Source organism: Mytilus edulis, chromosome 6, assembly GCF_963676685.1.
Source record: "Mytilus edulis chromosome 6, xbMytEdul2.2, whole genome shotgun sequence".
NCBI classification, from domain to species: domain Eukaryota; kingdom Metazoa; phylum Mollusca; class Bivalvia; order Mytilida; family Mytilidae; genus Mytilus; species Mytilus edulis.
Genome location: NC_092349.1, coordinates 20,634,902 through 20,706,990, shown reverse-complemented (window position 1 = coordinate 20,706,990; position 72,089 = coordinate 20,634,902). Strand labels below are relative to the sequence as shown.

Here is a 72,089-nt window from a genome sequence, read left to right as displayed (position 1 = left end):
ATAATGAGATTTATGTCAAAGGATTCATATCAATTGAAGCAAAACCAAAAGATTAATATCAATAGAAGCAAAACCAAAAGACTGTGTTCGAATGACAATACATTTTTTGTTCAATGACGTTAATAATGATATTCATGTACATAATTCAGGATGTGTTTACTTTCAATGAGGATATTTCAATTATTGTAGAATAATTTGCTTTAATGAAATAATGTTAATTTAAATAATGTGTGTTACCATGTAGTATATATATTATGCACATGTATGAAAAGATTTTTTTTTTATTGTTATTTCTTCTTTCTATAAGAAAAAAAAAAATCTTTTGTGGAAGAAGGGAGAGTATATCACCAAGGAAAAATGAGGTATTTTTCCTTAGCAATATTTTTGAATAGTTTTGTATTGTAATAGAAAAATGTAGTTTATTTTATTTCATATGGTTTATTAGTTAATGTATGCGGGTTCTACTTTGTAAACTATTTTACATAAAATTATTGTTTAAATGTTCTATACATTTCAAGCGTAGGATACTTCAACCAATGTCAAATAAGCACTTTTATAAACTATTGATCTTGTCTGGACAATGAGACTGCAGCAGTTACCAAATTATATATATGTCTAGTAAAGTTATAAAGAGCATCTTAAAAGTTCGGACAACGGTCAAGCGACATCTGCAACTTTATTTGTGTATTATACATTTTGTCGATAACTCATAAATCATACATTCTTTTGTTTGTTACTTGCTAGGACATTCAGAACTTAGTATTTAAACTTATTAAGCCGCTATGAAATACATAGCGAGTTTCTTGATATTCTAGGTGTCAGTCGATCCCGGCCTGCCTCTCTATCGGCAGCAATGTTGCATATTCTTATACATGTATTTCTTGTGTTGTAAAATAAGAATGCTTTATCTATACGAGAATAATTAATATACCATCATTGAACTTAGTGTTTTATTGACTTCTTGTGCGTTATATGAAGAAAACCAGACAATGCGATACCTATGCTCTACCATCACTATACAGAGTTAGTTCCCTACAAAATAAATGATAGGAACTGGGTCGCAGAATGTCAGCTAGTTCCCCCACTTATTGACATGCGATCCGGTCCGGTCATACATGTAACACTACATATACATGTAACACTACATATACATGTAACACTCAGAAACGTGTCCTTCCCCCAAAACGTGTCCGATACTCCCAAATGTGTCCACATCGACGTCACTGAACTGCAAAACATGTCTAGTTGTAAAAAGGGCATCAAAAGCGTGTCATTTGTATTATTTAAACTCCTAAAAGTGTCAATTTTTAATAAACACCAAAACGTGCCCAATCCGTCAAACATGCCCAATCCCCCAAACTTGTCCTATGATATAAAGGGAACTAAAAGATTGTTACATTGATATTCTGTAAAAATAAAGCTGTCCTTTTCCCCTCCAAAAAATATAATTTAATTCCGAGTTACAAGTTACGATTAGTGTAGATTCCTAAAATCCGTAAAGTGTAAATTCCTAATAACTGTTCACCATTCATTTAGGCCTAACGACAAATTCCCTGAATAATTAAGGTACAATCCAAGAGTTCCGGCAAATTTTTTTCCGCATCTCATTATATAACTTATCCAAAGTATGTTGCCGTCCTGTCCATGCATGAAATATTTGCCACTGGACGTAATGTCTCCAGTTTGCGTGTATTTAAGTGATGTCCGAAACTAAAAGTTCATAATATAAAACCTTACTACCAGTGTTTATAATTTTTAGAGCTTTTTTTCCATTTTTTGAGAGAATCAAATAGTTTCTTAGTGAAGTTATAAAAAAAAATCGGTCTTTTAATACTGGCTCTTTAGATTTTTAATAGATATAGGAAGATGTGGTGTGAGTGCCAATGAGACAACTCTCCATACAAATAACAATTTAAAAAGTAAACCATTATAGGTTAAAGTACGGCCTTCAACACGGAGCCTTGGCTCACACCGAACAACAAGCTATAAAGGACCCCAAAATTACTAGTGTAAAACCATTCAAACGGGAAAACTAACGGTCTTATCTATATAAACAAAACGAGAAACGAGAAACACGTATATATTGCATAAACAAACGACAACTACTGTACATCAGATTCCTGACTTAGGACAGGTGCAAACATTTGCAGCGGGATTAAACGTTTTAATGGATCCAAACCTCCTCCCTTTTTCTGAAACAATAGCATAACATCACAACAAAGAAAAACATACGATAAAATATCAATTGGCAGACTTAACTCAATCAAAAAACGTATGATTAAACAATGAACGAATAAATTTGATCTGCGATATCTGAATACAAATGCACAGTTAATTAAATATTAGAGACAAACATTCATGACCAAAAAGCTAACAAACAAATTCAAACACAGGACATGACTGAGAAATATTTAACCAATCAATGTTAACTTTAGAAAAAAACCGTTTTTTTTATAATCTTGAAGTTTATACAAATGTTGTAAGAATAAGTGAAAAATTGAAGATATTACAAATAATCAAAGCTGGTGTACATACAAGATCCATATAAATAAAAAATAACAAAAAAGCATTATAAACAGTATCAACAGGTCGAATTAACAAGAAAATACGATTTGAGAGTACTCGCAGTTACTGACAGCTAGTTAAAAGCCAAAACCAATTAATAATAAAAAATCATGCATCAGAGACTAAAATCGACTAAAACACATCACAGGGATTTAGTATTTTAACGTCATTAATAGTCAAAGAAGACATGACTTGTGCAATGCCAAAAATAAATGTATCGACAGGTAGTAGTATAGTGAAGAGCGACTTCTATAGAAATAAAAGTTAACGTGTCTGTGTCTCTATACATCTCGCCTCAAAAGATAATGAAATTCAGTTATGTTTTAATTTGCTAATGACAATATCAATATTAGTGCCAATGTGAACTATATTCAGAGATCTTATTACAATATTGGTACGATAACCCTTACTTATAAGTTTGTTTAAAGGTTCGATGAGTTTACAAGGATCACATAGTGATTTCCTCGCTTTAAGTACAATATTACCATAAAATTTAGGATGTGAAATACCATTTTTAATAAGCTTTCTACAGGTATAGCCAAATTTACTAATCAAATCTTTGTATCTATGAAAGAATTTAGTAAAAGTTTTAAGTAATTTATGGTATCGAAATCCCTGACACAACAATTTACCAGTGATGCATTGATTACGTTCGTTAAAATCTATGACATCAGAACACACACGGGCAAACTGAACGAGTTGCGATATGTAAACACTGTATGATGGAGCCAAAGGCACATCGCCTTCTAAAAAAGGAAAATTAACAATAGGAAATGAAAAATCGTCTCTTTTGTCGTAAATTTTAGTGTGAAGTTTCCCGTTTGAAATTGAAATGTCTAAATCTAGAAAAGGACAACTGCTACTGTTTATGTTAGATTTAGTTAAAGTAAGTTCGTTTGGGTAAATTTCTGAAGTATATTTAGAGAACTCTGGATTATTCAACGAAAAAATATCATCATGATCATCCAGATAACGGTAGGTATTTTTGAATGTATCAACCAAATGTAACAATGATGGGTCTTTACTGAGTTTGGTCATAAACTGAGATTCATAGCAATATAGAAATAAATCTGCTATTAAAGGGGCACAGTTGGTGCCCATAGGAATACCTACTACCTGACGATACACTTTATCGCCGAAATGTACATAAATGTTATCAAGCAGAAAGTTTAAAGCTTCAATCATATCCTCACATTTCCAGTAACACACTAAGTGTATCTAGCATACTTTCCTTTTTCGTTACAGAAAAAGGCCTTAAACGAGTTACAGCAAATAAAATTACAATGAGATTTTTCGAAAGACCATTTTATCAAATACAAAAACTTTTTCTTTATAAGATTGTGTGGAAGTGTAGTGTACAGAGTAGAAAAATCTTAACTAATGTTTATCCCGAATAATTGTAAACAAATTTAGGCCCAATCCTTAATCACCTGTATGATAATAAAACTTATGTAAAGTATTTATTGTTAATATGATATCGTTCAAATAATGCATGAAATATTTGGCACTGGACTTCTGACTCTTGTTTGTATGTCTTCACTTTAGTAGTGATGCTGGAAATCTAAAATTTATTAAAATACCTGATAACCAGTTTATGATTGAATATCTTATCAGAACTGTTGAAAAAAGGAATTCAATTCTTTTAAAATCCTACCGTGCAGTATTCTCAGATTACAGCTGATTTCCTAATGCTTGCGAAGTAAAACTTTGTTTGGCTTGCTTGCTTTGTTTGTGTAATTGTTAATACAAGCTTTGTAAATAAGTTTGACATCTTTAAACAATATATATAGGCATAGTTTAACCTGAATATATTATATTTGAATTTAATTGGGTGTTACATTGTATCTTATGGTAAACGCTTAATGCAACTGAACTAGAATTGTTTGTACATGTTTGTGCGCTCTAAACATCATAATACTTGCAAGTGGACTATAATCAATTTTAGTCAAAAGTCGATTTATATGTTACAGATTAAATTTGCAATAACAACCGGCATTGGACCAACTAATACTAATAAATTACCACTTCATCAACTGTGTCCCCATAATAGAATTGCTGTAAACGTTATTGATTTTATTCATGTATATTAGCGCTAAATACTTGAGACGTTTAGGCACGTTTGGGTGTTATAAAATCAGACACGTTTTGGGAATATTGGATATTATGGACACGTTTAGGGAATATTGGATATTATGGACACGTTTTGGGAATATTGGATATTATGGACACGTTTAGGGAGAATAGACACATTTGGGGGAATCGGACACGTTTGGGGGACAGGACACGTTTGGGAGTGTTACATACATGATATAAGAAAAGGGGAAACCTAGTCCAAGATTACTGTGACGTCCAACGGCCAACGTAAGTCCCCTGACAAGGGAGACAATCCAGTGTCAACAGCGACACCTACAGAATAGAGGGAGGGTAGGAGGGGTCCTGATCCCGAAATCCCGGGGTTAAAAACAAGACATCCCGAAATCCCGGGCTTAAAAAACACGAAATCCCGAGGTCCCGAAATTCGAAGAAAACATTCCCGGATCCCGAAAGGATCAATCCCGAAAGGATCAATCCCGAAAACCCGAGCTTAAAAACACCCGATCCCGGAGTCCCGATAAAGGTCCTATCCCCCCTCAGAATACAGACTGTGTAAAAGTTGCCAATATGTGCTATTAACATTTCAGGTGCCATTTGGTCAGTCTAGGTGATATTCAGTTTTAGGAGGTACCGTGGGAAAGATGGAACAGTCATTGAGATAACAAAAATTAAAAAAAAAACAAAAAACAACACATGAACACCCCCCTTTTTTTCGATGGTTCCTAACTCAGTAACTGTCTGTGATCACCTCGGACCAAAGAACCTGGTAATTGCCGTAATACCTCCTTTTTTCAGCCCCAATGGTTTGTTCTGCTTTTTGTTCTTTGTCTTAATGCCATTTGGAAGTTTTTTTAATTTCGATTTCCCTTGCACCATCGTGAAAAATAATAACAACAATATTACTTTTTTTACGAAACGAATTTGAGTGTTTTCTTCTTCGTATTTAATTTTACTTGAACTAATTCTTCGAAAAATAAAATAAACTTTAACAAAAGAAAGCTGCTATTTTGATTATTTTAGATTTACATTTCTTCAGGAGAACAAAATAGTAAATTTTCGTTTTGTATAATATTCCGGGGAGCGTCTTTTTACCACAGAACACCACAGAATACCACAGAACACCACAGAATACCACAGAACACTAAAAATATACCACAGAACACATATAATATGCCACAGAACTCCTAAATAGTAACAATTCAGACATTGCAGTTGTTGTTATTGCTAATTATGTCTATAATATGACTTTATTAGTCAAACAAATTAAAAATTTCAATCTAGTGTCGACTCATTGTCCTTACGACCCTAATCGACTTGGCCTTTAATTGGGACCAGACTAAAAATTAATGTAAGACCAATTATCGAGAAAACCACATAGAATTGTACCAATATAATTTTTTCTTGTTGGAAATTGAAGGTCGAAGACTGATTTAAGTTTGTTTGTGTGTGTGTGTGTGTGTGTCTTCCTCAAATTTCAAGTGAAAAAAATCTAGTTTAGATAAGTCTTGTCTGTGGTCAAATTTCAATAATAATAAAGAGATATAAAATTAAGTTGAAAATTTTAATTTGATAACATCAATAACAAAACAATTCAATAAATACATTAATGTCTTTTTTCGGCTCTTTCTGTTCTTGGTCTCTTTCTCTGCATAGGTTTCTTGGCTATTGACTTCCCTTATGGAAATATAAGCCCTCTAGCACATAGTTGCGGCAGCAGTATGGCTATGCTGCGGCTTTGTTGCTGCAAACTGTTGCGGCTTCATTGCAGCGATAGCATATTTCGTATGCAAATTAGTTTTCTGGCACCATAATTGTGGCTATATTCTGGCACCGTTGCGGCAATATTCTGGCATCATGTTGCGGCACTGATGCGGCTATAGCGTAATTCGTATGCAAATTAGTTTTCTGGCATTATGATTGTGGCGCTGTTGCGGCGCTAATACGGCTATATTCTTGCATCATTTTAGTGACAAAACATGCGAATAGGCCGTGTTTTGTATAAAATGTATTGTGCCGGCAAAAACAAGTTGTCAATGTATATATATGACATGCATTCATGCATTATAAATTTGTATGCACAGGGACATAAAATAAATGTATCTGCATAAAAAGAAATGAAAATTTTTAATGTGCCCTAAGTTTAGCAAATAATATTGTGTTATTTACCAAACTACAAGTATATATGCAATTAAACTGCTGCAAAAAAAAAAAACCCACAAACTTCACCGATACATGTATAGTGAACTCAGATGAGGCCATGTTATTGAAATACACAATGCAAGATTGATCTTTTCTATACATGCAATTACTTGATATGAGTTTACTTACAAGTCTTCAAATCTTCCAAAAAAACCAGCTAAAACACCAAATTCTTCAATACAATTATAATCACAAGCAACATGGTGGATTTCTAACACACTAGTACAGGGAATAGCTAAAAACGCAGGAAATGACATCATCAAATTTTCTGGCTATATTGTGGACTTGTGGTGCTCATTAATTTTGAAAGGAATTAGTGTCACAATGATGCCAGAACAATGCCGCTAGCAGCATCATCCGGCACTACTCCGGCAACAATCCTCTGGCAACCTGATTAGGTTGCAGCTTTAAAGCCGCAACGCTGCGGCAATGCTGCAGCAACATTTTAAATTTCATAAGGGTTAGCCTTGTTCACAACAGAGTATAGTCCATCGGATGAAGTTATGATATTTTCGTGTTTTCTTTTTTTACTGTCCTGCAGGAAATTATTAAAGAGCTTTCGTTTTTCCTCGTCTGATTTTGTTTTCCAGATGGCATCTGCTATAGTGTACTGTTTGTATGAGTTGACCAGCATGTAGTCCCCAGAATGATGAAGGGCTGACCGTAGATTAATGAACTGGAAGTCCACCATGTCAAATAGTTTATCAACCAAATCTGGTGCATGTTGGGGCTTCCAGTTGACTGCCACTTTCATCACCCGGTTCATGGATTCTGCATTGTTGTTCGTCCACATTTGCTTAGTGCCTAAACGTCTATTGGGTGCATTAACGAATTCTTCAACTCGTGGCTTAAAACTTTGTTCGTAATATTTGAGGAACTGAGGATGATTTGCACACAAGTCCTTGAGCTCCGAATCTGCCCTTGCAAATTGCAATGTGTCGTCTGCGCTTGCAATTCCTTGATCTCCAAAAATTGTGTTGATGATGGTTTTTCTTTCTTGGGTGCTAACACCAACACGATCTTGAAGGTAATGTTGTACATTGTCCTTTAAATGTTTTGTGCACAATCTTCGTTTGGCAGTTGGAAATGCATTTTCTATCGCCTTGGTCATAGCTTTTTCGTCATCACTGCCAAACTCTATATTTTCGTGGAGACGAAGTTCAACATCACTAATGGGTAGTTCAAGTGTGGCAGAAATGTTTGAAAAGAAGGCTCTGTATGTTTTGTATGACGCATCCTTGTGTAGAAGCATTGGTCCTGCAAAGATTGGATGGTCTTTTGTTTCTTTTCTGTTTACCCGCAGGTTCTTGTAAACAATGGATGTGACATAAAAACTTCCCAGATTAAATGTTCTATCAACACCAAGAGGATGCTCGGACTTTTGTGCAAGAAAATGTCTCAAATCTGTTATTTGGTTGTCCGTGTAACACACTATTGCTGGTACTTGATTCTTGTTGTGAATTATTTGTTGTACGAACGGATGTGTATCGACAACGGCAAGAATTTCATCAGCAACATTGGCATAAGCAGGCTGTGTTTTCAGTTTATTACGGTACTTGGCATTTCTAATTTGTTTGGTATCTCTGGGTGCATGTAAAGAATTGTCTCTATTCATCTGTATGAAAACCTCTTTGTTATCTTTTAATGCACATTCGTCAACAACTTTGTCTAGCGTTTTGGGGTGGGTTCTGACATAATTTTTTGCATTTTCTAAACAGTAGGTACCGGAATACTCATATACTGCAATGGATGGTAAATCATTGTCAAAGGAAGAATTAAACCATGTGACATGTTTTTTAAAGGAATTGTTTTCTTTTAGTACAGTACTATATCGGTGCATAGTAACAATAGATTCGGAATCTGGTTGAGGCGTTATTGGTACAAATAATGTCTTTCCACCCTGTCTAACTTTTGTGCAGTATTGGTCATTTTTCAAAAATTTTGTCCGGAAATTGTCTGATAATAGGTAGTCTTGGTGGAATACCTTCCCTTTTGAAGATTCCCATATGCCACAATCATCATAGTATTTGGAATGACGGTTACTTGTCTTTCTGCTCATGTTATCAACATTGTTAACTAAGAACCAGGTGTTTGATTTATTTCCCGGTGGCGCATCTTCAAAAATATGTGACTTGTCTTGTACTGCTTTCCAACAATCTAAAGCTGATAAAAATTTCCCATGTTGTAAGGTATTGGTGTTGTCTGGTTTTGGAAATGTTACGTCATTGTCTGAAGATGTTGGTTCTATGTCAGTTGATGAGACTGATAATGGAGAAGTGCATTCTGACTCTTTTGGAGATGGTGGCGGTTTTGCATTGGGTGAGGAACAAATGGTTTCATTCACGACAAAATTCATCGACTCGGTCACTGATTCGTAATCACCAATGTCTGACATTTCTGATGTTTTCGTCTTAATCGGCGAGCTGTGGTTTGTTGGTGTGAAACTTTGATTCAGTTGGGTAGTATTTTGTGGTGTGCTGGTTGTTAGCGGGACGAAATGATCAGCAGCCTATAAAAGCAAATGAGAGTAATTAAAAACAATGATAACAAATATTTATGCTGTATGAATGTCAAAGAGTACAAGGCTTATCTTATTCCAAATTTTAATGGCAAATAATTACTTTTAATATGTTATACAGTCTACTTTATAATTCTATCAGTTTCATTGGGCAGGGGAAAAAATTACATTTCAGACGTTATTTCGATATTATGATGTTTAAGGCTGCATTTGTCATTTATTCTGGACAAAAACACCGTAATATCGAAATAACAGTCTTACTTTATAATTCTAGATTCAATGGACAGAGGAAAAAAATATATTTCAGACGTTATTTCGATATTACATGATGTTTAAGGCTGTATTTGTCATTTATTCTGGACAAAAACACCGTAATATCGAAATAACAGTCTTACTTTATAATTCTATCAGTTTCATTGGGCAGGGGGAAAAAAATTACATTTCAGACGTTATTTCGATATTACATGATGTTTAAGGCTGCATTTGTCATTTATTCTGGACAAAAACACCGTAATATCGAAATAACAGTCTTACTTTATAATTCTAGATTCAATGGACAGAGGAAAAAAATATATTTCAGACGTTATTTCGATATTACATGATGTTTAAGGCTGCATTTGTCATTTATTCTGGACAAAAACACCGTAATATCGAAATAACAGTCTTACTTTATAATTCTATCAGTTCCGAAAGGTTTTGCCAAAGACAAGTAATGATATCAGATTGATAGTATAGAAAACAAATTCAATGTCAAAATTTAAAATATAAAGTTACCAAATTGTAAATTTCCTAAACACATTATATTCCGTAACTTAATAAGAAAAATGAATTAACAAAGCTTGACACGCGTCGTTGATAAATATGTTAAATGGTCCGTGTTAAATGTGATAATCCATGATTAATCGCAATTAACAATTACTAATGTGCTATATACATTTTGAATTAATAAATTAATAAATAAATGCCACGCCTCGGTGTTCAATAGAAAACAAATTCTATGTCAAAATTTTAAATATAAAATTACCAAATTGTAAATTTTATAAACATATTGTATTCCGTAACTTAATAAGAAAGATGAATTAACAAAGCTTGACACGCGTCGTTGAAAAATATGTTAAATTTGAAAATCCATGATTATTCGCAATTAACAATTAGTAATGTGCTATATATATACATTTTGAATTAATAAAGCCTGCCACGCCTCGGTGATAAATAGAAAACAAATTCAATGTCAAAATTTAAAATATAAAATTACCAAATTGTAAATTTTATAAACATATTGTGTATTCCGTAACTTAATAAGAATGATGAATTAACAACTTTTAAGCTTGACACGCGTCGTTGATAAATATGTTAAATGTGATAATCCATCACTTATCATAAATCGCAATTAACAATTAATTATGTGCTATAAACATTTTGAATTAACAAAGCCTGACACGCGTAGGTAATAAATAGATTTAACTGATTCAACAGATTAAGAAATTCAGCGCCTTATGTACGAAACAAAAGTTTACAAAAATTGTGCAAAGATGAAATTTTTTTTTAATATTAAAACATAAAATTACCAAATTAAGACGAAGTAAGCCAGATGAATAAGAGTAGGTAGACCCTACTTCTTCTTTCAAACAGGTCAAACAACAGAACGTGGAACAGCTGGATGTTACCAAGAAATCGATGTCTTGTAATGATAACTGTTGACAGTCATAGTGGTACCATGAATTGCAAGAGTCACACTGTACTGAGTTCTTGGAGCAGTTCTGTCTGCAGTCACCACAGGGCCAGAAAATCGACCTTTTTAGGTACGAGATTTTGCGTTTTGGCATTTTGACTTTACTGATTAACTTTGAAACTTTATAATAGATTTAGAAAGATTTTTGGAAATTATTTCTTGTTCTATCAATATATACCCTTTGATCAATATCTTTCAATTTTGGAGCCAATCGAAAATTTGACCAATGATATTAACAGGAAATAAAATATTGTCCAATTATTTTTATCGGAAGTAAAAGATGATCCAATAACATTTACAGGAAGAAATTGTGATTCCAGTACTTTATGGTTTCACGTTTCCATTGTCTAACCCAAGATTTGAGACGTCGCTAACAGAACCAAAATGTGAAATGACTTCATTGGGGACATTGCTAAAAAAACAAAAAGTTATGTAGGACTTCTTTTAAATTTCCATTTCTTTTGACAGCGTGGTTGAATTATAGAAGCCATCCGTTCTTTTCAATTTTTGACAACCTCATTAGTGGGGTTGTGTTTGTTAAATTACTCTTAATAATGACCATAATATAGACTTTTGTTTTACTAGTATTATTCAAAACAAAAATGAATTGTATAAGTATGTAAAAAACATGACCCATTTAAAGATATTGCATGATAATTGATTAAAATCGTACTACAGGAACTTTATGCATTTTAAATAAAATTTAGATATATTCATAATAAGTAATCAATCAAAGTCCTCGATCTCTTTCCGTCGGTTAGATTTTGATATTTGTCTCTTGTCTTATTTTTGGTATAACTATTTATATATAATAACAGAGACATATATATGTCTCTGATAATAATAAGAAGAAAATGAATAAAAAATATATATGAGGTGTTGATGACGGTGGTTTGTGGAGTTGTCATCTTATAGACTTTCCTTTTCTGTTCGGTGTGTTCAATGTAGATATATTTGATATTTTAAACTTTAATTTGATATAATTTTTGGCATTAATAACTAAAAAAATATATTAAGGTCACAATTAATTCGATAAATAAAAAAAAAATAAAAACAAATTGCGCTGTTCAGCGATATGCGGTTTGCGATCGGTAATGAAATTTAGATTTACCGTCTAATTAATATTCGTTCATGCATTTTGTTGAGTTATTTTAATGTTATGTTGCATATTTAAGTTGTTTTGCTGTTTGTTCTTATGTTCTGTGGTATATTTTAAGTGTTCTGTGGTATATTTTTAGTGTTCTGTGGTATTCTGTGGTGTTCTGTGGTATTCTGCGGTGTTCTGTGGTAAAAAGACGCTCCGTAATATTCCGTATTAATGTTGATGAAGGAAGAAGATATGAGGGTCATTCAGTCAAGTTTCTAGGGTAGAAATTAAGGTTTATATTACAAACATCAGTCAAATTAAAGCCATAACCATACAATGTCTAATATAACACAGTTGACAAATGTGTCAAGCCTAAAACTGTCAATATATATTTTGAGGTTTCAACTGTCTGTTCATCACTGACATCAGATCATCTGGTCATGAGCCTCCACTGGCACTGCAGGCACTCAGAATTGTATCTATCCACAGGGGCAGTAACAGCCAATATAAAAAAAGGTAGTTCCAACCATATGTCCCCATTCTAATGCATTGGTTGTTCAGAAAAAATGGGGGGGGGGGGGGTTCTAACCCAACCCTAGATAAAAAAAAAGGGGGGGGGAGGGTCAACAATCATGACAATATATTCCCATTCAAATTCATTGATCGTCAAAAAAACCCAACCTTCTTGGATCTACCACTGCCCGTAACCCTCTTCCTGGATACGGCACTGACAGTCAAGGGGTACTACAAGTTATTTTATTTTATCACCTTGCACTTTCACATTTTGACTGATGAGTTTGTTAAAAATTCTGACCAGTTGAACAGTTTGGTTTTATTTGGTCAGAATTTTGAATGAGTTGCAGTAGTCAGATAGCAACACTAACAGTCAAGTCACTGTAAAAACTTATGTCCCACACCCTTTTGAAATTGCACTAAATACTAAATACTGTATTTAGGAGAACTCTATAAGTCTTTCTTTCTAAATTAGTGTTGAAGCCTGAGATTATGAAAGTTTAATATAGAAGATAGTGCCAATAATTGAAATTCATTACTCAATGTTTACTGATACTTGATAATACCATAGTGCCTTAGTTATATGAGGGGGGATAGGAGGGGTCCTGATCCCGAAATTCCGGACGTAAAAAAACGAATTCCTGAGGTCCCGAATTTAAATAAAGTAAATCCTGATGTCCCGAAATCCGAAAAAACGATTCCCGGATCCCGAAAGGGTCAATCCCGAAATCCCGAGCTTAAAAACACCCGATCCCGGAGTCCCGATAAAGATCCTATACCCCCTCTTATATGCTAATTAATAAAAACGCTTAAATAATCCCCCTTTTTTCAATGGCATGTACACGTTAAATTTCCCTTTTTCTGACTAGCACCCTTTTCAAATCCTGGACAGAACACTGTTATACAAGTAATCTTTATCATGTTTATTTATAAATTTGAAGCATATATATCCAACTATCACATGACTTTGGTGATTTCACACATACATTTTTAACCTGTATCATGCCCAAGTAATTTGAATGCACAGGGGAGTTCATGAATTGATAAAATAAATAAATATTAGTTCATGATAAAAAAGTGTGGAACTATATAGTAATTCCTCATATCATGTCATGCATATATTTCATGTATTTACAAATATAGTTGTGCTATTTTGAAAGTTTAATTTTTGGTCTTTTCCTTTCCATGAAATATTGCAACTTTGTCCTGCTAAACCTTAAATTTCGATTTAAACAAAATAGATTGAAAAAATTGTGGAAAGATGTGGTTATTACTCAATTCATAAATATTTTAAATATCATAAAGGCAATAGTTTATTATATGATTATGTCCCTTCCAGATTGATTTGAAAATTAGCTGTTGTCAGAAAATCTGTTATTATTTTTCAAGAAGCTGACCGCTAATCGGCATTAGAAGTAAACAACGACAAGATATGTAGTAACTACAACAGCAGGGTGAGCTAAAAAGTGCAACAAAACCTGGAAACAAAAATTAAAACTTGTGTGTTAAAAATTTTGGTAGCATTAATCATTGTTAATCATCTTAATTTCATGCAGCATTTCCTGAAATAGAAATAATTGATTAGTACAAAAAATGTATTCTTGATATTTGTGTACTTTATTAAACACTTGCAATACTGTGGATTCATTTATTTTCCAAGGCACCAATTTTCATGGATTTTGGAAAACTTACGTATTCCTTGATGTCTATAATTTTGTGGTTTTGCCGAAGTTTGCATACTAACCTATAGAAGATTTGCTTATAGTTGATAATTCAATTTCATGGTTCACCTCTACCAACGAAATACACGAAAATTGGAATCCAACGAAAAATAATGAATCCATAGTACTATTACTGACTTTCTACATGATCTAAGGAAGCAAAAAATTCTCAATTTTAACTATATATTTTTTTCAGACTAAATCTTCATTATGGAGAATCTGGAAGGCAAAGGGACTGTAAGAAGGATTCAGTCGGAGGCTAAGTTCTCTGGACTTCCAACTGATCCATATAAAGCTCTAGAAAGATCACAATCGGCCAGAACACTTCTCCACGACATAGAGGATGAGGAGGAGATGACAGAGAAAAATCAGGAGTCACCACATCATAATGTATCGGAATGTTCTAAAGTATATTTGGATCTGTCGCAACCAGAAAATTCAGAACAACGTCTCGTCAACAATATAGATCAGGACCATCTTAAGAATAGAAATGAAAAATGTGTATTTTTATCAGGAAATGAAGATTTGAACAATTACACATTGAAACACTCAGAATCTGAGGATCAGTCTACAACAGAAAATTCTGATTGGTCTTCCAGTCTACAACATCTTACATGTCAACTTAAGGTAAAAATTGAGGTCATCAAACAATGTGCAGGTGATTCTCTTATCCAAGCATTACGTGACATCAGTTTATTAGTGGAACAAGCTTGGGCCATTCCCACCTATGGTAGGGATGTAGCATATAGTTTATGTGACACTCTTCGTGAAGAACACGCTCTAGACATTGTGATAGGAAACTGTGCCTCTCAAAACAAAGAACTGATGAAGACTTCAGGAAGATTACTTGACAAAATTTTATCCACAAGAAATCGACAGAGAGTAGCACACTATGGACTAGAAATAGTGGTTAAAATGACCGTGGATGCTAAGGGGGAGTTTGATATGGCGAGATTTAGTACGGGAATATTGGAGAGTCTCTTCAAGACGTCAGAAGAAACGTGTAGAAAGTTGACTGTCCTTGGGGGGCTTGATGTTTTACTTTATTGGTGTAGAAGTAATGATCGTCTGACATTACGTCACTGTGCAATAGGTTTGTCAAATATGGCTTTGTATGGTGGCCCTGAAAACCAAGAAGAGATGGCAAAACACAAAGTCCCAGAATGGCTCTTCCCTCTGGCATTTAATGATGACGATAGTGTAAGATATTATGCCTGCTTAGCAATTTCTGTACTGGTTGCCAATAAAGAAATTGAATCTGCTGTATTACAATCTGGTACCCTAGATCTTGTTCTTCCATTCATTGCTAGTCACTCTCCCAGTGAATTTGGGAGGATGGACCTTTCTCATCGTCATGGTAGATCCAGGGGATGGTTGAAACGTCTGGTTCCCTTATTATCCAGTAAAAGGGAGGAATCTGAAGCATTAGCAGCATTTCATTTTGCAATGGAGGCAGGAATTAAATCTCTCCAGAAAAAGACAGAAGTAAGTTATGTATATATCATGTATATAAGGCCAAATAAAAATATATGTGTGGTTCCAGTAACCCTACCGTCCCTACATTTTCAGCTTAAGAATAGCCTACCCTAAAGATTTTATTGTCATTTTTCATTAAGCACTGTTAAAGTTAGAATGTTGCTCCCATAGACTCAATGTAAAAAAAACAACATAAAATTAAAAAAAAATCCCTACCTACATGTACCTACACTAACTTTTTTTCAGATGTAACCTGAACCACACATACTTTTTTATTTGGCCTAATATGAACTGTGTCGAATAGAAATCGACCTTATGAATGAGTCTTTGATTGGAACATTCAAATTCCAGATATAGATGCAGTTTGGACTGTTTTGTAGGGTTCTTATGTTTTCAAACAGTTTAAAACTTTGCCATGCTTGCATAGAGATTTTCTAACTAGAAATAGGTCAACAGATATATTGATATCCTTTTGCATTTACATTTACATATACAAGACTTTAGCTAGTCATGCTAGTTGGAAATTAGTTACAAGTGCTAATGTGGCGTAAAGCAACCAACAATCAATCAATCAATGGAAAATAAGATGAATATAAATAACTTCATACTTTGATCATCATTCAAATCAGTTTAATTAAAATCAAATCTCTCATTTTAGGAAAAAATGCGTTAAGACCCTAGAAAATACATACATTGATGAACATTTAAATTTATAGTTAACCTATCTCCACGAAATACACCAACATTGGAACCACACTAATAAAAAATTTGATAATGGAAATGGGGAATGTGTCAAAGAGACAACAACCCAACCAAAGAGCAGAGAATAGCCCAAGGGTCACCAATGGGTCTTCAACATGAATACTTAATTCACAGTAACATTAGATTCGTTGTTAGAATTTTGAATTATGAACCAATAATGTTCAATAATGTTTTTTTCCAGGTATTTCATGAAGTAGGCGCTATACGTCCATTAAAAAGGTTAGCTAGTAGTCCAAATGCTACAACCTCTAAATTAGCTTGTGAAGCTCTAAGAATTATTGGAGAGAATCTACCGCACAAACTGACTGCACAAGTTCCTGTGTGGACTGTTGAAGATGTGAAATTCTGGGTATCACAAGTATGTATACAACTCCACAACTCCAGCACATATATATATATATATATATATATATATATGACAAAGACATGATAGAAGATATTCGCTACTCTGGTTTTTGAATTTTATACAAATATTCAGAACCATTCAATTTATACATGTATTGTCTCATTAAAAATTCTACCTTCAACATGAAAGATGCAATGTAAATTTAGATACTATGCATTGTTTTATTAATGCAAAAATGTATTAAAATCAGTTTTGCAATAATCATGATAATCATGATAATCAAAACTCCCATTCCTAATTTCAGTAGTGAGTTTTCCTTCACAAAAGGTTTGTAATCTCATTAATTGTATTTCACATTTTTTTCATTAATCAGTGATTTCACTGATTTGCAATAAATATTAATTTAATTCACAGATTTACTAGCAGAGACCATTATTATAAAAACGTAATAACACTTTCATGATCATAATTACATGAACCATACTATTCATCATGAAGAAAAATTAATAAGGAACTTATTTTTGTAGAACAAACTGTCAGTTCTGTTGATTTTATGTTTATAATCTCCTTTAAATGTTAATCATGTTCCCCAGGCTATTTATTTCACGATTTTTTTCAAATATCAAATTTACTAACATTTTTATCTACAGAATGGCTTTGAAGAATTTGCTGTTAATTTTGAGAGATGTAAAGTAGATGGCGACCTGTTATTAACATTAACAGAAGAGGACTTGTCAGGCAGTCTGCATATAAAATGTAGAATAGCACACAAAAGGTATATGAATATCGTTAACAGACACGACAAAAAATATTTTATTTAGGTGTTATTCACATTAACAGGTGGCCTAGTGGTCTAAGTAGTTACTTCTGTTATCACTAGCCAATCAACACTGAGGTTGTGAGTTCGAAACCCTGCTCATGTGGGTTCTCTCGACCCCAATCTTAAATGACCAGGGTTGTCTGTTTCCCTATGGAAGGTAAGTAGTTTTCTCTGGGCACTCTTAGCTTCCTCCAAAAAAAAGAAACAGGCCACCACAAAATAGCCCAAAAGTAGCACTTAAAAGTCATGAAAGTGGCATTAAACCACTAACAATCAATCAATCATTAACAGAAAATGGCCACAGATTAATTTGGGTATTTTTTTTACGTTAACAGAAAATGGTTAAAAATATAAAAAAGAGATTAAAAATCAGTTCTGGAACACTACCTTGCTATGTTATATTAAGATTTTAAGAAGACCATTTAAAAAAACAGTCATGAACAAGTAAATAAATACAATTTGAGTTTGAATTTTGTCAAGTGTTTGCAAGTATTTTATAATTTGCACTATATTTTGACAGATTTATGAGAGAATTAAAAAGACTTAAGATAACAGCTGACTATGCATCATCAGATCCAACCAAACTGGACGATTTTTTGATGGAGTTGGGGTCAGAGTTCAGCCAATATACCTATTCCATGTTACAGGCCGGTGTAGACATGCTTTATCTACCTGACCTAACTGAGGAACAGTTGGCCAATGATTGTGGCATTTCTAGTGGCATACATAGGAGTAAAATATTACAGAAAATTAGAGGTAAGGCAATGATTGTGGCATCTATAGTGGCATACATAGTAGTAAAATATTACAGAAAATTAGCGGTATGCAGATAGGGCTTAATCATAAAATTGAGAATGGAAATGGGCAAAAAGAAACAACAACTCAGACCATAGAGTAGACAACAGATGAAGGCCTCCAATGGGTCTTCAATGCAACGAAAAACTCCTGCATCCATTTATGTTTATACAGCTTCATGTTAGATACCAGGGTCAATGTTCAACTGTTTAGTTTTTAGATCCCAGAAATGCAGGTTAATGCATGCATAGCAAATTCCTTGTGTAAATGATTTTTAAATTTACCTTGTGCTAACAACCTTTTCGACAATTTACTGAACAGGGATCATTTGTCCCTTAAGTTTTCTTCTATACTTATAGATTATCATTGATGGTATCAACGAGATTAGTTTTCTTGTTTGAGCCTGTAAGGCGAAAGCGAGAAAAGCAATTGAGTTCAGAAGACCAATTATAATCTGTTTATTGCTATTTTACCAATAACGATATTGTCAATTTCTTGTCAACTTTATTAGCAAAGCCACTTGCCTCCTTAGTTTCTAGGGATAATGTTCAGTTTCAAGTGAGTAGAATGATATGAAAAATTATCACAAAAAATGATCAAATGAAAAATGCACAAGATAGCGATAATGTGGATTTATTTATTTTTCACTGATATCAATTTTTTTGTTGTTGGAGAGGACAGCTTTTTTGATATTTTTTGTTTTTGTTTCGCTACTTTTAAAGTGACCAACATTGAGTTATTCAATTTGTTGTTTTGATCCATGAAGAATTGAAGACCATAAAGAAAATTCCCTTCAAATATTAAGAATCTTGAGGTGAAATTCAAGAAAAATGTTGCTGTCATTTTCGACTGAGAGAGAATTCAAAACATTATGTGTCAAATGTTGTTATTTTCTTTTTTTTAATGTTATAAAAACTCAAATAGGTGATACTGAAATCGCTTGTTAAAGTAGCACCCCTGACTGTTTATGGAGGCAATAAAAAAAACATTTGTTGAAAAAAGAACAATAAAACCATGGTTAAACAAAAAAAGTCATGTAATCCTCCTTAAAATATAACACATAAATAAAGATTTGAGTAAAGAAAGTACCCTACCAAAATCCTGGGGTAAACTCGTGAGAAGAGAAAATATCACAACAATCAAGGAAATACATGGGAATACATGCAAGAAACAGATCGAAATCAATTATTTGTGTTAACAATTTAATAAAGATGTTTTAATAAACAGTTTCAGAGGAACAAAAGACAGAAAGTGACAGTGGAGATATTATTGATGGGCGTAAAGTGACGGATGTTTTTATAAGTTACAGAAGGGTAAATGGGTCCATGTTAGCAAGGTAAAGTTATTCAAACATGTGCTCCTTAATCTTGATATTGCTTAAGCTTCAGAGCCTAATTTAATCAGTCATAGATTCCTTTGATCTGTAGCCACATTAACTCTCATGCAGTAAAAGGGGTTATGGTAATTTTCTGTAAAATTAGTTGAGCATTCAACCCAGGTTGGCACAAAGGTTGTCTTGATAAGTTTACAAAAATTGGAATTAATGGAGTTTTGTTACTTAAAGAAAGCAACAAGTTGTTATTGTTGGAGAAAAGTTTGTGCATGTATCAGTTAGGGTGCCCCAACGGTTATCTTGTGTCCCATTTTATTTCTAATATCTATAAATGACATAGTTGGTGATTTAAAATGTGATATTAAACTTTTTTCTGACAAGACTACATTTTATGAAGTAATTGATAACAAATAAGAAGCAGAAAAGTTAAATAAAGATTTTCAATCTGAACAAAATGGAAATAATGACGATCTTTAAGAAGTGCCATAAAAAATTATCACCAATAAGTTTATATGAATGATTACAATGTATATTACAGTGAAACCTGGGTAAACCGAACCCTGATAAAACCGAATTGCAGTTTAAACCGAACAATTTTCAAAGTCCCACAAAATTTCCCTATCAATTAACGTTAATCTAACCTGAAAAAACCGAACCCTGTCAACACCGAATTCCGAACGCTTTTTGAAGGCTCGTTAGTAAATTATTATCTAAAAATTACCTGTCAAAATCGATCAATACCAATCAAAACAATAAAATATTATTAATTATTTGCATGATTTAATTAAACAAACACAGGATGGCAGAGTATCCCCGAAGGTATTTGAGGTTTAATGAACTTGTGAATTGTTATTACAAACTAATTAGCATGTCTGTGTCCATGTATAAAGTGATTTTTTGTACAGAAACGTTAAACTGGTCAGCTACCCCCATCGCCGATAATGACGAGAAAAGAACTTTCCCTCATATCAATTAAATGCACCTTACTCAAATAATTACGGCCACAAAATCGAAACTGCCATTCTGTAGCTAAACTGTTTATTTAAATAATAGTTTTAAAGCCTTTCACCGGATTAAGAAGTCGTGCAACACAACAGGGTCAATGGATTTCGATTGCTGGATTCCCTTTATAGGCCCTATATATTTGATTCGAATGCCCCCGAGGACTCCCGTTAGCTATTTGGCAACGATAAAGTCCGAGAATAAACTGGACCCCTGCTGTTGTTTCACTGTTATCGTGTGCCGAAGTATCAATCAGCAGGTGACCAGTTTAGTCCGAGAACTCGTGTGTACAATGATGTTCCCGATTCAACTACGGCATTTGTCATTGACTGTGAATCTGAATTGGTCAGTGAATTAACGGATGAGAAAATAATTATAAAAAGCAAAATCGCTTCACGTCGGACATCTCCCAACGACGAGCGTGATTGACGGAGTGGCGTTTGATTTATAAACAAAAATGTAGCAAAACGTCTATCTTCATCTTCTTTTATTTTTTACATTTACATCTAAATCAACACAAAAATAACCTGTCGTCTGTTGTGTCACCTATTATCCCTTGTCAGTATATGCCAAAATTATTTGGTGTCGACTTCCGTTAACCTCTACAATCCGAACACCTGTGAAAACCGAACAAAACGCAAAGTCCCATGGGTGTTCGGTTTGGACAGGTTTCACTGTATATAGAAAGTGCACAAACGTTATGAGGTTATTATGAATGGAGATGGAGTTGGATTAATCTTGTAAAAAGGAAATTTAATAAGGCTCTTCCCCAATTAGCCTTATTTGGAGCAAGCTTCACTTTTTGTCCTGTTTTTAAAGCTAGTACAAATAAATTTGATATTTTCAGACAGTTTACATAAATTGTTTATTTAGAGATGTTGTCATGTTAGTTTTTCCAAGAGGCATCATTTTATATAAAGAAAGATTATTCTTGTATCTTTTATTATGAATTAAAGTACTAGTATCACATTTTAAATAGTACAGATAGACAAATGTATCTATAACACATATTCTTGAACTTCAAATGGATGGATAATTAATGTTTTAAAAGTGCTTAATCCTGCTTTGTATTCTAAGTCATTCATTATGAATACAGAATTCTCTTTTTAACCAAAAACATTTGATTTTCAGTTTATTGAAGGTATTTCTGCAGCTGAGGGGATTTACAGTATTTTTAGATATAGAGAAATTAAATGCTGGTAAATTTGATGAGGGATTATTGAGTAGCGTGAGGTCATCACGTAATTTTATACTGGTACTGACACCAAATGCTCTCGATAGATGTGTAGGAGATAAAGACAAAAATGACTGGGTTCACAGGGTAATGTATTTTTTGTTTTTAAATGCATCATTTTGAACGCATTAATATATCTCCAAGATTTCTAATCTGTTTTGTGTAGTTAGAGAGCTAGGATACCTGTAGTAATCCTTGCGCCCAACAGATTACCATGTATTACTAGTTTGTTTTTATGCACCACCTATGATAGTAGAGGCGCATTATGTTTTCTGGTCTGTGGCTCCGTTCGTCCGTCTGTGGTTCCGTTCGTCCGTCCAGGTTAAAGTTTTTGGTCAAGGTAGTTTTTGATGAAGATGAAGTCCAATCAACTTGAAACTTAGTACACTTGTTGCTTATAAGATGATCTTTCTAATTTTTAAGCCAAATTAGACTTTTGATCCCAATTTCACGGTCCACTGAACATAGAAAATGATAGTGGGAGTGGGGCATCCGTGTACTATGGACACATTCTTGTTTTGAAAATAAATTAATTCTCTTATCATTAGAAATGGATGAATACATAGTTTTCACTGACATCACATGATAAGGGGAATTCTTAGTTATCTGTCATCTTGTAGGTCATGCTTTTTATAGCGTGCCTTTGTTTATAAGTTGACCTGTCACCTTCATTTATTGATTTTTACTTGGTTGAAATGCAGAGATCCTAGAAATGTAAAAATAACAGTTCTTTAAGTATAACTCAAATGGTTCACCATAATTTATTTAATGCAAAATACTGGTAACTGTGCGAGTATTTGACAGGAAAAAGATGTTTAATTATTAAAAGAATTGCTGTACAGGAGAGGAAAATTATAAGATAAGTGTATTTGCTTTGGTTCCGAAAGGTAGTGTTATGCTTTATGTTCAACTTGTACTTAGATGTATTTTATCTTATAATAATGTAAATAATAAAAAAAAATACTGTCTATACAGAAGATTGTTTATAAGTATTGTTATCTATTTTCCAGGAAATAGTAGCAGCATTAGAAAGTAAGTGTAATATTATACCAATAATGGACAACTTCCGCTGGCCATCAGCTGACCAGTTACCTGAAGATATGAAACAGATCACATTCTTTAATGGTATAAGGTAAGAAGATTTTCTGAAGATACAATTTTCTTAGTTTAATAGTATCAAGTGGTATAAAATAGAGCATTTATAAATATGTTAAAACAACAATTAATGGCCTTAGTATAGAACCCTGTGGTATACCTTTATGGATGTCAGCCCAAGCACTCAGATCATTGTTGACTTTTATTTGTTATTAACTACTAGATAAATAGGACTTTAAAAGAGCAACTGAATGGCGGAATACACCATATGCTGATAATTTATATAGCAAGATATTGTGAGGAAGGCAGTCAAATGCATTAGAAAGATCATTTAATACCGCTGCAATGTACTGTTTTTGTTAAGAGCTTCACACCAATCTTCTAACACTATGATAAGTGTGGTCTGACAACTATGTCCATGTATAAATGCACACAAAAAAGGATTAAATGTTTTATCAAAGTATTCAGTTAGTTTAAACATATTTATTTTTAGTGGATTGGGAAACAAGTTTTGCAACTTATATTAATCCCTTTCCACTTTGCGGGTGTGAATGCTGCCTTGTAGCGGCATTAGCCTGCTCTTTTTGGAAATCTACATGGTTGTCTTTAATGTGCAAGAGATATGGCTCTCTCTTAACACGGGTCAGCCATTTATCGTCCCCTTCCGACGGACTATCATTGTTTCCTCGAGACCATACTCGCAAATGGTGTCAAGGGAGAGCTGAAAATTCAGTTCCTGAAATTTTCATCCCAGACGGGAATCGAACCAGGAACCTTTGTGTTAGTAGTCCGATGCACTAACCACTACACCACGGCTCTCTTTTCTATGATCTTGTGTGCAGACTTCAGCAAGACCACAAAATTAACTATCCACAAACATGAACTTTTTCCTGTCAGAACCCTGGAAAATAAATGAATCCAAAGTATTTACCTCATGTTTGTTAAGTAAATATTGATGCACATGCTCCTATCAATTTATATTATGAAATATATGTAAGTTTTACATTTAATACATCATGACTGGCTTCTTCTTTCAGATGGATACATGAATATCAAGATGCCTGTGTGGAGAAGTTAGAACGATTCTTGAGAGGAGAAGTCAACATTAGCAGTAAACGAGCAGGATTGTTCCAGATGGGGTCATCTTCAGAGTTGTTACAACAACACCAAGCCAAATATAGCTCTAGTTCTAGTGAAAATTCTCCCAACTCAGACTGTAGCTAGTTCCAGATATCACATCTCCGAGTCTTGCTGTCCAAATTCTCCCTACTTAATATGTGCATTAATCTCCTAACCTCTAATTGTAGCTTGTCCCAGTTCTAACACCTCAGAGAGTTGTTTGTCCAAATTCTCCCTACTTACTTTGAACCTTCAATTGTAGCTTGTTCCAGTTCTCACACCTCAGAGATTTGTTCGTCCAATTCTCCCTACTTAATATGTTTATGAAACTCCGAACCTCTAATAGTAGCTTGTCCCGGCTCTCACACCTCGGAGATTTGTTTGTTGAAATTCTCCCTACATAATATGTATATGAATCTTCCAACCTCTAATTGTAGCTTGTCACGGCTCTCTTACCTCAGATAATTGTTTTCCCAAATTCTCCCTACTTTATATGTATTTGAATATCCTAACCTCTAATTGTAGCTTGTCCCGGCTCTCACACCTCAGAGATTTGTTTGTTCTAATTCTCCCTACATAATATGTATATGAATCTCCCAACATCTAATTGTAGCTTGTCCCAGCTCTCATACCTCAGATAATTGTTTTCCCAAATTCTCCCTACTTTATATGCATGTGAATCTCCTAACTTGCAATTGTATTTAATGTGTCTTGTAAAATATTAACTATTGTGATATTACAAGATTATTGTTGATGGCTATATTTTAACCTGTGACAAAATATGTGCATTTGACCATTTTCACTTGATAAGGAAAGAGATGCCTATGGCTAAACAGATAACTGACATTAGTTTAATATGCATTTAAATGAGCAATTAATTTGGAATGCATGGAAATTGAATCTGTTTATATGATTTTCTGAAAACTTAATTCTTATTGCAGCGTTTTCCCCATAATTTCTATATACCGTCCTGGTCATTTCCAATTTTTTCTATCAGAAAGTGTAGCTAAACTGTAACAAAATGAGGGTTAATAATAGCTTGAAAATTTCAATTTTCGAGCAGGGATACATATTTATTTCCAGAAAATTGGTTTATTGTAAGTCCTTAAGCAATTAAGTTTATAAAAGGTTTAAGTTAGGAATTTTATGTGCCTTTTAACATTTTGATTTATATCTAAGATCTTGACTGAGACACATGCATTTTGTATTTTTGACATAACAACTTCACACTAAAAGTTTCATTACAGTCAATACTTTTAAAAGTTATAAGAAGAAACAAGGCTAATCTATGCAGATAATTTGAAAATCACATAACAATGAGAACAATTTTAAGAATGTTTTAAACTTTACAAACATTTAGACACTTGTTTTTGTTGAAAACTGTATGTTTTCATGTTTTTATATGCGTGTTTTTCATGTTTTTTATTTGAGTGTTTTCATGTGTTGATGGATTGCTGTCTCATTAATGTATAACCTACAACATTTTGTATTCATTCATAAATTTAAGAGCAGTTTGCACATACAAGGTTATGTAAACAGTATGATTTAAAAAAGATTCAGGATTGTTTGTCAGTGAGAATACAAAATGAGAATCAGGATATATGCCAAGGAGACAGGAATCTATCAACAGGAAGAAGGCATCAAGACCTTGTTTCCATGGTGTTAAATTCTCAATTAACTTATTTTGAAGTTCACAAAAGATGCATAACATTCTGATTTCTGAACTGAATCTCAAAAATTTGAAAATGTATCTTTTACAATCTCACATTTATTTATAGAAGCTGAATAAAAGAATTCTTTATAGATAAAAAAATATTTATAGAAATCTGGATGGTAATCATGCTTTATAGATATACTCATAACATTCCATGTGTTCATGTGTTTACTGTGGATTTGTTATTATTTGTTGATACCAATTTTTTCGTGGATTACGTAGGTAAAAGAAAACCTCAAATTTAAATGTTCAAACTAATTACTTATTATCTATACAAATGTATGCAGACATGGTGAAAACAAAAACAACCAACAGAATGGTAAATCAAATTTTTACAAAACTGAGTTTTTCTCAATCCACAAAAATTGTACCCACGAAAAATGAATGAATCCATTGTAACTGTGTTTATTTAGTTGTCCCGTTCTTTTATGATACATATATTTGTAATGAATTGTAAAGACTATTGTAGAAATATAACATTTTGTTTTTCATGCTCCTTTCACATTTTTCAGAAAGAAGATGCATTACCTTTTGAACCTTTTAATTTCTGAAATTTGGACATAAATTTGAGATCTATAATCAACAGTTTTCTTTAATATACAATGTACATGTACATGATGTATAAGGCATATATTATGTAGAGGATTTTGATACAATATTAAGTATGATGGTACCCAAAAATGGAGATGGATAGGGCAGGGAACCAGGTTTCCTAATGGAGAAAATTACTTAAGCCTGAGAATAAGTTATTATTTCCATTGATAATGGATATATGCTACGTTCACATGTAATTCAAATTCAATTCGCATTAATTCATTTGAATTAGTTTAATTCGCAATAGAAACGTTTAACGTCCAAACATAAATTCTAATTTGAATTGCAATGCATGTCAAATATGCTTTACTGTCCGAATGACATTAACTTTTAAATATGCTTTACTGTCCGAATGACGTTAACTTTTAATTCGTATTAACAAAACCGCATTTCTAATGCGAACTGGATAATGCGATTTAGCCAATTTGAATCAATCCAAAATTAAAAAAGAAGTGTGTGAACGCAATGATCAAATTCAATTCTCATTCAATTCGAATTCGATTGAAATTAAATGTACGTGTGACTGCAGCAATAGTGTTTGTCAGATATGTCTGTCTCGTCCTAATTGGAAGATTATTCCTGAAAGAGAAGGGTTTATTTATTACGGCCTTATATTGGCAATTTGATGTAATTTTATGGAAGCCTTATTTCTGAGAAATCTCAGTAATTATTTAACAGGGTAAATAAAAACGAAAATATTATGTACAACAGATATTTGTTTGTAGTTATATGTTTTTAATCTGAAAAGAAGGTAAAGTGGTGATATTGTAACATTGTATAAAGATTCCCTCATTTCATTCTACAGAGTTATTTCCCATGTCTGGTTTAAACAACAGTTGTTTAAAATTGAACAAATATTATGCATTTATATTTATTGGAAAGGAGTCAATGGACAGTAAATATTTACATGTATATGTTAATTTTCTATTACATATTGGAATAGTTTCTCATTTAGAAAAAAAGAAAGCAAAATATGAAGACGCAACTGTGATACTGTAAATTCAGAAATTTATGCACACATTTATTATTAGAAATTCTTAACCACCGGCAAAAATGTGAAGTCTTATTAATGTGATTGCAAAAATTAAACAAAGGAACATCACTCATGACATTTTTTGCAATTTTTCATACATCATAAAAATTGATGCCAGAGTAAATAAATGAATCCATAGTTTTTCATGTTGCATAGACAATTGTCCAATATGAAATGAGGGAATATAAATAATGTATTATAAATGGCATGTGGAAAAGAAATGCTTGAGATAGATAGTTTCCATTGACTTTGTTACAGTTGCAGTTATTTCCCTTTGTTTTGATTTTGGGGGGGGGGGAGGAAACAACTAGTTGATTCTCTGTTAAGATTTGTGGAATTAAAACTTTGATGACAGATTCTAAAAAGGCTTAAAGTCATATGAAATAAGTTTCTTCAAATTATAGTGTTATTTAGGAGATTATTTAACAAATGCATGCATATACTAAACTAAGTCCTCTATGCACTATTTTTATTATGCCCCATTTATGGGCATTATGTTTTCTGGCCTGTGCATCCGTTTGTATGTTCGTTCGTCCATTCCTTCGTTCATCCATCTGTCCTGCTTCAGGTTAAAGTTTTTGGTCGAGGTAGTTTTTGATAAAGTTGAAGTCCAGTCAACTTGAAACTTAGTACACATGTTCCCTATGATATAATCTTTCTAATTTTAATGCCAAATTAAAGATTTTCCCCCATTTTCTCATTCCACTGAACATAGAAAATAATAGTGCAGATGGGGCATCCGTGTACTGGGGACACATTCTTGTTTACATTTATTACAATCCGAAAAATATAACGGGAAAAAAAATTCCTTCAGTATAAAATATTGTTTTAATTTGAAGTATCATATGACTTTAAACAAAATATGTCCAGAAAACTTCTTTTCCTCCTTTTTTGTGTAACTGTAATTTTTTACATTTTGGCAGCTTTCAAGCAATGTAAAATACACAATTTTCTAAACTTTAGCAAAAGTTTGTCCACCTAATTTTTAGAGAGTTGATTTATGTCGAATTTTGACCTCTAGTACATAGACAAAAAGAAACAACTTTTGATTCAAATTACAACAATGGAAAACTATCTATGGGAAAAGATAAAAAGAAAATATAGTGCAATAGTAGAGTAGAAGAGTTACAAATTGCTAAGTTAAGGAGGCTTTTGTCTGACCCCTGCATGAGTTGCATGGTAAAAAGGGGGCTTAACCCTAGCTAAATTATATATGTTATAGCATTTTGTGATACATTTGTATTATTTTTTGTATAGTGTGTGATATATTTGTTAGAATGATATTTTTAACCCATCAGCCCTTTTGGCTGCCATTTTTGGATTTGATTTTTTAAGTTTTTCAGCCCTTTTGGCTGTATTCTTAGATTTGTAATCAAATTTTGCAATGTTATTGAACAATTGTTAGATATTATTTCTAATATATGAAAGAATGTAAGATATATACATGTAGTTATTGGTGTTAATGTACATTAGTAGGCATGATTTGTTTAACTATTTTAACGATGATTTTAACTTGTTCTTCCTTTATAAAATTTTTATTCTTGAATATTAGATTATTCATTGAAAAATTTAGATGGACAGTTAATTTATAAAATAACTAGTATGAAACACCTGCAATCTATATCTTGCCATTTTGAAATCATCAGAAGTTTACATTTGCAACATTAATCAATGTTCTTATATTTTATTTTTATTCTGCAATTTTGTTTTAGTGACCATAATTCTCAGCACAGTGTTGTAGATTTTCATTCCATGAGTTTTTCCCTTTTTCAGATATTTTATCGGTTGTCTTATTTTTTTTTAATTATTTCTAAATATCTCTTCAAACTTTATATTTATAAGTTATATACATTAATAAAACTATTAATAAAAGTAAATTGACAGAAATAAAAACTCTTAAAAACATTTGCATTTCATGACGATTTGTTATAGTTTAGTGTCACTATCATCACAGACACTATTGCCGTCTGCAGATTGCCAGATTCATACTGTTATTTTAAAATTTTGTTTCATTAATTTATGTGCCATAAAATTTTGTTTTTTTAAAGTTTATTTAATATATTAGTTCTGATTTGTTATTATTATAGAGATATAATTTGTTAATTATTTTTGGTTTATTTTTTCAATACTCAGATGTAAGATACTCGTTACAAGATCTATACTCAATTTATTAAAAACTAGTCAATGATTTATTCATATTTTTCTACAAACTAAAGAAATTTCAACTATACATAGCATTAGATAAAAAAAAATACAGTGTAACCTGTATAATTTGAACTCTGTCAGTTAATGGTTCTGAACGCATGTTAATAATAGAAGTCAGGTGTACACAGGTTAATTTTGTTGTTATGGCGGCACTCCCTTACTTAATTATAAAACATTTGATGCGTATAGTGTTATTTGCTACATAGGCAAATTGTTTTTGTAAAGGTTGCAGCCCTAGCATTGCTTTGTTATAATTAACTAATGCCACTGTTATGTATTGTTTGTTTTTATGTATTTAATATTATATATTGGAATATTTTAATTTTGTTTTGTTGACTATTGTATTTCTAAAATAAACGTACTAATTTCTATGTGCACAACTCATTCTTCTGAAATAACCTAATTCAGGCACACTGCAGGCAAATGTAAATCCATAATTTGTAATTTGTCATGGTACTCTGGAAAACTACAGTAATAAAAATGGATCGCAATGATACAGCAAATATGACAAAAAGTGGAATTAAACACCAACAATAAAATTTACAATGGAAATGGGGAATATGTCAAAGAGACAGCCCTACCAATTCAAAGACCAGATAACAGCGAGAAAATCCTGCTCCTGGAGGTGGGCCTCAGCTGACCAATAAATAAAATTGTGTACTACTTAATTTAAATGAAAATGGACGTCAATGAAGAATAAAGAAACGTACAGCAATAGTCAATACACACAGTAAATCTTGAACTTTAAAGAAGTTTGAGCCTGATGTCAGAATAGGTAACAAAAGAAGCTTAACAAAATTACAAATGACTACTAAACCAAAATAGCAAAACCAAAATTGACACAACTACTCAACAAAGACCGCTCACTAAATCAGGGAACTATTTTTGGGATGCATTATCTAAATTTTGCAAAATTATTGTTTTTTTTAGAAAGATGTGTATTCTGTCCTTAGTCAGAGTCCATAGTAACATAATAGTGCTAATCAGAAAATAATGGGTAGCCAAAACGAACATTAATTTACTGAATAACTTGTGTGTAATGCATTTTGGAGAACACCACTGATCAAACCCAGTTTTTGGTGGGGTTTGTGTTGCTCAGTCTTTAGTTTTTGTCTGGCCTGCAACAAAAGACATAGCGGTTGCTTTTATGGCAACAACGGCGCCAGCTCCTGCTTCAACAATCATTAAGTTTTCTGCTTAAGTCAGTTTGATATTAACTATTTGTGATAGATCAATGATATTTTATATGAAGTTGCATTTTGGTCAATACCTGATTAACTATTTTGAGTCCTTGCCCCCTCTAGGACATGGTCCAGTGACTTTGACTTAATTAGCTATTTTCAATGTTAAGTTTTTTTATGAATGTAAAAATACAGCACGTAAAATGCTAATGTGAAGCTTGAAACCAAATTTCAGTAAGGTTTTATACACAGTCCACGAGAAAACACAACCATTATTTCCTACATGCATATAGATATAGGAAGATGTGGTATGAGTGCCAATGAGACAACTCTCCATCCAAGTCACAATTATAAAAGTAAACCATTATAGGTCATTCAATATGAAATAGCAGGAACAAATTTCCAGCTTCTGGGAAAAATTGTTTTCTTCCTCAAAAGTATCTTTACTCACACTGTGATATTTATCTTGCATATAGTTGTCACATGGTAATTTCTGAACCTATTATACTAAGTTAAGACGACACTAAATTTGTACATATTGTATTTAAGAACACTTTAAATAATTTGTAGTCAAATAATGATCACTGATGGCTGAAATCACTGTTAAAATATTTTGTACAGCATTTATTAAATTAAAACAATATCATTCATTAAATATCCCAAGATGGTGTCCTACGTCTCTTTAGTTTACTACGCAAGTCTAACCCAGTAGAGGGCGCTTTCCCTATTATTAAACTTCTTGCATCGTCTTGAGATCTGTTGTCTGCTACTATAGTTAGGCCCCCTTGTCTTTTTAACCTGGAATATATATACATACTTTAGATCAAATACAATGTTTATATTTTATGACTCTTCCAAACAAACATATAAACACACTTTATACTCATACCTGCCCACCTTTGAAACCTTTAAAGAGGGGACTCCCCTTCAGCTATATATGACAGCAGAAGGGAGATTTGGCATGAACATCATTTTCTTAGTTTAATATATTTGACATGTAAAGTATTCATCTACAAAACACCAATAAGAGTAAAATAAAGTTCTTTACTTCTTTAATTAAGGGTTATAATCTAAATCTACACAAGGTTTTTTTAAGCCTTTTTCAATACCTTTGAGTCTCGTAACTCATTACATTCCATATTTTGATTTTGTTGTGATTCTTACACTAAGCATGCATTTTAACTTTGTAATTCAGTTTAAACATATTTATTTATAGTGGATTGGTAAACAAGATATTACAACTTCTATTAATCCCATTCACCTTTGAGGGTGCATTTGCTGCCTTGTATAGTGGCATAAGCCTGCTCTTTTTTTCAAAATCTACATGGGTGTTTTTTACGTGCAAGAGATATAGCTCTTGTCTTAACACAGGCCAACCATTTATCATCCCCTTCTGAGGGACAATCCTCCTATCTCAAGACCGTACTCGCAAATGGTGTCGAAGGAGAGCTGAAAATTCAGTCCCAGACCACCAGAAGAAAACTTCATTTTTTTATATAAATAAGGCTGTTAGTTTTCTCGTTTTGAATTGTTTTACATTGTCTTATCAGGGCCTTTTATAGCTGACTATGCGTTATGGGCTTTGCTCATTGTTGAAGGCCTTACGGTGACCTATAGTTGTTAATGTCTGTGTCATTTTGGTCTCTTTTGGACAGTTGTCTCATTGGCAGTCATACAACATCTTCTTTTTTATATAAAGGTGATTGAACATGATGTGAAAAAAGATTCATTGCCAAGTTAACTTGGTCGTAAAAATTGCAATTATCTTTTTGGTCTATTTTACACTGCTGCTTGGTCCAGACGAAGACCTCTATCTTGTTGGAGTATACAAAGCAGATCTGAATTTCCAATACTTACAATGTATATATCAAACATATAAAAACTACTGAAGTTTTCAAATGATTGCCGATTGTTTATTTTTTTTCTATTGAAATTAATGAAAAAGCAGAAACCATCCTTGACAAACTTACTTTTTAGCTTGAATTTCTTCCTCTAATTCATCAGCATACATTTTCATTGCTGGTCTCTTTTTAGGTGGAGATTTCAATAAAACCTCTAATTCTTTCTCCATATCTATTGCTTCCTGATCAACAGGTTTGTCCTCAAATAAACGTTTATCAGATCTCATGTAGTCATGATAATCATTGTCATCTACTTCCTCCTCAGAACTTGCCCCTAATTCTCCATCCTCCATCATGTCCATGTCCTGTAGTGGTTTGATATTCCCTAACCTTTCCTCCACTGTTTTCTGATCAGTCACAGATATACCTGTTTTTAAGATAAAATTTCATATAAATAATTTATAATGCAAAAAATAACACTTGCAATACATAGGTTTCGCTCAATAATATCTAATAATTACATTAGATGTATGTTTCATAAGAATACATTATTCTGATTGGCTAATTGCACATCACGTGTTATTCCTTAAGCAATTGCATTACTCAATAAACATGATAAAACTTATCATTCAAGATAACATGAGGTCCAATAATAAAGTGCACAGGTGAATTAAATCCAAAAAAATATAAAATTCGTGTTTTCATCATCCTAGCTAAAAAATGTAATTATAAGTATTGAATGCTTCTTTTTGTAACTTTTTAGGGTTGTAAAAGCGTTGACCGTGCATACATTTTAAGAATGAAGCGCTTCAGCGCTTCATACAAAATGTACTTCGGTCAACGCTTTTACACCCCAATAAAGTTACAAAAAGAAGCATTCAATTCTTAAATATATGCGTAAAAAGGAGAACTACTTGCTCCTTTCATGAATATGTATCACTCATTGTTTGTAGATTTTGTTATTTAGACCTTCAACCTTGACAATAAACTCTCCTCCACTCAATTGTAATCTCATATTTTGTAAAATATTGAGAGTATTGCAGGCTAATACAAAGTCCCTGTCCAGTTATATATTCATTGTACTGGAACAAAATGCTACCTTCATCTATAACTTGTCATGGTGTAAACTATATAACAAATATCAAAGCAATATCTCCAAACATGACTGAAAAAGTGTTGAAACTGATTATTTGAGTCAATTTTTTCAGAGTCCTAGGACCATAACTCTGCACATAATCATCAGACTGGAACAAAACTCAAACTTGATCTGTAATCGTCATGATTAACATATACTGATCATTAAATCAATATGTTCAAGCATGACGAAAAAAGTGCGGAAAAACTGAATATTTGTGTTTTTATGTCCAAAGACCATACACAACTCTGCACAAAACTATCAGACGGTACAACATTCGATCTTGAACTTCTAAGATGATGCATTATAATTTATGGGATTAGCAAATTTATCTGACTGTATCAATTTTTATGTTTTGGAAAGAATATTTCAAAGCTTAATTTACTAAAACAGTTTCCAATATTTACCAAAATCAGTTTCTGCAGTGTCTATTTTCAGATCATCTCCAAATATATCAACATCATCATAAGTGATTGCATCCCTCTTGGCCCTCACAGCTTCCCTGGCCTCTTGGATCTCCTCCTTATACTGTGTGGCCTTTAATCTACGTTTTCTATAAATATAATATATATTTTAATATTTTTTAGAAAACAGATGTCATATAATATACAAAAGATTAAATTCAAGGAATTGTTGTTGAACATCCAATGGGAAATATTTTATGAAGTAGGTTATCAAGGTTATAGAAACTATTTATTTGATATTGAGATGGACAAGTTGTGTCTAGTTTATAATATATACCCATTGTTTAGCAGAGACGTAGCTAGTGTTGAGTTTTCAGTTTGACCTTGCCACAATATAGATGCATGACTTTTAACACTGAGAGCAAGCTACAAGGCAGTTCTTGAAGAAGGATAATTATTGTCTAGTGGTTGTTGTTATCCCAATGTTCAGTCCTAATTCTGTCTTGACTAATTATCAATCTTGATTTAAATGTTCACAAGTTATCAAATATTTTTTCTTGACACAAAACATAAAGGGTGTCTCTTAGTAAATGAAACAAGAAAATATGTTCAGTACTAGTGTGTATAATATAACTTTGAATACAATCAAACAACCAGATGCTCCACAGTTTATACGACCACAGAGGTTGAACCCTGAAAGTTGGTGCAAGTATGGACACAACATTCAAGCTTGAATCAGCTCTGAATTTGGATTGTGATTAAATAGTTGACACAGCATAGGTTTCTGACACACAATGAATGTGGTCTAATGAATTTAAAAATATATAAATTTACCTATTATGGTCCAATATCCAAAACCTAAATACATGGCCATGGATTGATTCAGCATATCAAAGAATACAAAGAATTCAATTTTTGATGATATCAAACGAAGTTTTATTTTTTACCCTCTTGACCTCAATATAGATCAATTTGATTAAACAGGGCCCAAAAATCAAAAATCTAAATACATGGTTAGATTTAGCATATAGAACCCCATACACTGTGGATTCATAATTATTAGTTGGACACCAATTGTTGTGGGTTTCGTGGGTACATGTTAACCACGAATTTAAATGTTCAACGAATTGCACATTTTATATAGACTTTGTGCATGTTTGTGTGCACAGATTGGCCAACCCACGAATCAAATATCCAAGAAAATGCAAAGTTTCTTCAATCTACGAAAATTGATACCCACGAAAATAAATAAATCAACAGTATTCAATTATTGTTGAAATCAAACACAGCTTGATTTTGGATCCCAATTTGGACCAACTTGAAAACTGGGCCCATAATGAAAAATCTAAATACATGTTTAGATTTAGCATATCAATGAACTCCAAGAATTCAATTTTTGTTAAATCAAACTAAACTTTATTTTGGACCCTTTGGACCATAGTGTACAACAATTTGAAAATGGGACACAAAATTAATAAAGGGCTGCGCTTTAGCGCATGATACGCTCGTTGCTCTTTTAACTTGTCTTTTATGCTTTAAATGTATTGTCCCAAAATTGGAAAATCCCCCCTTTTTTAAGCATAAAAATTCATAACACGGAAATGTAAAATCTGAAATTTATAAAAGTTGAAAGGGAGCTTACATCAATAGATATAAACAATTCACCAAAGTTTCATGGACATTGGTGAAAGCCTTTTTGAGTTATTGTCCGAAGTGTTAAAAATCCCCCTTTTTTTATGAATAAAGCCCCATAAATCCAAAACTTAAAATCTGAAATTAATAAAAATTGAAAGGGAGCTTATATCAATAGATATAAACAATTCACCAAAGTTTCATGGACATTGGTGAAAGCCTTTTTGAGTTATTGTCCGAAGTGTTAAAAATCCCCCTTTTTTTATGAATAAAGCCCCATAAATCCAAAACTTAAAATCTGAAATTAATAAAAATTGAAAGGGAGCTTACATCAATAGATATAAACAATTCACCAAAGTTTCATGGACATTGGTGAAAGCCTTTTTGAGTTATTGTCCGAAGTATTAAAAATCCCCCTTTTTTTATGAATAACGCCCCATAAATCCAAAACTTAAAATCTGAAATTAAAAAAAACCGAAAGGGAGCTTACATCAATAGATATAAACAATTCACCAAAGTTTCATGGACATTGGTGAAAGCCTTTTTGAGTTATTGTCCGAAGTGTTGAAAATCCCCCCTTTTTTATGAATAAAGCCCCATAAATCCAAAACTTAAAATCTGAAATTAAAAAAAAACGAAAGGGAGCTTACGTCAATAGATATAAACAATTCACCAAAGTTTCATGGACATTGGTGAAAGCCTTTTTGAGTTTTTGTCCGAAGTGTTGAAAATCCCCCCTTTTTTATGAATAAAGCCCCATAAATCCAAAACTTAAAATCTGAAATTAAAAAAAAAACGAAAGGGAGCTTACGTCAATAGATATAAACAATTCACCAAAGTTTCTTGGAAATTGGTGAAAGTGTTTTTGAGTTATTGTCCGAAGTGTTGACGACGGACGGACAGACGGACGGACAACGGTATACCATAATACGTCCCGTCCCGGGCGTATAAAAATCTAAATACACGGTTAGTTTCAGCATATTAAGGTAGCACAATACAAAGATTTTTCATCCCCAATCAGACATCTTTAAACTGATGTAATTCCACTCATCCTTCTTTAAATTTTATAAATGAGGTACCAAAAGAAAGAAGAATGATTATTCTTTCAAATTGTGATAATTTCATTATGACATAATTATTACATAATTAATTGTTATGTAATTAGCGGCTTTATTGTGATGTCCATACTTGAATGAATTTAGCTTCTTTGTTATTCATAGCATCCCAAAATATTTTATAGATTCTTATACAACACAGTTTTACCTCCAAAACTGTGTCTCAGATTTTTCTTATTGTATTTCATTCTCTCATAAATCTTCAATGAAATTTGCAACATCAATTCATAAGAATCACTAAATTCAATTGGGTACAAAATTTGTTCTATTGATGTTTTTGGAAATCTGAGACACAGTTTTGGAGGTCAAGCTGTGTTGTACAAGAATCTATAAAATATTTTGGGATGCTATGAAAAATAAAGACGCTAAATTCATTCAAGTGTGGACATCACAATATAGCAACTAATTACATAACAATTGATTATGTAATAATTATGTCATAATGAAATTATCACAATTTGAAAGATTAATCTTTCTTCTTTCTTTTGGTACCTCATTTATAAAATATAAAGATGGATGAAATGAATTACATCAGTTTAAAGTTGTCTGATTGGGAGTGAAAAAATCTTTGTATTGTGCTACCTTAAAAGAACCTCAATAATTTTTGATGAGATCAAACAAAAGTTTAATTTTGGACCCTTTGGACCTCATGTGGACCAATTGGACTAATTTAAAAACAGTGACCAAATTCCATAAAACACGGTTAGATTCAGCATTTTTAAGTAACCCAAGAATTCAAAAATAAAACCTCATTGAAATTGGTCAAGAAATAAGCAATTTATACAAAGTTTTGTTTTTGGCCCCTTTTTGGTCCCTAATTCCTAAACAGTTTGGGCCATAACCCCCAAAATCAATCCAATTCTTTCTTTTTTGGAATGGATAGACACTTACAAGCAATTTATTGTCTGGAAACTAGAAAAATACTTATTTTGATCCCTTTTGGTGCCCTTGTTCTTTAACTATTGGGACCAAAACCACCCAAATCAATCCCAACCTTCCTTTAGTGGTTATAAACCTTGTGTTTAAATTTTATTGATTTCTATTTACTCATACTAAAGTTATTATCTGGAAATCATCTGTCTTCGGAAAAACGCTGATGACGACAACGCAGATACCAATATACAACCAAAAATAAATGTTTTTGCAGTCGTATAAAAAGTGATAGCCCTGCAGATCTATAACTTGTAAATAGTTTTGGAAACATTAGTAACTTACTTTGAACTGCTAATGATTCCTTTCATACCTGTTAAAATATAAAGTTTATAGATTATATCAATATGTCAGTTTTAACTTGATTAATTTAATTTGTTGGTCTATTTAACATGTATAAATTGATTTAAAACTCAAATACTAGTTTTGATCTGAGATGATCATTATAAAGACTGAGTGATTAATAAATGAGAGAATACTATTACAGCTGATTTCATTAAATGTGTAGCTAAAGGTAATATCTTTGGTTAGTTTGCTTGCTTGCTGAACAATGAAGTCATTGTTAGGTTAGGTAAACTACTTTAAGAGTAGATTAGTTTGACAGATAACCAATCTATCTGTCTGTTAGACTAGGCTACTTCAAAGGGAGGGTAGTATACCTGACCTATTAGGCCAAAAATAAAATATTGTTTGTTTCCCCTCCCACCACCAACCCGGTAAAATCGCTGCGACTCGAAAAATTTTATTGGCCATTCTTGTCCAAAATTTTTTTTTTTGCTATGTTGGTTTTTGGTGATATCTTTCCGATGCTGTAGTAAACGTGTGTTGGTTTTTTGTCATACCTTTCTGATACTGTAGTCAACAAGCGTTTTAAATCAAGGCATTTTTGCATTGAAGCGCCTATATGATATGTAATCAAGGAAAACCACAGAAGCACAAACATCACACGATTTGTGTTGTGTGCAAGGGTGATATTTGAAAATAAAAAATCTGAAGAATCTTTCAACCCACTGAGTGCACCTTGATTGGCTTTGTCTTTTACCTCTGTTCCTGTTTAAGGGATAAAATCTTTGAGTAAAAATGGTCTGAATCGTGCTTTGAAATCAATATACTTTGTCTTTACTTCGAACAGGCTGGGCACAAGTCAGAAAATGTTGGATATGTGAATTCCCTGCTTTCAGGGAACCTCCCTGATTTCTGGTGTAAACAAGACCAGTTTAAATGTGTTTTTATTTTTCAATTTATGGCATGAAATTTACAAAAGGGCACGTTTTACGTTATAACTGCATCAGTTGAATTTGTAAATACTCAAAGTATTCTAGGAACAACAAAACATTAATAAGTGAAGCCTTGTTTTTTCTAGAATTCGAAAAAACATACAAATCTTTTGTTTAGGAATTAATTGACCAAGCTGCATGATCCAGGCATGCCAGGTGTTACTGAACATAACTGAATTATGTTCACCTCTATTGAAAATTTTTATTCATTGAATTTTAATTCCCAAGTCATTAACATATATCTTTTTGTCATCTCATATTTGATGATCAAGGTATGAATTGGTGAACACAGGTATTGTTTTGTTGTGAGTTTAGTTATGCATCAAATTAGACTTGAAATAAGCTTGATTTTTAACTAATTAAACACTTGCTTTCATTAAACATTGTTATCACATGAAGAATGTGTGCTTTTGTAGATTTCATACCATAAAATAAATAGGAAAAAAAAGGAGTCCCTGTATACAGATTTTAACACCAGAAAACTGGGATGTACACTGAAATCAGGGAAGACCCCACTTTTCTTGACTTATCTTACCTTTTGTAAAAATTCAATATAGAAAAAATTATATCAAGAAATAAAATAAAATAATTTGCCTACCTACCTACCCATACCCTGATAAACACAGTCGGGGAGGGGAAACAAAGATATTTTTAATGTTGGCCTTAGTGACTATTAACAGTTCAGCTAACAAGCAAGGTTACCAAAGATATTACCTTTGCCTACACTCCCAATGGAATCGGCTGTAATGTCTGAAAAAAGCTTAACAAGACTATTATAAATTTTTCAAACAATTAATTACAACCTCCAGGAGGAGAAGACAGACATGAAAACAAAATGTGTATTTTGTGTAAATAATATTTTATTTGAAAACAATAACGTAAACATAAAAATAAGACAGTTTTATTAAGATTGGAAAACAAGAGAATTTTCTCTTTTACAAACTCCTCTCCCAAAATGTGGATGTAAATTTGTATGTGAATGTGTAATGTACCACTTACCACTATAATTAGGATTCCCGTACTTCACATAATATTTACTCCTCTTCTCTGCACCAGGAAGTTTTTTATCAGCTAAAAATAAATAAATAACATTAGAATTATACTGTTAAATCTTTTCCTACATTTAACCCTTTTTATCATTCAGTCATTTTGGACAGAGTTACCTCCCATTATTGTCAATGCTCTCATTTTATAAAATTAGGTCAACATTACATACTTCCTCTTAATGATCTGATTGGGTAATTCAGAAATGATTGTGAGGTTTTAATTGACAAGAATAATGCGACTTGATGAGTAATGCAATAAGAAGTACTTGCATTCTGATATCTGTATGTAGCTTATTATAAAATTGCAGTAATAAATCTCACATATGGGTCCGTTCTTAAAACAAGAATGTGTCCTCAGTACACGAATGCCCCACTCGCACTATCATTTTCCATGTTCAGTGGACCGTGAAATTGGGGTAAAAACTCTAATTTGGCATTAAAATTAGAAAGATCATATCATAAGGAACATGTGTACTAAGTTTGAAGTCGATTGGACTTCAACTTAATAAAAAACTACCTTGACCAAAAACTTTTACCTGAAGCGGGACAGACGGACAAACGGACGGACGGACAGACCAGAAAACATAATGCCCCTCTACTATCGTAGGTGGGGCATAAAAATCAGCAATTTTTCAGTTTGTAAAGGAGCATAGCTCTAGAACAGTTAAAGTGACACCAACAAAACTCACTTGATCTGTTTTTTGTGATAATGAGTATTGTACATAAGTTTCATAACATATGGTTGATGCAAAATAAAGTTAGAGAGCAGAAAAGAAAAATTCACCAATACCTTTTGTAGCATATCGTAAAAATAGAAATTTGTTTCGCTGGTACGGCTCCCCTAATCTCCATTTCCCAGGAGGCCATGGAATATCTGGTGGTGTATGACCAGACAGAGGTTTTCTGACTTTTTTTGACTTTGTCTCTTTTTTATCCACCTCCATTTTTTCTTCCTTATTTTTGGAATCTGTTTTCTTTGCTGCTTTCTTTGACTTTGTTGTCTCTTTTTTACTTTCTGTTTTGTCTTTAGATGATGTATCCATTTCCTGTTCAAATCAAAAAGGTTATAGTCACATTTTCAAATCTATTGCAAAAGTTTATATTCAACTTGAACAAATAAAAAACCTACAATAAGAAAGCTCACATTTGTTAATGGCTATTCCAGAAAAAAAATGTATGGGGGGGTTGGAAGGCAGTTTTTGTCAGCACCCGCCACCCAGACAATTGTAATTGAGAATTATAGTGCATTATAGTGTGAAAAGTTGCTCTGATACCCATCACCCATGTATTATTAATATAATGTGCCTTCCAACCCCCCCAACCCCCATACATTTTTTTCTGGAATAGCCCTAATAATAATTTGCAGTGAGGTTTCAATTCCAAATGTAATATTTGATTTAGCATGGATTCCATAAAAATCTTGTTCACATCATAAGGTCATCATAAATCAAAATTAAATGAGGCCATGTATCTTAGTTTCCATTCCTGTTCAAGTACATGATTAAGCATCCAGACAAAACTTATGATTTAAATTTTAGTAACTTGACCTTGACCTTTGAAGAGTTGACCTCAAAATGAATAGGGATCTCATTGTATGTGACCATATATCAATAGAGGTTGCAATCCTAGTAGTATTTGATTCAAGAAAATTAAAGACAGACAGACAGAGAGACAATATTTCTGTAATGCTTTAAAACAAATAACAATGCATTCTCACATGAACACCTGTCTGAGGTAAATCTGAGTATTTGATTAGGTATCCAGAAACAACTTTTCTGTACAAATCATGGTTTAGATTTTTAAGTAATTTTGACCTTGATCTTTGCAGAAGTGACCTCAAAAACAACAAGGATCTTCCTCTCATTGTGTGTTTATACACATGTAGCATTTGATTCAAGAAACATTAACAGTAGACAGACAGACAGATGGACAATATTTCTGAAATGCTTTAATAATATTAACAATGCATTTTCAGAGCAACACCTAAACAACTGCCTGAGGTAAATCTAAGGTTCATCTATCTGATTCATATCTTACCTCTTCAGAATCCGACGAAGAACTAGATGAACTACCAGATGATGAAGACGATGAAGATGAAGATCCATCAGAAGATGATGATGACCCTGACGATGATGACGACCCTGATGAAGACGATGAGCTGGACGATGACGATGAACTAGAAGACTGTGACTTTTTCTTTGTCTTTGTTTTGACTTGTGATTTCTGTTTAGATGATTTAGATGCAGGTGGTTTGGGTATTTCTTCTTTCTTTTTATTTTCAGGTTGGTCTTTTTTGGTTTTATCACTGGTATTACCTGAAAAAACGCAATGGAAAAACATCTCAGTGCAAACTAGAACTGTGCTAGAGTCTTACTCCCTTTGGGAATGTTGAAAATTGATTAGTATTGTTTAATTGCATTTACTATTTTTGTTAATTCAATTTTGTTAATGTAACTTTTATAAGCCATACAAGGGGAGATAACACAGATAATATAGTTTTATAAAGGAATGTGTTGTAAATTTTACTTTTTTGTTATGTAGCAAAATTCTTGTTGCTCCAATTTTTACTTTTCAACATAACCAAAAAGTATTGTACAATTAAGCTTATTTTGATTTGAAAATCATCCTAAAAATACAATAAGACCATTCTTACCATTGACTTGACCAGTTAGCTTGATTGTATCTGTATCATCTAAAAGATCTAAAATATCATCATCGTCATTATTCTTCTGCTTTTCATTGTCTTTTTTCTTCTGTTTTTCATTGTCTTTGATCTTCCGATTTTCTTCATCTTCATCTGATGAGGAAGATGATGATGAAGATGAAGACAAAGACTTCTTTTTCTTTTTCTTCTTTACTTTGTTCCTTTTTTCCTTGTCTTTCTTTACTTCTAAAACAAATTTTACCATTTTTACTATTATCATTACATGTACATGTATGTACATATGTAATGAAGCAATTAAAAAAAAAATTACCCAAAACAGATAACCATGACAATGACATCATATGAGTTCTAATGTGACAAAACTTGTTGATTATACTTGTTAGATTGTTCAACATATCAATTGTCATCTGACGATTTTTTCTATCATAGCATAATTAAATATATGTGAACTAGATATCATTGAGATGGGAGCCATCTCTGTGGGCCCCGCTGTGAATAATGTGCATTAAAAAATTGTATCTTTACCATAAGACATGGGTTTGTCAACTGAAATCAAAGTTTTTGACCTTGACCTTTGACCTAGGAAGTTGTAAATAAATTATGACACACCCTTTGGTGTTGGTTTATAAACATGTCAAGTATAAACTTTGAAATGATAACGGTTCTCAAGATATAGAGCGGACACGATCTTTACCATAGGACATGGGGTTGTCAACTGAAACCAAAGTTTTTGACCTTGAACTTTGCCCTAGGCAGTCGTTCATAAATTATGACACACCCTCTGGTGTTGGTTCATATACATGTCAAGTATAAACTTTGAAATCATAACGGTTCTCAAGATATAGAGCGGACACGATCTTCACCACAGGACACAGGGTTGTCAACTGAAACCAAAGTTTTTTTACCTTGACCTTTGACCTAGGAAGTTGTACATACATCATGACACGCCCTCTGGTGGTGGTTAATAAACATGTAAAGTATAAAGTATGAAATCATAATGGTTCTCTAGATATGGAGCGGACACAAAGTGTTACGGACGGACAGACGGACGGACGGACGGACGGACGGACAGACTGATCACTATAGGGCGACCCGCCTTTGGCGGGGCCCTAATTATACAACCACTATTGACCCTTCATGAACCTACTCCTTTATACTGTATATAAAATACAAAATTATTAATGACATCTGAATTATCAGATCAACTGCAGAACATTTTTTTTTTTTTTTAAAGTTCAAATGTTTCTCATGACCGTAACCATGTTAACTGACCTTTAACTTGCTCTTCCATGTCATCACTCTCATCAGCTTCATACGGTCTCATGACTTCATCATAACTTCTAGTTAGTTTCAGCAAGGCTCTGGCTGCCGTTAGAGCATCCATCCATACAACATTACCTACGATGTGTTACATTAATTATGATTATGAATTATAAACTGCCACTTTGAACAAAATTTAATTGCATGTAAATATTGTTTATATACTATAAATTCAGAAATAATTGTGAGCATTTGTCATTGTGATTTTAATATGAAGAATAGACATAAATGCACTATTCATGCATATTTTTTTCATGGATTTTCCAAAAGTCCGTACACAAGCCTTTAGAAAATGTGTATTTCATTAAACATTCAAATTTGTGGTTAACCTATATTCATAAAATCAATGGAATTTGGTATACATGAATAATAATGAATCCACAGAAATTGTTATACCATGAATAATAATGTATCCACAGAAATTGGTATACCATGAATAATAATGTATCCACAGAAATTGGTATACCATGAATAATAATGTATCCACAGAAATTGGTATACAATGAATAATAATGAATCCACAGAAATTGGTATACCATGAATAATAATGAATCCACAGAAATTGTTATACCATGAATAATAATGTATCCACAGAAATTGGTATACCATGAATAATAATGAATCCACAGAAATTGACCAATTAATTCCATAAAGTGTGCAAATTTAACACACCAAAATATAACTGCAATCTTTATGGTAGATTATCAAGATACCATTAAAATATATCTACTCTGAAATTACCATATTACTTGATTAATAGGTATTTTTCAGATGCATTCTATACAAATCTGAAATCCCGGAATATAACTAACTTACATGAGGCATCATCTATCCATTCAACTCCACCTGGTCCAAACTCTCCAAAATATTTAAATATATCCTTTGTGTGAAGGTCATTTACCCCACGAAAATGTACAGCTTCAAGTCTGATACCACGGTGGTCACGGCTGATATCTTCTGCTCGGAAACCAAAGCTGTCAATAGAAAAAAATTAGTCCATTCTATTACATGATCAACACTCTTTTGTACAGGTAAAAAAAAGCTTTTTTATGACCACAAAGAAAGCAAGTGTAAAGTTCTATAAAACCTTATTTTTGTCCAAAAATACCTTAAAAATATTTTACTTTTTTTTTTAAATTAATTGTAAATATATAAAGGTTTTTTTTTGTTGCCTTTTCCTTTTTGAATAATTAATGTTTTCATTGTTTTTATTCGCAAAAGCAGGAATAGCTATAAGTCAGTTAGACATGTACTTTTTATGCTTATTTTAAGCTCAATAGCCTCAAAACTGATATAAAATTTCCTACACTTAACAGTAACTTGAAGTTACATGATTGATATACAATATTCTGTACATTTATCCAACATCATTATAGAATATTGTTGGTCATCTCAACGAGATTAATTTTCTTGCTTGAGTCGGAAAGGCAAAAATGAGAAAAGCAATCGAGTTGAGATGACCAAGGATAATCGGTTTATCGCTATTTCACCTATGAAGAAGTTGACAACGCACATGCTCCCTTAGTTGCTAGCGATGATTTTTCAAATCACACGACTATGCTGAGAAAGGAAATTATCAGTCAGTAAGATCAAAGAAAATTTCGAAAAATAGTGATAAAATAACATATAGAAAATCTTAGTAATACACAATTGCATACTCATTTACACCTGGGACCAATATACAATACTGTGGATTCATTTATTTTTGTGGGTACCAATTTTTCGTGGTTTTGGCAAAGTCTACATACATTCCTTTAGAAAATTTGCAATTTGTTGAATATTTCAATTCGTGGTTCTCTTGTACCCATGCAATTCACGAAAATTGGTATCAAACGAATATTAATGAAACCACAGTAGACCATTTTCATAATATAGACTTTTGACTCTGGATTATATAACTTTTCCACAGGTAACCTAATCTGCGGTTGGACATCATGGTACTCAGTCAAATAAGAGCGACCAAAAAAAATCAAATAAATAATCAGTGCATTTTGGAGGGAAAGTTTACTGCTTTCTGATGATTTTGTCATGTATAGAGTTAATACAGTTAATTTCCCAAAAAATTGTACTGATCGTAAGCTTGATTTTGCTTCTTTAGATTGCTTTTACTTAACCAAGTACCAAGATGTCCTACCAAAGAAAAGGTAACCTGTCGAAAAAAAATTATAATCCAGAGTCAAAATTCGGTAATATTTTATGAAAAATAGTCTCAGTTCAATTAAAGGAAGTTTTCCTAAGGTTTTGTATTAAGATTCAGAATTGTTTCAATTACATTTCATATCAAAAGAAAGAGAAAACAACCAATGAATTGATCTTTTACTTGGTGTCAATTAGCCACTGATTTAATTCAATGGCTATAATGAGTCTATCGATGTAGACTGAAAGTGAGTCTGGTGCACAAAATTATAAGCCTAGTATCATTGATGTAGACAGAAAGTGAGTCTGGTGTACCAAATTATAAGCCTAGTATCATTGATGTAGACAGAAAGTGAGTCTGGTGTACCAAATTATAAGCCTAGTATCATTGATGTAGACAGAAAGTGAGTCTGGTGTACCAAATTATAAGCCTAGTATCATTGATGTAGACAGAAAGTGAGTCTGGTGTACCAAATTATAAGCCTAGTATCATTGATGTAGACCGAATGTGAGTCTGGTGTACCAAATTATAAGCCTAGTATCATTGATGTAGACAGAAAGTGAGTCTGGTGTACCAAATTATAAGCCTAGTATCATTGATGTAGACAGAAAGTGAGTCTGGTGTACCAAATTATAAGCCTAGTATCATTGATGTAGACAGAAAGTGAGTCTGGTGCACAAAATTATAAGCCTAGTATCATTGATGTAGACAGAAAGTGAGTCTGGTGTACCAAATTATAAGCCTAGTATCATTGATGTAGACAGAAAGTGAGTCTGGTGTACCAAATTATAAGCCTAGTATCATTGATGTAGACCGAATGTGAGTCTGGTGTACCAAATTATAAGCCTAGTATCATTGATGTAGACCGAATGTGAGTCTGGTGTACCAAATTATAAGCCTAGTATCATTGATGTAGACAGAAAGTGAGTCTGGTGTACCAAATTATAAGCCTAGTATCATTGATGTAGACAGAAAGTGAGTCTGGTGCACAAAATTATAAGCCTAGTATCATCGATGTAGACCGAATGTGAGTCTGGTGTACCAAATTATAAGCCTAGTATCATCGATGTAGACAGAAAGTGAGTCTGGTGTACCAAATTATAAGCCTAGTATCATTGATGTAGACCGAAAGTGAGTCTGGTGTACCAAATTATAAGCCTAGTACCATTGATGAGTATTTGTCATCAGAAGTTTGGATTGAATCAAAGTCTAATGTCAAGTTATTTGAGAGCTTTCTGATCTAGTGTTTTATCTAGAACTTAATAAGGGCATGGTAACTTTTTACAAAAAGGGCATTATGCACGTCGACTATACCAAAAATTCGTAAGAGTTCCACGGAACCCAGTGTCTCGCCTACTTTTGCTGTTAATCGCAGACTCAACAAAAATGAGGAAAAACATCAATAAAAATTTCCCTCTCGATACTGTCTTTTGATTGAAAGAAGCTTCCAAGTTTGGTAAAAAAAATCCAGGATAGTTTATGAATCTAATAAATGTTTTATAAACTTTAACTGCAGACTGTATGTAATGTTAACTGGAAGAAAAACTAAGTCCATTTATAAGTAAAATACGGAAAAAGTGAATTTTTTTTTTTTTAAATTTACTTCTGAATAGTATTTTATGATCAGAAACAAGCTTTTGTCTAAGTTTGGTAGAAATCAAGGATAGTTTAAGAACATTATAAAAATTTTAAAAACTTAAACCACAGAGTGAATGTTTTGTTTCTGGCAAAAAAACTAAGTCCATTTATAAGTAAAATACGGAAAAGTGGAAATTTATTTTTACAAAATTTTCTTCTTGATACTATCTTATGATCATAAACAAGCTTCTGTCCAAGTTTGGTACAAATCAAGGATAGTTTATGAAAGTTATTAAAATTTTAAAAACTTTAACCACAGAGTGAATGTAATGTTTCCTCGCAGAAAAACTAAGTCCATTTATAAGTAAAATACGGAAAAGTGGAAATTTATTTTCACAAAATTTTCTTCTTGATACTATCTTATGATCATAAACAAGCTTCTGTCCAAGTTTGGTACAAATCAAGGATAGTTTATGAAAGTTATTAAAATTTTAAAAACTTTAACCACAGAGTGAATGTAATGTTTCCTCGCAGAAAAACTAAGTCCATTTATAAGTAAAATACGGAAAAAATGGAATTTTATTTTCACAAAATTTACTTCTGGATACTTTCTTATGATCATAAACAAGCTTCTGTCCAAGTTTGGTAGAAATTCAGTATAGTTTAAGAAAGTTATTAAAATTTCAAAAACTTTAACCACAGAGTGAATATTTGTGGACGCCGCCGACGACGAAGACGGAATGTAGGATCGCTTAGTCTCGCTTTTTCGACTAAAGTCGAAGGCTCGACAAAATGGGCACATAAATAAACTAGTAAGTTACACATATTCAGTGTTTCTCATTATAAAAAGATATTCAAATTTTACAAAGTTAAGCTGGTACATAATATAATGATATTAGTATAATAATCCCATAGTTGAGCAACTTTATTAAATACATTTAAACAATGCATATATTTATATGGAAATATATACATTAATCAAGTTGATCTAACCAAAATTATGTAAATGCGGGTGGAATGCGTAATTTTTCTTTTTGGGATCAATATTTTTCCGTCAGCTGTGCTATTCATGTGTCCGTAGTCATTTTCAAAAGAATCCGGATTTCCTTCCTAGCTGGTCTGTCTTCCGACTCTGATCCCTACTTCGTACAAATATTTCAGTGGTGGAGGAAGAAAATTTACAAAAATAAACGGTTTGGCACCCAATTTGGAAAAGGAATATGACGTTTTTAATGCAATAAATGGATTACAAATTTACTTCAGGCAACTTTCACGAAGTTCTAATGAAGTAACACACTTATTTTGCGAAAACAAAGAATGATTTGATGTACGCTCTCGAGTCTAGCAGAAGTGATATATAAAATATTGTCTTCATGAAATAACATGCAACCAACTTAAGTCAATGCCCTTCGATCAGCATAACAACCCAATACCGCAACCCGATCTTGATCCAGATAATGCTAAGGGCACATGGCGTCAGGCAAAGAGGGCATGGCATCGTGCCATGCTAAATTGCTTTAGATAAAACACTATGATCCAGCTGTCCATATTGTGTGCCATCTTTTATTTATGGTTCAGGTTAGTCATTATTCTGTTGGTAGCTGTTCAGTGCATCTTTTTATTTGGTTTTTACTTTAACAAGTTAAGGTGGTACCCAACACTTTAACTAAAATTAATTTGGCTCGTTTAATTTTCTTAAAATTTTGACAAAGTATTTACTTTGACCCTTTTACAAAAATATAAAAAATTCAAAAAATTTGAACCAACCGTTTTATCAGAAAAATTACACTGGTTATATAGCAGTTTGTCAAACACTTATTTTGATCATTGAGAAGCTTAATATTCCGTTAACAACACAACGTAATTAAAACGTTTAGCTGATTTTACAGAGTTATCTCCCTGTAGTGTTAGGTACTACCTTAACTATATGATTTTTATCTAGATATAGACCGAGGAGAAAGTGTATGAGCAGGTACTTAACTACATGTAGTTTACCTTTTATAAAGTCCATCTAGGTCAACAGAATGCTTTGTTTTCTTGGATTCTATCCCAAATCTTTTAGCTCTTTCTGATTTCTTTTTTATCTCATCCTAGAAGTGATGAACATTATCATGATTATTCATAAAAAATTCTGTTAGTATTTGTTAGTACTAAATTATTTTAAATCTTTCATGTATCTTTATAATGAGTTACATTATTATTGTTTTAACAAATTTTCCCCCATTTGTTTGAGTAAAATGTTTCTCTCATACCATTTTAATTGGAAAATGATTGGCTTTTTTTTTTTTCATTTCACATAAATAAATCAAGAAGCAAATTGTCAGTTTTTAGTAGATATCAGACAATTTACCAACAAATAAATCTTTTATATAAGACGTTCGGCCATTAGAAAAATAAAGAAACTGAAGAAAGCCAATGGCCGATATGTTTTATGTAATGGTTTATTACTACAATAATGTAATTAATATATGTTCCCTATTGGAATTTTTGAAACAAAACAAAAAATAAAACTATTAACAGAGATCATATATCTGACAAACTTCCACATATGAGACCACAACATGCTATAAACCACAACTCTACATGCTTTATATATCTTTGTGAACAAAACAAGTCAATCATTTTCGGATTAACATGATTAATCATACTTTTTCTGTAATGTCTATTCCTGTTACAAACTCTCCTGATCTGTTCTCGTACACTTTTGAAGGCTGAAAATAAAAGGAATAACTAAAGGTCAACACTAAAACCTGAACTGGTGTATACAGGTGTACTGGCATAAACGAATAATGGTGATGTTGATTGTTGCCAGACAGACCCAGTTTCAAATAAATACAGAAATCAACAAATAAAATATTTCTGAGATTTTATCACTTTTTCTTTGAATGTAGCTAATATATTTCAAAGCATAAGTTAGCCATTGGTGTCTTTGATGTATGTTTTTCACACTTTGGTAAATCCCCCCACCAATGACTTTGATCAAATATATTTCTTTTTTATTATATTATAATAGCATCAAATTTGATTTGAATTATTCAACTGAAAACTCAATTTTTAGTGTATTATCTTATTTCCGCAAAAATATCTGAAATGATTTAGAAAGTCTGTGCAGTATTTAGTGGTTTTAATATAACCCACAATTTTATTTCAGTCAATATATATATATATAACTCGTCTAAACATCAACCCAACAATGTTAGATCTGTAAATTTGCTTTCATATATATCATTTTTTTTTTTAATTCATTAAAAAAACACCAAGATGCAGAAAGCTTGTGCCAAACTTTATTGAAGATCATGAAGATACAGGAACTTTAAGAAAAAAACCCATCTTAATTCATTGGTCTAACATCCACAGTATGTTTATTTGCAGACGACACAATAGTTTATTTGGCAATAAAATCAAATTCCGATGCATCAACATTACAAAAAGATCTCGACAAACTGGCATCGTGGGAAACTACATGGAAAATGGCAATCCACCCAGATAAGTGTAATGTAATTTCAGTCACCAGAAATAAAAAAACAATCACATTTAACTACACATTACACAATCATTCATTAGAACATGTAACAACAGCAAAATATCTGGGGGTCACCATCAGTTCTAACCTTAAATGGAATGTGCATACATGTATTAACAACATATGCAAGAAAGCTAATAGCACACTAGGCTTTCCAAGGAGGAACCTGAACATAAGTTCAACACCCAATAAAGAGCAAGCATATAAGTCCCTAGTAAGACCATCACTAGAGTATGCTTGCTCTGTTTAGGATCCATACTTACAACAAGACATAGATAGCATTGAAAAAGTTCAAAGGAGGGCTGCACGTTTTATTATCAACAAATACAGAAACATCTCAAGCGTTGGTAACATGTTACAACATCTTGAATGGCACAGTCTCTCTGACAGAAGAAAAGACTCCAGATTGGTAACGCTTTACAAAATTGAACACGAAAAGGTTGCAATACCTAAAAATAATAAATTAATTCCACAAACAAGACAAACAAGACATTCTAATTCGAACAGCTTCCAAATTCCATCCTGCAAAACACAGTAAAGAAAAGAATCCTATTTTCCAAGATCTATTACCGACTGGAACAAACTACCGGATAACATTGTAAATTGCACTTCAGTAGACTCTTTCAAATCTTCTATTTCATCCTCGACAAACTGGCATCGTACCAGAAAAGCGTCAATATTAACTCAAAACATCTTACTTAATCATGTTAATTATACAAAACATGTTATTTTTTAAACTTTTTCGTATTTTTTTAAAAAATTGTACATCATGTACATTTTTCAATCTATGTCTTGTTGTAAGTTTCCTCCTGTGACATAATCTTCAATTTGTTGAACATGTTGAAGGCGGTCACTAAATGGTAGAATATGTAATTTTGTGAATTTGGCTTTCCATAGTTTTTATAAATGCATTGTCTGCTTTTGATTTGAACTTGACAACATGGTTGACGTTAACAAATGGTTCTCTTCAAAGTTAATATAATACATGTAATATATAGCAGACGAAACATTTTTGGAAGAGAAGAAAATAGAAGTACTAGCTGCGGAACTGTAGCTCTTAGGCATAGTCCGTAATAGTAAAAAAATAACATAAGGACCTAAGAGCTACGGTTCCGCAGCTATAGAAGTACAGGCTGAGGTACCAGAAAAGCAGAATTATCAGACACTACTACTGTATGTTCGTTATTATGGAACAAATATTTAAATGATCATTGATTCAACTTGTTTACGGAATGGGTATTCTTCCTTTTATTCACAAATGACATATTGTTTTTGTTTATTCTATTCTCTGTTGTTTAATCAATACATGTTGATATTAAAGCAAATTTTAAATACATCAATCATTATGTTAAATATTAAAACAATATGAAAAAGTGTGGCAGAATCGACTGATATTGAACTGTAACCGTGGCCGAACTTGTTGTGTGGACGAAACGTCTCTCAAGAGAAATTATAAACCTGTCTATAAGTCCTATTTTCGTTTCTTGTTTGGCCAATCTTCCCTATTCGCACGTTGAATTCTACGTTCCTCTCATTTTCTTCCTCGGATTCGTTAGGGCTACTCTGGAGTTCGTCTGCACCGTGAATAGAAACAACATCTTCTTGTTCCTTATCTGATTCTGTGTTGTCAATACAAATTTTTAAATTTGGCAACTGTTCGTCTCTGTTAGCCATTGAAATAAGTATGTGCTAAATTCCAACAGTCGTGTCCCGGACGAACACTATTTTTTTTTATTATCAAGTGATTTCAAGATTTATTTTGAATATTATTCCCTTTTTTAAAGGTATTATATGTCTTTGCTATTATGAAAGAAATAATGTCAAAAACTAAAGGCTTAAAATTAATCCAATCAGTATAAGAAGAAGCAAGAGAAAATATTCAATTTCCATAAATTAGCATTTTCCTTGGGTTACACTAAAGACCTGAAAGTGGACCTGAAAAGACCTGAAAAGACCTGAAAGAATACGACTAAAATTATTCAAATTGCATAACTTGTTTTATTATTGGATCGAATTTCTTCAAGTTGGAATTTTATTAATTGTAAATGTCCATTTTTCATTATAATTTAAATGTTTTTAAATAAAAAACAAATTTTTGATGCTGTAACGAAAATCGGTCATTTTATTTTGATGTGAATCACCAGTTGTCTTTCCCTGTTAATTGTGTTTCTATATGTATATAAGTTTCTCCATAGTTGGAGCACCATGTATTACTTAAAACACCCCTAATTTTGGTATAGTCTTGATTTTCATCCCTTCACGTATAATGGACCGTTCCATATCGTAGTATATAAGGCAGCTGAAGACAGAGACACTTTGTCAGTTATATGTGGACCGTTGAAGTGATAACATCAGGGATTATTTTTCCAACTGGTAAGTAGAGTGAATTAAGTGATTCCAAAGGATATATAAATAGTGTTCGGATTTATATGTGGATATTGCAATAGTGATTGTGATACAATGTATAAAGTGAATCTGATATATAATAGTGGTTATTGTATTAATGAGAATACAAGGTGTATACTTGCTGGTGTTGCAAGTTGTACTATGTGGAAGTGTGAATACTTCATAGATTTGTATTAGTGAGAATACAAGGTGTTTACTTGCTGGTGTTGCAAGATGTTATATTGTGGAAGTGTATTAGTGAAAGTGCACTGTGTTAAACCTTACCAGTTGGATAATATTCATTGTGTGGGAACTCAAAGTGATAGTTAGTGCGTGAGTTCAGCTGTGTTTATATATATATATTCCTTGTGCATTGAAGGATTGTGCAAGTGTAATTGTGTTATTGTGTTATTGTGGTTAGTTGCAGACTAACAACATTGAACAAGGTGATACTACATATTGGTGGACGTTGTAAATAGAAGTTGTATATATGTGATTTTGTGTTCATACGTTTTATGTGATACTTACTTGTTGATGCATGTTGCAAATTAATCTGTTGGTGACATGGTGTAATAAAGGGCTGTATACATGTTGCATAGTGATTGCAAAGTGACATTGTGTGTATATATTCTGTAATAAGGTAGTGTGTTTATGCATTGTGAATGAGTTACTTCACCTTGCATTTTGATTCATGTGCATTGTGCTGTGTATATAGTTTTTGTTGTGAATCAATTTAAGGATGTGTTAATTGTTTTGAATAGGACAACTGGTTGTGGTGAAAAATTGAGCTGAACACTTGAAATCCTGATTTATTCAGATACGGATCCATTGATCGTCCGGTTACACGTTACAAATTTGGTGGCAGCGGTGGGATTTCATGTGTTTAAATCGTTAATGTAATTACATATATATGGTTGATCCAGTTGTGAATATTTTATAGATAATTATGATTGTTCTTTTTGAAGTTAAAGTAGATATAGAGTTACAAGAAGTATTATAAAAATTAAAGTTGAAGAAAATTGCATAAGGTGAGTACTGTTCAATAATATAAAATGGCACAAAATCAATTTGATTCAGATATTGGACAGCTAAACAATGTTATTGAAAGATTAGAAAGCAGTTTGAAACATAGCTTTATGCATTCAACGCCTAAGAGTGATAAGATTAAGTCAACTATTACGCAAAGTGAAAAAGATTCAGGAGTAGCAAGTGGTGTTGATATGAGTAGTGAGGAGAATGTTTTAACAAGAGATACGGTAGTGTTTAGGACTGAAAAACCGAAAGTACGTTTTGTTGACAGTTTACCGGGTAAAAGTGATAGTTTTTCCGAAAAGGATACTTTGCCTCTGAGTGCAAGTAAACAAATTGTAAAAAGTGACAATAGTTGTGCCGAAAAACGTAAACATAATGTAAATACTAAAAATGAGATAACAGATATTGACAAACAGTGTCGAAATAGTGAACCCCATAATCAAGGTGTTAAGTGCAAACCGGCAACATACGACGGGATAAGTTCATGGATAGACTACAAGTCTCATTTTGATATGGTTGCATTAGTTAATAATTGGACCGAAAACCAGAAGGGTCTTTATCTAGCAGTTTCACTTCGAGGCCAAGCGCAAGCAGTATTAGGCGATCTACCCACAGATGTGCGAAGTAATTTTGTGACACTTGTTAATGCACTTGAGGAACGTTTTGCTCCGACTAGTCAAACAGAGCTGTACAGAGTTCAGTTTCGTGAACGGAAACAAAAGGCATCTGAAACTTTGCCTGAAATGGGACAAGCAGTAAGGAGACTCTCTAACCTTGCATACCCAACAGCTCCGCGTGAAGTGCGCGAAACATTAGCAAAAGATCAATTTATTGATGGATTGTTTGATTCAGAAATGCGATTAAAAATAAAGCAATCACGGCCCATTAATTTAGATGAAGCTATTCGCTTAGCAGTAGAATTAGAAGCCTTTAACCAGGCTGAAAGTAGCAATAGGGTGAATCGTGGTCATTTGCGGTCTACAAATCAAAGTGAAAACATTGATTCTACTGATATCAATTCTCGAGCACACACGGGTGCTATGGAAAAAATAGAGATGTCGATGAAAACAATGGAGGGAATGATAAAAACCTTGCAAAGTGAATTAGAACAAATGAAAAGTGCAGGTAACAGTTTTGACAATAAGAGATGGGTAACAAACAATAAACGAAATAAAGGGTGTTTCAATTGTGGTAAACTAGGACACTTTCAAGCGGAATGTCGAAGTCCATCGCGAAGGGATACAACAAGAAGACTACATACAAACAGAGGTCAAAATCATAATGCTAAATCAAGGGTCTCAATCATTGAAGACGCCGGTATGTATGTTGATACAATTTTAAACAAACGATCTTGTAAATTTCTTGTTGATACAGGAGCAACGTTGTCTATTGTATCCTTCAAACTTTATGAAAGTTTGCCAAAGCATTGTAAGGTCGAACTTTATGAAACATCCCAAAACATAACATCAGCCAATGGTGGACTTTTGACATTGTACGGTAAAGGATATTTTAGTATTCAAATTGGAAAGGAGACATTTAAGTTTGAAGCACTTGTAGCGGATATCAAAGCCGAAGGAATACTTGGACTAGATTTTCTTAAGGCAAACAAATGCGTATTGGACGTTGTGTCTGAAAGGCTTTTTCTAGGAGAATCTGAGATACAATTAATATTTGAGGGACCCTTAGGTTGCTATCGGGTTGTGTCATCAGAAACAGTTAGTATTCCCCCATCTTCAGAAGTTGTGGTAAACGGAAAGGTATGTTTTCCTGGGGGATATAATCTAAATAGTTTTGAGGGTGTTATTGAACCATCGGAAAACAGTGCGAAAAACGATGGGCCCTTGATAGCTAGAACTTTAGTAAAAGTTAATGAATGTGTTCCTGTTAGGTTACTGAATATGAAGCAAGACTCGCAAGTTGTGTACCAGGGTTCAACAATTGGACAAGTACATAAGATTGAATCTGTTTGTGAAAACACCCATTCGGATTTGAAAAACAAGCAATCATTTGAACTTCGCTCGGATCTGAAGGCTTTATATGAGAAGGCTTGTGAGAATTTAGACGAACAACAAAGTGATCAGTTAAAAGTACTTATCAGGAAATATGAAGGTTTATTTGCTGAATCTGATAAGGAGTTAGGCCACACTAATCTTGTAAAACATAGAATCAATACTGGGAATGCACAACCAGTTAAAGAACCTCCTAGGCGCGCTCCAGTGCATTTACGACAGGAAGTGGATAAGAACATTGATGATATGCTAAAAAAAGGAGTTATTGAACCATCTAATAGTCCTTGGGCATCAGGTGTTGTTTTAGTAAAGAAAAAGGACGGATCTTATCGCTTCTGTGTTGATTATCGGAGATTGAATAAGGTAACGGTAAAAGATGCATATCCTCTCCCTCGTATTGACGATTCCCTGGAACAACTTGCCGGCAGTGCCTGGTTCTCAACGCTGGACTTATGTTCAGGCTACTGGCAAGTGGAAATGCACCCTGATGATAGTTACAAAACAGCTTTCGCTACAAGACGAGGCTTGTTTCAATTCAAAGTCATGCCCTTTGGTCTATGCTGTGCACCCAGTACATTTGAAAGATTGATGGAAACAGTTCTTGCAGGGTTGCAATGGGACATTTGTTTAGTTTACTTAGACGATGTAATTGTAGCTGGAAAAACATTTAGTGACATGTTAGTTAATCTTGATCGAGTATTTGAAAAGCTAGGTTCAGCTGGTCTTAAGCTTAAAGCAAAGAAATGTCCTTTGTGTGCAAAAGAGGTATTATTTTTGGGACATGTAATATCAGAAAAGGGGATCGCCACAGATCCCTCAAAAATTGACGTTGTGAAAAACTGGCCAATCCCAAGCAATGTGACTGAAATACGTTCGTTTTTGGGACTATGCAGTTATTATAGACGGTATATACAAAACTTTGCAAGTATAGCCCGGTGCTTACACGTTCTTACAGAAAAAGGAAAACCCTATATATGGAGTGTTAAATGCCAGGAATCTTTTGACATTTTGAAAAACCACCTGATAAAAGCCCCGATTCTGGCACATCCTGAATTCACAAAAGATTTCATTTTAGATACAGACGCCAGTAATGAATCAATTGGTGCCGTTTTATCACAACTCAATGATCAAGGATCTGAAGTTGTGATAGGTTATGCTAGCCGAACATTAAGCAAGGCTGAAAGACGTTACTGTGTAACAAGAAAAGAACTCCTTGCAGTTGTAAACTTTGTAAAACATTATAAACACTATCTTTACGGGAGGAGATTCGTAGTTAGGACCGATCATGGCTCCTTACGCTGGCTTATGCAGTTCAAAAATCCAGAGGGTCAGTTAGCTCGCTGGTTAGAAGTCCTTAGTGAGTATGAAATACAAATAGTACATCGTCCAGGTGTTCAACATAGAAATGCCGATGCTCTAAGTCGAATACCCTGTAAACAGTGTGGTTATTTTTCTAACTGGGACGAAACACATGAGAAAACGGAAGCAAGTGTCTGCGTTTTAACGGACACCTCAGACGAATATAAAGATGATCAATCCCATCTCGAAGAATTACAAAACAAGGACAAAGATCTGCTTTACATAAAGAATTGTTTACGAAATCAAAGACGTCCCATGTTTAGTGAAGTATCGGGTAAGGGTTTTGTTGTTCGAAGCTTGTGGTCTCAGTGGGAGAATCTGCAACTAGAAGACGAAATTCTATTCCGCAATTATGAGAGTGAAAAAGAGAAAAATCGACGACAAGTAGTTCTACCGTTTACAGAACGAAGAAATGTTCTTCAGCGATGTCATGATGATAAAACATCAGGACATTTGGGTACAAGAAAAACATTAGAAAAAATACGACTTACCTTTTACTGGCCTGGATTACAATCAGATGTAAGATTGTACATCAGGGGTTGTGACTTTTGCTCTAGAAAGAAACGACCAATTCCAACAAAAAGGGCACCAATGGGAATAGTTCAAAGCAGTTTCCCAATGGAGAGAATAGCGACAGACATACTTGGGGAATTACCAGAAACAAAGAATGGAAACAAGTATATCCTCGTTGTGTCAGACTATTTCTCAAAATGGACAGAGAGTTTTCCGATGCCAAATATGGAGGCTGAAACGGTAGTAAAACTGATAGTTGAAGAAGTAATAACAAGGTTTGGAATGCCAGCATACATTCATTCCGATCAGGGACGACAGTACGAGAGCAACTTGTTTCATGAAATGTGCAGAGTTTTAAACATAAAGAAAACAAGAACAACCCCATATCACCCCCAATCAGACGGGATGGTGGAGAAATTCAATGGAACACTTGCGAAAATGTTGAGTGCATATGTGAACGACAATCATGATGACTGGGACGAATATCTACCTTATGTCATGATGGCATATCGCAGTGCAGAACATGAGACAACAGGTTATACGCCGAACTACTTGATGTTTGGTAGAGAAGTTTCAACTCCACTTGACATTATGTACGAGATGCCACAGGCACAAAAAGAAATACCAACCAATAAGTGGGCTTGGAAAATGAAAGAAAGGATGGAAAGTGCTCATTCAATAGTACGAAGGAATACAGAGACAGCAATGCGTAGACAAAAGAGATATCACGACTTAAAGCTGTCATGGCAAAAGTTTGAAAAGGATGACGAAGTGTACGTTTATTTTCCTGTGAGAAAAAGTGGACGATCACCGAAGTTTACTTCATTTTGGAGAGGTCCATATAAGATAATAGATCAGTGTACAGAAGTTACATACAGAGTCAACTGTGCTTATAGAGGAAAAGAGCAGGTAATTCATGTTGATAGAATCCGCAAGAAGAATATGCAAAGGCTCCGAGACGAGGCAACAGAAAGTGAGAACGGTCGGGAACGAGAACCAATTAACGATGTATGTAGTACGGAAGGTTGGGGAAACATGCAAAATGAAGAAGAGATTGTGCCAAGTGACTTAGGAACAAAGTGTTTGGAAGAAAGTAGTCATGAGCCTGAAAGGAGAAGGCGTTGTAAACCTGTATGGATGAAAGATTACTGTGTTGATTAGGCGTTCAGGTGTATCATAAGTGTATATAAAAGTTAGTTTTCATGATGTACATAAAATTGTGTGTACATAGACTTAAATGGGAGTCCGTCGGATGGGGACGTTAAATCCGAGGCCCCATGTACAGGAACATGTCACGCCCTGTGCATGTAAAAGACCCCTCCTGCAGATTTCGTTAAGAGTAGGCTCCTTGGGGCCGCTGCAGAGGCAAAATTTGTTAGGGATCTCTTAAATTTTCTTTGGCAGTGACGCTCAAAATTACAGACGTTAATGAGGAAAAGGTTTATGTTGGAAACAGATATTTTGAAGTGGGAAGTTTTAAAAAGTTTTATTCGAACAAAAGGAGAAATATACTGTGAATTAGTGTTTGTGTATAGGAAGAAAGTTCAATATGTTTGATATGGCTGACTGGAATTAGGACATATGTAGACTTTGTTTCTACGGGTTGTGCCTTGTGATGTCATCAGTTAAGACCTGATGGACAAAAGGGTAGCCTGACGTTGTGGTCAGAAGATATGTCCAATGGAAATAGTGACTGCACTATGGTAAGAGTTTGGGTATGAAAAATGACCATTTTGATAGATGATTTATCAGCATGTCAGATGTATTCAAGGAGTCATGCGAGGACGCATGATTTTTGAGGCGTGGGTAGTGTAACGAAAATCGGTCATAGTTTATTTATTTTGATGTGAATCACCAGTTGTCTTTCCCTGTTAATTGTGTTTCTATATGTATATAAGTTTCTCCATAGTTGGAGCACCATGTATTACTTAAAACACCCCTAATTTTGGTATAGTCTTGATTTTCATCCCTTCACGTATAATGGACCGTTCCATATCGTAGTATATAAGGCAGCTGAAGACAGAGACACTTTGTCAGTTATATGTGGACCGTTGAAGTGATAACATCAGGGATTATTTTCCAACTGGTAAGTAGAGTGAATTAAGTGATTCCAAAGGATATATAAATAGTGTTCGGATTTATATGTGGATATTGCAATAGTGATTGTGATACAATGTATAAAGTGAATCTGATATATAATAGTGGTTATTGTATTAATGAGAATACAAGGTGTATACTTGCTGGTGTTGCAAGTTGTACTATGTGGAAGTGTGAATACTTCATAGATTTGTATTAGTGAGAATACAAGGTGTTTACTTGCTGGTGTTGCAAGATGTTATATTGTGGAAGTGTATTAGTGAAAGTGCACTGTGTTAAACCTTACCAGTTGGATAATATTCATTGTGTGGGAACTCAAAGTGATAGTTAGTGCGTGAGTTCAGCTGTGTTTATATATATATATTCCTTGTGCATTGAAGGATTGTGCAAGTGTAATTGTGTTATTGTGTTATTGTGGTTAGTTGCAGACTAACAACATTGAACAAGGTGATACTACATATTGGTGGACGTTGTAAATAGAAGTTGTATATATGTGATTTTGTGTTCATACGTTTTATGTGATACTTACTTGTTGATGCATGTTGCAAATTAATCTGTTGGTGACATGGTGTAATAAAGGGCTGTATACATGTTGCATAGTGATTGCAAAGTGACATTGTGTGTATATATTCTGTAATAAGGTAGTGTGTTTATGCATTGTGAATGAGTTACTTCACCTTGCATTTTGATTCATGTGCATTGTGCTGTGTATAAAGTTTTTGTTGTGAATCAATTTAAGGATGTGTTAATTGTTTTGAATAGGACAACTGGTTGTGGTGAAAAATTGAGCTGAACACTTGAAATCCTGATTTATTCAGATACGGATCCATTGATCGTCCGGTTACACGTTACAATGCCAAAAGTTGGACTTGAACGGAGAAAAGAAAAGACCTGAAGGGACCTGAAAATCTATGGTCGGACTAATTCTAACTTCAATAACTTTTTTAATATTCAATGGTTATCTTTCAACTTTAGATTTTGTGAAACTTAAAGTTCAGTATAATGATAAAATAAAAATTAAATTATATGAAAAATATCGTTGGGGTGTGAAAACTCGGACCTAAACGGAAAATTTAATAACATAAAAAAAAATGCTTGAAAAGACTGCGGTCAGATTTATTCAAGATCTTTAACTGTTTTCAATCAATCTCCTTGAAATATGAATTGTGTTATAGGAAAGGTATAATATGTCATCAAAATGATAAATAATTTTATCGAAAATATAATGGTTGAGTTACAAAATTCGGACCTTGTCGGGGAAATAAAAGACATGAATGGATCATAGGGGTAGATGTATTTAAACTCGCATTGTTTTTTCTATTTGTTTTTACTTTAGACAAAAGTCAGTCTATTGAAGAGAACGAATGACTCTATATTTATACAAGAACATATTTGGATACAAAATACCTTGTTGATGATGAATCTTGGTCTGACATAAAGAAAAAAAAAAAGATTGCCCGTTGAAATTATTCAAACTAATTCAATTAACTTGCTTAAACTGCATTAAAATATATTAAAGCAGGTCTTACACTTTTTTATTTATAAAATGAAAATAATAGTTTTGCCTCCCCATAAGGGAGCTATACCATTTGATTTTTAGGGGGGGGGCTAGGATGAAAAATTGTGTCCTGCCTAATTTTTTATTTGTAATCTCTGTCCTGCCTTTTTATTTTTCAGTCTATTCGGTCCTGCCTTTTTTTTTCTTATCTTATCCTGACTTTTTTACAACAATTGTCATCCTGCCTTTTTTTTTGCCAAGTTACTCATCCTGCCTTTTTTTTTTCACTCAAAATCCTGTCCTGCCTTTTTTTTCAAATTTCATCCTAGCCAATTACTGTTTTTTTTTTTCTTTCAGGGGTATCATTTGCGCCAAATCTTGTTTTCCAAATGCATCAATTGCGCACCCGAACGATATTTTTCATATAATTTTATTTTTATTTTATCATTATACTGAACTTTTTGTTTCACAAAATCAAAAGTTGAAAAATATCCACTGAATATTAAAAAAGTTTTTGAAGTTAAAATTAGTCCGACCATAGATTTTCAGGTCCCTTCAGGTCTTTTCATTTCTCCCTTCAGGTCCAACTTTTGGCATCAAACATTTGTTTTTAATTTAAAACATTTAAATTTTACTGAAATATGGACATTTACAATTAATAAAATCCCAACTTGAAGAAATTCCATCCCATAATAAAAAAAAGTTAGATTGCAATTTGAATAATTTTAGTCGTATATTTTCAGGTCCACTTTCAGGTCTTTAGTGGGAAGCACTAATGACAGGACGATTGCCCGGATAGTGACAGGACGGTTGACCGGACGAGATATAAATAGTCATAACTTTTTTGTTATTCAGTAGATTTGTTTAATATTTGTAGACCTTAAAGATATTAAAATATATTTTATGAAAATCAAACAAAATAAGTGAAAAAAATATTTTTGAGTATATAAAGTTGACCGGACGGTATTCACACTCGCCGTTAAACGCTATACATATATTCAACTGGTCGGCAACAAGTGTTAATATCTCTTTTGTTTTACAATATTTGTCAACAAAATTCCGGAATCTGTGAGAATAATAAATATTAGATACGAAAATATAAATTTCAAAGTAAAAAAATAAAAAAAAATGTTTTTCTCCATAAAAAGTTGACCGGACGGTATTCACATTCGCCGATGTACGCGTTAATTATTGAACTGATAAAAAAAAGTGTTATGTCTTATTTGTTTTACAATATTTTTACACCAAACTAAGAAATCTAAGAGATCAATATTTATAAATACTTGATATGAAAATATAAACTTTATAGTACATAAAAATGTTTTTCTTCAAAAATAGTTGACCAGACGGAATTCACATTCGCCGATATATATGCTTTAAATATATTGAAATGATCGACAAAAATGTTAATATCTCTTTTGTTTTACCATATTTGTCCATGAAATCAGAGACAAATAATGTCTCTGATGAAATTAAGAAATTTTGGAGATTTATAAATATGTTATAAGAAAATATTAAATTTATAGTAAAAAAAATATTTTTGAGCAAATAAAGTTGACCAGACGGAATTCACATTTGCCCATATATGCTTTAAATCGACACATGTTAAATATCTATCCATGAAATTAAGGAATCTGTGAACTCTATAAATATACACTTTATAATAAAAACTTTGAGCCCAAAATGTTGACCTGAGTAAGTTCACCAGCACACTAGAAGACCTGATATTTAAAATATTTATTATTTAATTAAGATTACTATCTAATTTTGACACCTGTCGTAATCACCAATCAAGCCAATAATCATGTCATTTAAGTTTTCACACCTGAGACATTAATTGAATTAACTTATATAATCAAGTTGGCAATTAGAATCCAATCAAAGATTACAGTGAATTGCAATTCAATTCAATGTTTTATTAAAGTCTCATCTCTCAACAAGTACAATCAATCTTTATACAATAGTAACATTGTAAAATAACACTAAATAAAATGAGAGCCATTCTATACAGAATTATAAGAGACTATTAAAATGCATAGATAATAATAATACATAATATGAAATAAAATACTATGTACAATATATAAAATTTCTACGTCTTTTTAAAATTAAATGACAGGTTTTGGCACACACACGAATCATATTTACATCTGAGAATAAAAACACTAACTTTTGATTATCATCTAAAGTATTAAAATTATCATTAAAAGTTTCAGCAACATGATATAAATGGTTTCTAAAATCGTCATAAAGAGGACATCTTAATAAAACATGCGCTTCATCTTCAATAAAAACGTCACATATATGGCACACTCTATTTTCTAAAACAATATTTTCATATCTCCCTGTTTCAATTCTAAGGGGAGCAACACCACATCTAAATTTGGCGAAAGCACTTCTGTGACTGAAGGGTAAAGCTATTTTGCAGTATTCCTCTGGTTCAAAATTTTCCTTAAACAGTCTGTAAGTTCGTAGCTTATTGCCACCTCTACCCGATATAGATTTATCAGAATGCAAAACAGCATGCCAATTATCGACATGTTTTCTATGTAATTTTGACATAACATTTTTTATAACATAGTTAGTGTCCATATTTTCAGGACACGATAAATGACTTAAATTTAGTTCACAGAAGGTTTTCTTTACTAAAAAAATCCAGTTTTTAACACACTTATGCTTAATACTCATACTATCAGCCCACTTGTGAACTTTTGCATTTAACCGGTTTGAGCTCATGTTATTTAATCTACACCACAAACGAATAATACTTTTCCACTGCTTATCAAAAATAGGTGTTATACCTAAAGGTGCATTCACACGATACGATTTTCCGTTCGATTTTCCATTCGACTTGACACCGTCGCACAGGTAAATCGTACAGCGTTCTGTTCACACGATACGATTTTCCATTCGATTTTCATCAGATTTGAACAAGTGCTTTTTTATATTTCTAAACGCAGCAACTTCCGAAATTATCTTTATACGCAAGTATTATTAAAGTTTAAACAAATATTATTGAGTTATTTATTGAATGGTGATTTGATAATGAATTTCCAAGGACTATTCCTAAATTCTCCAAAATATTTGTTTCGTCTAGCCGATTTTTTTATGTATACCTGTACATTTGTAGCTTTTACTACTTTATCAGATATTTTATATTTCTTTAATATTATTATCTTTAATACATATTGCACTACCATCTTAATTGAGACTACCATAGTGATCGTACTGGCCGTAATAAATGTTTCTTCGCAAACCTGTAATTTCCGTTAAGACTAATAAGAGATAAAAGACCCAAGCTTGGCGAAATATTTAGCACAATAAAGAGTGTAGTATGAGTTATAAGGTTACTTAAATAATTTTTGTTTATATATCTATTAAGGTCATTTTTAAAATACTTAAATATATATGATTAACAGTCTTGAAACAATGGTGAAAATGCAGAAATTTGTTCAGCATGTTATCTCTTTGTTTTCTAAATAAACACAGTTTTGAAAATAGATTCTACACCCAACATATTGATATCGGTGTAAAATTTAATTCTAATACAACTTCTCTCTTCAGATACACATATTATGTTTTATAAAAGACGGAATAATCGAAATGTAATATCCGTGGAATGTAATATGCGTTGAAGTTTTGGTGAAGAGTGCTTTCTTTCACGTCCGCACTTCTATCAAGTATGGCATGCCAAAATAACATTTAAAATTTTATTGCGAATCATGGCGAATATATAAATAACAGAACAATAACATACATTGTAATTCAGACGACATATAGAGACACCGTGTGACACACTTAATTTTTCGATTATATTATTGTAACAGAGTTGATTTTCTTCTCAGATCTAGAAAAAAAAGTAACGGATATTTTTACATCAATATTAATGCTAGTAGAAAATTTTAACCCGATTTCAATATTCAAAATATGAAACTTGTATTTAAAATATAGATTAAAAAGAGAACTCGATACGATAACAGAATAAAACTAAAACAGGTAACAGTTGCTTCGTGGGTCTTAATTTATTACTACATGTACGTCTTTGTTTAATAGGCACATGTTTTTGTGTAATTCACGTTTTTTTTTTGGTAGAGTTAAGCCATATATTTAACTATTATTCCATATTGATAAAACTTTAGTAGGGTTTTCTATATGAATGCGATTTTAAAAAAATAAGCATATTCACCTGCGGAAAAAGGATATTCACCGCGCATAACGTCGCGTGCTTTTACCTGCACTATTTTGGTAAAAAAAAACGATTGATGTACAATTGGTTTTGGTTAATAATTACCATTACATACATTTCTCTCGGAATATGGAATAAAACAATTACTGTCTTTTGTTTCGGTAAATATGTGGTTTAATTGACTTTTGGCCTCAGTGAATATCAGTTTTTCAAAAGTCAATAAAACTACACATTTACCTCATCAAAAGACAGTAATTGTATAATATTCTATAGTGCGTCTTTTCGTGTTGTAATGTCATACATATACGTACTACTTTTTAGGTAAGGGCGAAGGTTGGCGCCTTTTAAAACATTCATACATGCTATATTATCATGATGCATCTGTCCCAAGGCCAGTTGTTAAATGGATGTCGTTTGTGAGTTTCATATTTGTTTTTATATGACCGCAAAATTTTTTTTTGGTCGTATATTGGTAACACGTCGTCGATATCGTCGTCGATATCGTCGTCGTCTGCGTCGTCGTCTGCGTCGTCCGAAGATGGATGGTTTCCGGATAATAACTTTAGTTTAAGTTAGTAGAAATCGATAAAATTTTAACACAAGGTTATTTACCACTAAAAGAAGGTTGGATTGAGTTTGGGGGTTTTGGTCCCAACGGTTTGTGAAAAAGAGGCATTTTTCTTTGTTTTCGCACAATAACTTCAGTATAAGTAAATAGAAATCTATGAAATTTAAATGCAAGTTTTATGACCACAAAGGGAAAGTTGGGATTGATTCTGGGAGTTTTGGTCTCAACAGTTTAGGAATTAGGGGCCAAAGGGTCCAAAATTAAACCATGTTTGATTTCATCAAAAATTGAATTATTGGGTTATCTAATATGCTGAATCTAATCGTGTATTTAGATTCTAAATTTTTTGTCCCGTTTTCAAATAAGTCTACATTAAGGTCCAAAGGGTCTAAAATCAAACATAGTTTGATTTTAACAAAAAATGAATTCTTGGGGTTCTTTGATATCCTGAATCTAAACATATGTCCAATTTATTTTTTTAAAGTTTTTAGACCACATTGAAATTTCATTCTGTGTCAGAAACCTATTTTGTGTCAACTATTTAATCACAATCCAAATTCAGAGCTGTATCAAGCTTGAATGTTGTGTCCATACTTGCCCAACTGTACAGGGTACGATCTCTGCGGTCGTATAAAGCTGCGCCCTGTGGAGCATCTGGTTTGTTTCCTGTTTTGTAAATAGATCAGACCGTTGGTGTTACTGTTTGAAAATGTGTACACTGGTCATTTTGGGACCCTTTATAATTTGCTGTTTTGGGTCAGCTAATCAAAAGAAGGCTCCGTGTCGAAGGTCGTACTTGGACCTATAATTGTTAGCTTAAATTCGCTGAGGCTTGGATGCGGAGTTCTCTCAGTGGCACTTATACAACATACTCTTATTTATAATGTTCTCAAGTATTTATAATTATTTGTTATTTTATTTTTCAAACTTATTTCGAAATATATTAATTGGAAAATAAAGAACTTTATTCATGTGCGAACTAAAGTTGGGTTTAGGGGTGGCATGAATATAGGAAAATAATACCTTTTTATGAAATAATGCTAAAGGTCTTTGAAACTTTGATATAGTCCAGCTTGTGCAATACCATAAATTGAAAAATTTAGAATAAATAAAAGGATTTCAATCCCTTAAAAAATTGCCATGATTCAAGGTCGCTACACGTCATAACATTATTGGACAAGAAATAGCTAGCATGATTTGATTTCCTTTAACATGTCCATTCGAATTTTCAGTATTAATATGATCCTATAAGCTATACTCCCAGTTCATACATTCCCAGATCTAATTGAATCTTACTTCGAAATTCAGAAGTTTATAATTTTTTAGATGACACGACTATTTCAAGAGCTAAGAAAGTTTGACCTATATTTATGATTTTGATTATCGCCAATTGTTTCTGAGATACAACAGGGGTTGATTCCTGATGTAGCCAGAGGCAGGGGATCACCCCCCTTTTTGTGGTTGATTAAATAATGAATCACTGAATTAAAGCATAACTGGAGCCCCTCTTAGGCAGTCAATGGGCTCCCTTTTATGGAAATTTCAGGATCCGCCACTGGAAGTGGTATAGATTTTATTTTTCATTCGATCAAGATAGATTATTTTCCATTGTGTTATTCATTTTTATCCCTTTCGGTAAAGTCAATGCACACGTTTGTTGAGTTTAAAGGGTAAAAAACTACTGAAAATCACACTTAGCCACTCTTTTCTTAATGGTATTTAATATTCTTATTTTCAAACCGAAATTTATGGGGTCTTTTGCATAATGTTCCTAATATTCATCTCTTTTAAAAGTTAGAATTAAATGCATTAACCGTATCCAAATCCTTACTGTGTCCCAACTTTTTTGTTTCAAAACTTGCTAAATTGTACTGCAATTTCGCTGGCATCATCTAGTGTATGCTTATATCAAAGAAAATACATCGGCTAGCGACGTTCTATCAATGTATTCTATAATCTTTATATTTGGAGAAATGGAACAAAACATCTGTTATTCAATTTTTAATAACTGGATTTAAGTATGGCGGTTGCAATTTGGGTACTCCTCATTACGGAATCCTGGATCGTTTGGAGGTCTGTTCAGACCAATTTTTTCTTTGATTCAATATGGATTCTAGCTCTAGTGAGTTTTAAAAAATCAACATTTTTTTTTCAAATTCAAAATTAAATTGGTGTTATCAATGATACCTCTACAAAATAAACACAGAAAGGAAACTTTTGTCGAAATAATAAAAAATTAAACGTAGGTGAATTTTTTTTCAAAATAGGTGCAATTTATACTATTGTAACTATGTATATTGTTTTGGTGAATTATTTGTAAAAAAAAATAAATAATGATAATACATTGTATTAATCAATTCATTATGAGCTCTTTTATTTGGGAATGAAACATCCTCTTTTAAACACTTTGTCGATTACCACTGTGCCTGAAGTGAAATATTTATAAATAGATATCAGAACGCGGACGTGATAGAAAGCCTAATTTAGAACATTGTCTAGTCTAGAAGAAAGCCGGGAAGGAAATAAGTTGAGTTAAAAGTGAATTAATACTTAAGATTTGCATCATATACGGCTTGCACATTGAATGCACGGAACTGCTCAGGACAAACAAATGCTGGCCCCTCGTCATCCTTTGGAGATATGTTGATCTAATGACACGTAGAGTTCCGAAGTCTTTGTAAAACGGTGGCCAGGTTTATGAACAAAAGATGACTATGTTTCCTTTACGAATTAAAAACGTTTAGAATGGTGCGAAAATCGGAATATTGTCGATTAAATGAATAAGATTGATTTTTTTCAATCGACTGATAAATTTAGTCGATTTGGCGTTCACACGGTCCGATTCCAGTCAAAACGTCGAATGGAAATAGCGTACGTTTCGATTTCAAAACGACGTTTCGACTGGACATCCGACTTCAGATTTTAGTGTTCACACGATACGATTTTAGTCGAAAGCAGGTGCACAGGTAAAAATCGAATGAAAATCGAATGGAAAATCGTATCGTGTGAATGCACCGTAAGTCTCCAGTAACTGCAGCATTTGGTGCATATTTTATTAAACAATACAAAATCTCAGAATAAACTAGATAGCTGTCTGACATGGATTAAATTAAAGTGAGATCACCAATCTCCTGGTATCAAATCATTTGAAAAAATAACAACAATGTATTGCAATAAGACCTATAACATTGAAGGAGTAAACTTGTATTAAGTCGTGTTCAGACCCTTTATGATAGAAAATAAAAGACACAGATTACCTTGCACGGGCATCGAACACAAAGTTACTTTAGTATAATACTGCACTGTCACTAACTAGTCTGTCACTATATTTAAATTCAGTTATAAAAAAAAATCACCTTATAGTCTTTCATTTTCTCTTCGAAAGCATTCGAAATTTGATTACTATAGAATTCGTTTCTACTGTATCCAGGGGCTTAACTAGATTCTTTTAAAAGTGAGGCAAGATATATTCGCCATTTGGTGAGGGATCTGGCGGCCGTCAAGACCCCGACCCAGAAACTATGAACAAATATTACGCAAAATCGTGAATCCTGAGAGTTTCGCGGACTCTTAGGAGGCACAATTATTTGAATGTCCCTACCCTTGGAACCTCAGTCCGGTCATTTTTTTTTCAAGAAAGTTTATATTTACATATCATATATTTATTGATGTCGCAGATTTCTCCAGTTTCATGACTTAAATCAGCTGCTTAAATATTGTTAATCCTTAATTATTTTTTTTATTAACATACATGTATAATCAACGTGTACATCGGCGAATGTCACACACAACACCGTCCGGTTATTTTTTTTGGCAGAAAAACATTTTTGTTTATCATAAAGTTTATATTTTCGTATAAAATATTTATAAATCTCATAGATTCCAGAATTTCATGAACGAATATTGTAAAACAAAAGAGATATTAACATTTGTGTTGATCATTTCAATATATTTAAAGCATATATTGGCGAATGTGAATACCGTCCGGTCAACTTTTTATGGAGAAAAACATTTTTTTTTACTATAAATTTATATTTTCGTATCTAATATTTATTATTCTCACAGATTCCGGAATTTTTGTGACAAATATTGTAACCAACAAAAGAGATATTAACACTTGTTGCCGACCAGTTGAATATATATGTATAGCGTTTAACGGCGAGTGTGAATACCGTCCGATCAACTTTATATACTCAAAAATATTTTTTTCACTTATTTTGTTTGATTTTCATAAAATATATTTTAATATCTTTAAGGTCTACAAATATTAAACAAATCTACTGAATAACAAAAAAGTTATGACTATTTATATCTCGTCCGGTCAACCGTCCTGTCACTATCCGGGCAATCGTCCTGTCATTAGTGCAACCCGTCTTTAGTGTAACCCATTTTCCTTTGATTACCTCCCTTGACCTGGACAAAAAATAATTGAAAATTGAGGGAATTGACAACTACTGGCAACTCTGTCTTGGTTAGTTTTTAGTTGTGTTTTGAAATCAGACCCAGTCTGTTTTGTTAAGCCTGCATATTTCCTTTTTTCTGTGTTTAGGTGATATTCAATTCAATATTTATTGGAAAGAGCACAAATTTTACACCTTATCGCTATTACTTTAAGTTGAACGTAAGCGACCCGTGTCAAAGGTCGAGAGGCCGCGGAATCGGTATCGTAAGTGGCCATTGTATTATATTTTTTGCTTAGAA

At 32.8% G+C, this 72,089-nt stretch overlaps 3 protein-coding genes across 6 annotated transcripts in view; 1 reads left to right on the top strand and 2 right to left on the bottom strand.

Moving 5' to 3' along the window:
* The window catches only part of LOC139527342 (UPF0390 protein zgc136864-like), a 14,183-nt gene extending 8,607 nt beyond the window's left edge, over positions 1-5,576 (bottom strand). Inside the window, exon 1 of the mRNA XM_071322734.1 lies at positions 5,442-5,576. Coding sequence (XP_071178835.1) covers positions 5,442-5,535 — 94 coding nt within the window. The 5' untranslated portion in view covers positions 5,536-5,576. The remainder of the gene's footprint in view (positions 1-5,441) is intronic.
* Positions 5,577-12,411: 6,835 nt separating this feature from the next.
* Positions 12,412-26,506, top strand: LOC139527341 (NAD(+) hydrolase sarm1-like). 3 transcript variants are annotated; one of them, XM_071322731.1, is made up of 9 exons: positions 12,412-12,475; positions 14,626-15,914; positions 16,849-17,025; positions 17,664-17,788; positions 18,354-18,589; positions 19,856-19,964; positions 22,095-22,284; positions 23,208-23,329; positions 24,330-25,072. In XM_071322731.1, exons 2-9 carry the CDS (start codon positions 14,640-14,642, stop codon positions 24,514-24,516), a joined length of 2,421 nt encoding a protein of 806 aa, XP_071178832.1. In that variant the 5' UTR covers positions 12,412-12,475; positions 14,626-14,639; the 3' UTR covers positions 24,517-25,072. The 3 variants fall into 3 exon arrangements, with proteins under 3 accessions (XP_071178832.1, XP_071178833.1, XP_071178834.1); XM_071322732.1 differs by having other exon boundaries at positions 12,414-12,487; positions 24,330-26,506; XM_071322733.1 differs by lacking the exon at positions 12,412-12,475 and adding an exon at positions 12,600-12,711 and having other exon boundaries at positions 24,330-24,749.
* A 5,241-nt stretch (positions 26,507-31,747) lies between these two features.
* On the bottom strand, positions 31,748-53,441 carry LOC139527340 (nuclear cap-binding protein subunit 3-like). 2 transcript variants are annotated; one of them, XM_071322729.1, is made up of 13 exons: positions 53,200-53,441; positions 50,867-50,929; positions 50,214-50,308; positions 45,320-45,477; positions 44,456-44,581; positions 43,172-43,408; positions 42,556-42,833; positions 41,309-41,564; positions 40,472-40,543; positions 38,481-38,508; positions 34,522-34,667; positions 33,109-33,406; positions 31,748-31,936 (listed from the first exon to the last, which is right to left on the bottom strand). In XM_071322729.1, the coding sequence occupies exons 1-13, from the start codon at positions 53,413-53,415 to the stop codon at positions 31,789-31,791; spliced, it is 2,121 nt and encodes a 706-aa protein (XP_071178830.1). In that variant the 5' UTR covers positions 53,416-53,441; the 3' UTR covers positions 31,748-31,788. The 2 variants fall into 2 exon arrangements, with proteins under 2 accessions (XP_071178830.1, XP_071178831.1); XM_071322730.1 differs by having other exon boundaries at positions 43,172-43,405; positions 53,200-53,440.
* Positions 53,442-72,089: the final 18,648 nt, after the last annotated feature.

Excerpts from the sequence above, each read along its gene's own strand:
- LOC139527341 (XM_071322732.1), top strand. The coding sequence starts at position 14,640 with ATGGAGAATCTGGAAGGCAAAGGGACTGTAAGAAGGATTCAGTCGGAG. Across the intron at positions 17,789-18,353 it reads TGTAGAATAGCACACAAAAG|ATTTATGAGAGAATTAAAAA; the intron begins GTATATGAATAT and ends ATATTTTGACAG. Across the intron at positions 19,965-22,094 it reads AATGGGTCCATGTTAGCAAG|TTTATTGAAGGTATTTCTGC; the intron begins GTAAAGTTATTC and ends TTTGATTTTCAG.
- LOC139527340 (XM_071322729.1), bottom strand. The coding sequence starts at position 53,415 with ATGGCTAACAGAGACGAACAGTTGCCAAATTTAAAAATTTGTATTGAC. Across the intron at positions 50,309-50,866 it reads GAATAGACATTACAGAAAAA|GATGAGATAAAAAAGAAATC; the intron begins GTATGATTAATC and ends CATCACTTCTAG. Across the intron at positions 44,582-45,319 it reads ATGGATAGATGATGCCTCAT|GTAATGTTGTATGGATGGAT; the intron begins GTAAGTTAGTTA and ends AACACATCGTAG.